The sequence below is a fragment of the Dipodomys spectabilis genome, unplaced genomic scaffold (assembly GCF_019054845.1).
Source record: "Dipodomys spectabilis isolate Male_0828 unplaced genomic scaffold, ASM1905484v1 ptg000187l, whole genome shotgun sequence".
Lineage (NCBI taxonomy): Eukaryota > Metazoa > Chordata > Mammalia > Rodentia > Heteromyidae > Dipodomys > Dipodomys spectabilis.
Genome location: NW_024870864.1, coordinates 8778962 through 8851050, shown reverse-complemented (window position 1 = coordinate 8851050; position 72089 = coordinate 8778962).

The following is a 72089-nucleotide window of genomic DNA, read 5'->3' as shown; positions in this document are numbered from 1 at the left end:
GAAAAAGCATTTGACAAGATCCAAAACCCCTTTATGATGAAGGCTCTAGAAAAACTAGGAATTCATGGAACATTCCTCAATATAACAAAGGTTGTCTAGACAATCTTACAGCTAGCATTATACTTAATACAAAAGCTAAATCCATTTCCTCTAAATTCAGGAACAAGAAAAGGATGTCCAGTCCCTGCACTTCTCTTCAATTTAGTAGTAGAATGCCTAGCTAGGGCAAAAGACAAGTAACAAACATAAAGGGGATCCAAATAGGGAAAGATGAAGTAAAACTCTCTCTCTTTACAGATGACATGATCTTGTATTTAAAGAATCCCTTGGACTCCACTCCAAAATTACTTGAGCTGAATCAAAACTTTGGCAACGTAAAAGGTTATAAAATTAACCCTCCAAAACCAATGGTTTTTCTGTATGGCGACAATGAGAAGAGCGCAGCTGAACTCAGGAAAGCAACTCCATTTGTAATAGCCCCACAAAAATAAAGTACCTTGGAGTTAATTTCACTAAAGAAGTGAAGGACCGCTATCATGAAAACTTTAAAAACCTGAAAAAAGAAATTAAAACAGAACTTAGGAAATGGAAAAACCTCCTATGCTCCTGGAATGGGAGGATCAGCATCGTGAAAAATGGCAATACTTCCAAAGGCTATCTACAAATTCAATGCAATGTCTATTAATATTTCAACGTCATTCTTCAATGAAATAGAAGAAGCAACCCAAAAATTCATATGGAACAATAAAAGACCTAGAATATCAAAAACAATCCTTAGCAGGAAGAACAGTGCTGGAAGAATATTAATACCAAATTTCAAACTCTACTACAAAGCCATAGTAATGAAAACAGGAACAAGAACAGACCAGAGAACCAATGGATTAGAACTGAAGACCCAGAAATGAACCCACAGACCTATAGCCACCTAATTTTCGATAAAGGAGCCAAAAAATTAGGATGGAAGAAAGACAGACTCTTCAGTAAATGGTGCTGGCAAAATTGGTGGAACACATGGAGAAAAATAAAGCTAAATCCTTATATATCACCCTGCACCAGAAACAACTCCATATGAATCAAAGACCTCAAAGTCAAAGCCTGAAAGACAGCCTGAAAACATTACAGGAAGGAATAGGAGAAACTGTAAGGCTCCCGGCAAAGCCGAAATTTTCTTTAAAAAGACCCAGAAACACAACAAATCAAAGAAAGGGTGGACCAAATGGGATTGAATGAAATTGCAGAGCTTCTGCATGGCAAAGGACATAGCTAGTAAGAGCAATAGAAAGCTCACAGATTGGGATAAAATCGTCATTAGCCATAACATGGACAAGGGTCTCAGATCTAAAATATACTTAGAACCCAAAAACTTAAATCCCCCAACAACAAATCCTCAAAGAAGTAACTGCCCGATTAATAAGTGGGCTAAAAAGCTAAAGAGAAACTTCTCTGAAGAGGAAATAAGAATGTCTAATAGACACATGAAGAAATAGACACATAAAGGAAATGCGAATCAAAACAACATTAAGATTCCACCTCACCCCAGTTAGAATGGCTATAATCAAGAACTCTAATAACAACAGATGCTGGAGGGGATGTGGCCAGAAGGGAACTCTACTGCATTGTTGGTGGGAGTGTAAACTTGTTCAACCACTTTGGAAAGCAATATAGAAATTCCTCAAAAGATTCCAAGTAGAGCTCACCTATGACCCAGCAATCTGACTTTTTGGCATTTACCCAAATAATCACAAACAAGGCCATACTAAAGCTACCAGCACAACTATGTTTATTTCGGCATTATTTACCATAGCTAATCTAATGTATGGAACCAAACACTACATATATATATATATATATATATATATATACATATATATATATACATATATATATATATATATATATATATATATATAATGGAATTCTATACCTCCATCCGAAAGAATGTAAAGACTTGAAAAATATTATATTAAGTGAAGTAAGCCAGGCCCAAAGAAACACAGGCTTCATGGTTTCCCTTGTTTGCAATAGCTAGTATATGTCTAGAAGAAGCAGAAAAGATAAAAAGCTATGTACATATGACTATATAAGATGATGCTAAGTGAAATGAACCCCATGATAGGCACACAAGTGGCTTTTTCTTCCTTGCTATTCTTTTAAACATATTTTTACAATAAAAATATATAAAAAATCTACACCTATACAAAAACACTGAAATTCTTGGCAAATCATTAAAGATCAAACATTTTCCATCACTAGAAACTAACTCTGAAGACCTTTTATGTTTAGGCAAAGGTTCAGAACTTTACTAAGAATAGTAGGGTCAGTGGTTTTCTCATGTGGTGCCCTGCTAAACCTAAAGATCATTAACCTCCCAATGGCTGTCTGTAGAGAGGGCAGTAGGGGAGGATTAAGTACTTGCAAAAGATGCAATATCTGTTTTATAGCCTTTTATTTTTTGACTCAGTTAATCCAAAACAAACATCTATTTCTGAAGTATATTTTAACTACATTTAAACAGTAGAAACAACTATTCAAAATACAGCAACAATACCAGCAATAATAGTAACACAAGAAGAAATTGAAAGCATCAATAAATTAAGGAGAATGAACCAATAATTCAAAGTTATAAGAAATGATTTCTATGACAGCTTCACAGCCAAGCATTCAAGAGAAACTGATGCAAAATCTTCTCAAAATACTTCCCAGAATTTTAATAGGAGAAACACTACTCCATTCAATTTATCATTGTTTTTTTTTTTCCAGTCTTGGTGCCTGAACTCTGGCCTGGGCACTGTCCCTTAGCTCTTCAGTCCAAGGCTAATGCTCTACCATTTGAGCCAAAGTGTGTCACTTCTGGCTTTTTCTGCTTATGTGGTGATGAGGAATTGAACCAAGGGCCTCATGCATGCAAGACAAGCACTCTATCACTGAGCCCCCTTCCCAAGCAATTGTTCCTACAATCAGATGAGGATATCACAAAGAAAAAAGAGAAAATGAAATTGAAGGCCTATATTCCTTATGAATATGAATCAAGATTCTCTGCAAAAATGGTAGCAAACCAAAATCTATCAACATCAAACAGAATTATACAGATGTGGGATGTGGCATTCCTTGGCTTGTTGTCACATAATTCCTTTCCTACCTCATTTTTGAAGTTGCTTTTTGTTCTACATTTGTTTTTCTGTTTGAATCAAGTCTTGAACTGCTTTTCTCCCTGAAGGAAATATATAGTTATATTTAGGAATAACTTGGATAAAAGAGAATAATCCTGATACTCCAATATTCTGTCCTTTATACATCAATAAATATACCCCACCAAACACATACATCCTTTTCCCCCCTTAATGTAGTATGTGCAGATTCCAGTGATTAAAACTTGATACTTAGGACACCCACACGTTCAGTTTAGCTTATACATTAAAAGGATTTGAAGAGAGAAGAACATTTAAGAAAGCCTTTTTAATATATATACACTTTTTATTGTAAAGATATTGTACGGGGGGCGGTTTACAGTTACATGTGTAAGGTAATGAGTACTTTCCCTATCGAGCATTTTTGTGAATGGTTTGAATGCAGGGATCAGTATGTGTTTTTTGGTTGTAATGGAGTTTGGACTGCACTAGACCATTTTTCTGTGGTAAGTAAAATAACACTTAGGCTTTCTTTATGAGCATGAACAAATACTAGGGAAAATGAGAAAGAAATTCCATAGTGAACTTTGCAGTTGTCAACTGTCAAAAGTGAAAAACAGTGTATGACTTTATTATTGCACATTATTGGAAGATATAACTGGCAAAATCAGAACAAATGAAAAAAAACAGAGAAAAGACAATCTGATTGAAAGAAAGTAAAATTATTTTTATTCAAAGATAATGTAATCTTGTGCACAGAGAATCCGATTTAATCCTACTACAATTAGGAAAAAAGACCAATTAAAGACCAAAGTCACTAGAAGTGAGAGAAATGCACAGAAATCAGTTACAATTACAGTTCTATGTAAAAGGAATATCATTGTCTTCAAAAATAAAATTAAATGAATTGACATACAATGACACATTGACATAATTATCAGGTACACAAAACAAGTATAAAACTTACACACTTAAAATTTTAAAACTTTCCACATTGACGTGATGCTCAGGTCATATTAAGATGACAATTCCCAATCTGATGGATAGTCAAAGCAGCTCCTATCAAAAGTGAATCAGAAATTCTTTTTAGAAATTGTTATGCAGACACGTATCAAAACTTACATGAAAACTCCAAACACCTAGAATAAATTAAAACAATTAAAAAAATAAGAACAAAGAGGATATTTACTTTCTGATTTCAAAATTTGTTATAGAATTACAGGTAGAGAGACAATACGATGCTAGAATATATTCATAGATTAGGTAAACAGATATATAGGGGATATGGACAGCACGCTGTAGGTGATTAAAATGATAAATTGTAGTTCTTCAGAATTTTGTTCTTCAAAAGATATAATAGAAAAAACTGAAAAATGATGATCAATAAATAGTTAATTTCTAGTAAGTAAGGGAGAAGATTTTCACCATTTTCAATCATTAAGGAAACATAAATTAGAACAGCATTGAAAATATCACTAAATACTCACCAGAAAAGCAGAAATCCAAAGTACTGACAATAGCAAATGCTGATGGGCAAAGGAACATCACTCATTTTCATTCTCATTCCCTGCTGAAAAGATGATAAATGTAGCTAGGGTCATCAGTGGCTTATGTCTGCAATCTTTTTTTCATATATATATATATATAAAAAGATACTGTACAGAGTGGTTATAATGAGTCCATTTCCCATAGAGCATTGTTACCCCCTTCTTTGTTTTTCCCCTACTATCCCTTTCCTCCCCACCTCCCAACTCCTCCATCCCCGCCCCAAAGTTGTAAAGTTCATTTTCAACGTAGTGTCTTGTACATCTCGTTGTTAGAATGGGTCAGCCTGTATCTTTATTTCAGCATTTTGTTATTTCCCTTCCCCTCCCCAAATTAGAAAAATGTATATCAAAGTGCAGGTCAGTGGAATCAAGTACAGTGACAAGGGTTACTATATGATTTTTTGTTGTTGTTGTTTCTTTGTATGTGCTTTCTCCATCGTGTAACTCAAATCTGTAATTGCAAGCACTGAGCCACCTTCCCAGCTCAATATCTGTAATCTTAACTACTTAGGAAGCCTAAAAATCATAGTTTGAAGCCAGTATGGGCAGAAAAATTTATGAGACTTTTTTTTCTCCAATTAACCACCAAAAAGCTGGAAGTTGAGATATGGCTCAAGTTTAGAAAGACAACCTTGAGGAAAAATGCTAAGGGACAGCACTCTGGCTTTTAGCTCAAGCCAGTAAGTACACACACACAAGGACTATAAATGTATAGTCCTGAAGAGGGTAGTCTGGCACTTACTTATAAAAGTGAATTAATTCTGTGTGGCTCAGTAACCAAACTCCTGGGCATTAACCAAATGAGTTGAAAACTTATGTCCACAAAATATATAAAATGTTTGTTATATTCATTTTCATAATTATTCAAACAATATTTTTTCAATAGGGAAATATGCAAATAAATCAAATTACATCAATATCCTGTCCCCCAAGTTAGAGAAACAGTCAAGTAAATGAAGATATTTCAATTTACAAGAGCAAAAACACATTACCAGAAATCTTTGTGGGAACCAGTGTCAGGGTAAGGGATTTAAAATGGTGAATGAGTGTCTTCCTGAGCCTCAGTGTTGATGAAGATAAGGTGAAACCTCCAGAGTTATTGCTTCTGTGTGGACTTTGAATGTTCCCCAAAGGTCCCATATTAAAGGCACAGCCCCCATATGGTGGTAGTAAGAGGAGATGGAACCTTTAGCAGGTGGGACATAGCTGGAGGTCTTCAGAGGATATTTAGTTCACAGCAAATCAGAGGAGTACTTCAAAGGGGATTGAGAGAATCTGTCTCCTTCCTATTCCCTCTTTGATTCCAGGGTATGAGTGTTTTTATCTCACTGGGCCCTTTCTACCATGATATGCTGCCTTGCCACTGGTTCAAAATTTCTAAATGGGCAAACAAAGTAAACTAATTATCTCAGGCAGTAACAGTTGACTAAAACAGTTATAATTAACAGTAATAGTAAAAGCTAAGTGTGGAACCCAGAAACAGAGGGGAGCCACTTGTGTGCATGTTGGTTATACGCCTATGAGGTCTACAAGATCCCAACAGTGAATATCAGAGAAAAATAGCACCATGCTTTAGTCAGGAAAAGTTAAAAAAATAGCCATTTGGAAATACAACATAGCATTCTCTTTCCATGAATAACATCTGCCCACTGGAAGAAAAGATTACCAGCTAGTGTTTAAAAAGAGTCAATCCACCTGATCCACTTGGAGAACAGGATATTAACCATGCCACCAGGTTCCCCATGAGGAAAGGCCCTTTCCAGCATTCTGTCCATTCTGTGGCTGAGTAGACATAAAAAGCATTTTCACAGTTCATAGTCTACAGGCAGAGATTCCCTATGAAACAGGCCTTTTCACAGGACCATAGCCAGGTTGCAGTCCCTATAACCTACACCTCATCATACAACCATAGGGCTTATTTACCACAGTTCATTTCATATAACACATCGAGTTCACAGTTTAACAATAAAATTCTAATATGTCCTAGAATTCAATAGGCACAGTATGAAGAACTTGAATAGGCATCAGAGACTGTTTCAGAGAGATCATGAATGTTGAAATAATCAAACGAGGAATGTGAAGCAATTATATTGATTATACAAATGAACTAATGGAAAATGATCTCATAAAATAAGAGAACGTTAAAATATAGGAAAAAAATAAACAGAAAACATTCCAGATCACAAACATTGTGACACATCTTTCCTGTAGCCAAGGACAGAATCTCTAAGTTTGAAGATAGAAAAATAATAGAAATTTCAAATAGTAAAGAAAAGATAAAATAGAATAAAAAACAAAACAGACCTAAGTATCCAAGAACTGTGCGACAACTACAAAACATGATTACATTACAGAAATATTGAAGATAAGAGAAAACACAGGGAACATATTGAAGAAATAATTATCAAGCGTTTACACCAAATTGTTAGACAACAAGCCAGGAATCTTAAAAGCTCAGAGAAAATCATTCAGGATAAATTTCAAAATATCTTTAAAAACTACAGAAAGTAAAAAATCTAAGGAGTTATTCATTTATTTATTGGGCTTGAATAGGTTCTAGAAGGTGTCCTACTACATAGTCATGCCCCTAGTTCAGTTTTTTTGCTTTTAGTTTAGTTTAATTTGTTTTGTTTCTTTTTAAATCTTGTTTTCTTCAATTCCTCCCCCCCCCACCCAGGGTCAAGTTTGAGCTGCAATGTGAGGCTTCTATTTATAATTTCCAACATATCTGGAATTACAAACATAAACTACTCCAACTTGGTTGTTGACATGCAATCTCACTAGCATGTTGCCAAACTGTATCTGGAAATGTGATCCTTTTCATCTATATATCCCAAGTATCTGGGATTATAGGAATGAGCCACCTTCCCAGCCTGAAAAAGATCATGAAAGAAGTCAAAGGAAAAATGTCCTTTCCACAAATCACTCAAATAATTATAAAACAACTACATTATACTTAAAGTATTCAGAGAAGAAAAATACTAAACTAGAATTCTATAAAATGTTATATTATTTTTCAAAGATAGTGCAGGAATGAAGAGTCTCAGATGAACAAAATTTGAAAGAATTTGTTGCTAGTAAATCAATGTAAAATATTAAAAGTGGTTTATCATGGAACTGGAAAATTATACAGGTAAGAAAATCAAAACTAGGTTAATAAAGATTATCGAAGAATGAATAAGTAAATATAAACATGAAAACATTTATTTTTCTTACTGATCTACCAGATATTTTAATGAAAATATAGAATAATGTACAAATAAAATATATAAATAGGTGCATGATATAATTATGTATATATATTTGCTTATGTATGATGGAATTAATGATTACATAGTTCAAAGGGTTGTTAGGAAATAAAAGACTTGGAAAAAATTATTAAGTGAAGTAAGCCAGACCCAAAGAAACATAGGTCCCATTGTTTTGTATGTTCTTCCCCCATGGTACAACCCCTGATATCACTGTATTTGATTCTAGTGCCCTGCATCTTGTATGTACATTTTTCTAATTTGGAAAGGGGAAGGGAAATAACAAAATGCTGAAACAAGGATACAGGTTGATCCATTGTAACAATGAAACAGACATTATATTGAAAATGAACTTTACAACTTTGTGGAGGGTGGCGGGGAGGGTGGGGTGGGAAGGGGGTAGGGAAGGAATTTTAGGGGAAAAACAAAGGAGGGGAGGGAGTGACAATGCTCAATAAGAAAGTGCTTTTTACCTTACTCATGTAGCTGTAACCCTTCTGTACTGTATCTTTACAATAAAAAATATTAAAAAAAATTTTTGTCAAGAATTTTGTGCTCTAGTACCAATATGGCATTGGAAAAAAAGGAATTAGGAACAGTTTGGAACTATTCCATGAAGTGATACATTCCATCTGAAAGATGATTTGAATTAGGTAGAATGTATACTACACAACTGTTGTTGCTTGAGTTTGAACCCTGGGCCTCACTGTAAAAGGCAGTCATTCTTCTACTGAGCTACACAAGCATCTCTAGTTGTTTTTTAATTATATCAGATATGCTAAAAAAAAAAAAAGGTGAGAAGTCAAGTATTATGTGGTCAAACTATAAGACAATAGAAAATACCAAAATATAGAAATAACAAAGAAAACAGAAAATAATAAATATAGTATCGATTAAGTCAGATCTATAAAAAAATGACAAGTAGCTGCAATCCAGCTTCATGAATTAAAAGGCAGAAATTGGATAAGAAAAGAAAATAACTGTCAGATATGCAAGAAACTTAATTTAAATAAAAATCACATGGATGAAAGGTAAAGGCAATAGAAAAGTAAAATTCAAGGCCACAGTAAAACTACCAGCACAACGATGTTCATTGCAGCATTATTTACCATACCTAAGATATGGAACCAACCCAGAGGCCCCTCAGTAGATGAATGCATCAAGAAAATGTGGTATATATACACAATGGAATTCTGTGCTACCATCAGAAAAAATGACATCATCCTATTGATAAAGAAATGGGAAGACTTGGAAAAAATCATATTAAGTGAATTAAGCCCGACCCAAAGAAACATAGGCTGCCTGGTTTCCTTCATTTGTAATAATTAGTACATGTCTAGGATAGTCCTAGCAAAGAAACACGATAGCTCAATAGCTATGTACATAGGACAGTATAAAATGATGCTAATCAAAATGAGCTCCAAGATATGGAAACATCAAATTTTTTATTTTAGTTTATTTTAAATGTTTTTTATTATAAAAATAGTGTACAGAGGGGTTACAGTAAGGTAATGAGTACATTTCCTATCAAGCATTGTTACCTCCTCCTTTTGTTTGTTTGTTTTAATGTACTGTGTGAAGTTATTTCTCCTTTCCTTCATTTTCTCCCCTTTGGATTAACCACTGTTGTTAATATTTTTTATTTTGGCACCCTATGTCTTTTGTATAGGTTTATATGATTTGGGAAAGAGATGGGGAATAAAATGTTGAGACAAAGGACAGGGGTAAACCAATGCTATAGCCACACTCACAAGGCACAATCTCAGAAGTGAATTTTACAACATAGGGGAAAGGGGAGTTGGCAGGGGGAGGGAAAGAGGGAGACAAGAGGGAGGGAGTAACAATGTTTGACAAGAATGGACTCATTTACCTTACTTATCTATCTGTAACTCCTCTGTGCATTACCCTTAACAATATATTTTTTTAATGCTAAGGGCAATCAAATGAAAGGAGAAATACCAATCATCTTTGGCAGTAGAATGATTGTACTATGAGCCAGCTCAAGCAAAGTTAGGGAGATTTTAACTAAAAATACAAACTGGGATTTGTGACACATACCAGTGATTCTAGCTTGTTCAGAGGTAAAGGTAGGCAGATTGCAGTCTGAGGCTAGCCCAAGGGAGAAAGGACTGTGGACATGCTCAAGTGGTGGAGTACTATAAGTATGTAAAGAAAAGGGTATTACTAGACATAAAAAGGAACATTACATAATTCAGAAGGGACCAGTAATCCAAGAAGAAAATATTCCAAGTGCATCAAAAGCAGAATTCCAAGGAGAAATGGTAAATCCACACTTTCAACTATCCAAAATGGACAGATCCATAGGCAGAAAATCTGTGAAGATATAGTAGATTTCTTTTTTTTATTATTATTGTGAAAATACCGTACAGAGGGGTTACAATTACATGGGCAAGGTAATGAGTACATTTCTTATCAAGCATTGTTGCCTCCTCCTTTGTTTCCCCTTCCCATCCCTTCCCATCCTCTCCCTCCGTGCCTCCTCCTTCACCCTTCCCCACCCCCCTACCCCCCACCAAAGTTGTAAAGTTCATTTTTTGACATAATATCTTGTGCATCTCATTGTTGCAATGGGTCCACCTGTATCCCTGTTTAAACAATTTGTTTTTTCCCTTCCCCTCCCTAAGTTATACCAACATCAAATACAGTGAAAACAGGTGTTAGTTATACCATGGGGGAGGGCCATACAAAGCAACAGAAAAAAATCATCTTATAAATATGTTAGAAACAATCACAAGAAAGAAAAAAACATTTAAATCCTTATCTTGGGGTTCATTTGGCGTGACATCAATTTATCTGACCTTTTCTGCTTGTCTCAAACATATACTAGTTAATGAAAATAAGGCATGGGACATATGTTTCTTTGGGCCTGTCTTACTTCACTTAATATAATTTTTTCCAAGTCTTTCCATTTTTTTAACAAATGGGGCATAGACACATAAAGAAATGCTCAACTTCCCTAGCCATAAAAGAAATGCAAATCAAAACAACAATGAGATACCACTTTACCCCAGTTAGAATGGCTATATTCAAGAACTCTAATAACAATAGATGCTGGAGGGGATGTGGACAGAAGTGAATCTTACTGCATTGTTGGTGGGAGTGTAAACTTGTTCAACCACTTTGGAAAGTAGTATGGAGGTTCCTCAAAAGACTCCACATAGTGTTCCCCTATGATCCAGCAATCCCACTTTTGAGCATTTACCCAAATGATCACAAACAAGACCATACTAAAACTACCAGTACAACTATGTTTATTGCAGCATTATTTACCATAGCTAAGATATGGAACCAACCCAGATGCCCCTCAGTAGATGAATGGATCAAGAAAATGTAGTATATATACACAATGGAATTTTATGCCTCCATCAGAAAGAATGATATAGTAGATTTCAATATTATCATAATACTGAATTGTATAGAAAATTTCACTCAACAACCACTAATAACAGACTTGTCAAGCTCACAAGAAGCAAGGACTGAAATAAATCATATCCTGTCCCATAAAATACACCTTAAAAATTTCAGAGACAAAGCGCCTTCATTTCATGACTAATCTTAGATACTGAGAAGGCTAAAGATCTAGTGGTTCCAGATTCAAGGCCAGCCTGGTTCTAGACCCCATTTCTAAATAACAAGGAAAGAACAGGGCTGGAGATAGTTCAAGTAGGATAATGCCAGCCTTGCAAGTACAAAATCTGAGTTCAAAGTGAACTATTTTTTTAAGAATAGAAATAATACCTGGCACTTGTAGCTTATGCCTCTAATCCTAGTTACTAAGGAAGCTGAAATCTGAGGCTTGCAGTTCAAAGCCAGCTAGGGCAGGAAAGTCCATGAGACTCTTATCTCTAATTAACCATCAGAACACTGGAAGTAGAACTGTGGCTCAAAGTGGTAGAGCACTAGCCTTGAGCAAAAGAGCTCGTGGACAGTGCTCAGGTTCTGAGTTCAAGCCCTGTGACCAAAACAAACAAACCAACAATACCAGAAAAGTGCAGAGATTATAAATTATCTGCTTCCATTTAACACTGGTGTTCAGAAGAATTTAAATTTCCACAGTGAAAAAAGATCAGTAAAAGATCACAACAACCTCAAAGTACTGAAGAAAGAACAGCATGTTCCTAAAGAATACATAAATCTTGGGGAAAATCTAAAAAAAATTGATCTTATGAATAAAAATACAGCTTACGAAATTTATTGGCTGTAGTAAAAGCAAGTGTATATATGAACACATATAAAAGACCTAGGGTGCCAAATCAAAAACAGTGACAACAGGGGTTAATCCAAAGGGGAGAAAATAAAGGAGAGGAGAAATAACTTCACACAGTACATTAAAACATACAACAAGAACAAAAACAAAACAAAGAGGAGGTAACAATGATCAATAGGAAATATACTCATTATCTTACTCATCTAATTATAACCCCTCTGTACACTATTTTTACAATAAAAATTTAAAAAACCACCATGAATAGTTATGTTCATACATGAGCTATCCAGATGAAATGGATAATCCCTTGGAAGACAAAATCTGAGAAAACTTCATATGAGAAGAATTCAGCTTTCACTGTTATTTATCATATCTATTTAATCAACAGCCAATAAATTTTCCAAACAGAAAGCACCAGGCTCTGTTATATTCACTGAAAAACCCTAGCAAATATTCAATAAAGAAATTATCCAATTACTTTTCAATCTCTTTGAGGGAGTAGAAATAGATAAAATACTTCCTAGCTCATTCCATGAGGCCAATATTATCTTAATACTTAAAATGAACCAAAAGCAGTTGTAGGAACCTGAACCAATATTGTCCATGAAAATAATTGTAAAACTTCCCAAGAAACCATTAGCAAATTTCGTGAAGAATGTAAAATACAACTATAAACCACAACCAACCGGGATTTATCCCAGCAATGCAAAAGTTAGCATATCATTTCAAATTTTAGAAAGTGATTATGAAATTCTTTGGACCATATTATATGATGTTTTCATGAAGAAATCCTAAAGGAATCAACAAAAATCACTAGGAACCTATAAACAATTCTAGAAAGTTTATAGGATACATAATTCATAAATAATATTAAATTGCTTTCCTATAGTCCAACAATGAACAAAACAGACTTGGGTTTTAAAGCACAGTAATATTTATAGCAGTGTCTCTCAAATGAAATAAATACTTGGTAACTAGCAAGGCATTCTTTAACAGGGAATAGATGAAGTGTGGCCCAGACAATTGAATGTTTGTTATGCAGTACTATATAGAAATGAACAGCCAGTCACCAGTGGCTCACACCTGGAATCCTAACAATTCAGGAGGCTGAGATCTGAAGATCACAGTTTGAAGCCAGCCCCTGTTGGAGAAAAGTCCAACAGACTCTTCAGTTAACCACCAGAAAACTGGAAGTGGCACTTTGGCTCAAAGTGGTAGAGTGTTAGCATTGAAGTGAAAAAGTTCACAGACAGTGCCCAGGCCCAAGTTCAAAGCCCCAAGACCCACGAAAAAAAAAAAAGAGAGAGAGAGAAGAAATGAAAAGAAAAGAAATTAACTGTCAAATTACCAATAAACATATAGGACAGTCAAAACTAACATTATATTAGAGGCCAATATGATTCTGTGTGATTCTGACTATTTTGCAGTCTGAAAAAGGCCAAAGGAAGGGGAATACAGAAGATCCGTGGTATCCAGTATAGGAAGGATGAAGGAATCAGGCAGTGACTATTTAAATGATACTACCATAGAGAATGCATAAGTATACATTGCTCAGAACTCAAGTGAAGTCTTAATGAAAACTAAACTTTGGCTCTTAATGAAGTGTCAGTGTAAGTTAATAGGTTATAACAAATCTGTAGCTGTCATCTGACACTATCTAGTGTGTCTATTATGTGGCATGTCATTGATTCTTCTGCCTAGTCATTTTTAAATCTTGATCCTCCATGTTTCAGCCTCCTAATTAGCTAGGATTACAAACCTGAGCCACCAGTGCCTGGCTTTTTATTTTGCTTTATTTTTATTTTTTTGATGACAGTAATGGGATTTGAACTCAGGGCCTTCTCCCGTGTCTTGGTTGTTACCAAGTATTTATTTCAATCTTAGTTTGTTGCCTGGTGTTCTACCACCTGAGCCTTGCCTCAAACACAGCTATTCACAGCTAGAGACTACATCTTGAGAACTTATTTTCCTAGGCTGGTTTTGAAATTTCCTCCTCCAGAGCTGTCTTCTGATCAGTTAGGATTACATGCTTAAGCCAGTGCCCGGCAGTGTCTAGTCTTGATATTAGAGACAATTGTGCCAATTAGTCTCTTTTATACAAGTTAATATATATCTGTAGGATAAATTCTTAAATATTATCAGTTCTGTTTTAAGATCTTTGTGTTTTCATTGTTTTGATTGTATTTTTATATTTTTAGCACAATTGACAAATTTCTCTTCATAGGTTTTCTCAACTAATTCAATCTTAACCTATTCACCTTAAATTTATTTCCATTTCAAGATTAGCATGCTGCTCAAAGTACTTAATCCACATTTGAAAGCATATTTTCTTTTGTTTTTGTTATTGTTAGTCATGGTGTTTGAACTCAGAGTCTGAGTGCTGTCCCTGAGCTCTTTTGCTCAAGGCTAATACTTTACTACTTTGGGTCACAACTATACTTCTGGTTTTCTGGTCATTAATTGGAAACTTTCCTGCCCCAACTGGCTTTAAACTATGATCATCATATCTCAGCTTTCTGAGTAGCTAGGATTACAGGACTGACCACTATTCGCCAAAATTTTAATATTAAAATTATTCATTACGAAGTAGGTTTTTCTATATTTGGGGAAATATTGATTCTTTAAATTCCAGTATTGTTCTTAATCCATTGGACCACTACCTCTATCTCTCAGCTGGTGAAAGATTCTATTCTACTTACTCAGTTTCATTCTTGAGTCAGCTTGTTCTTTTCTTCCATTCTTTTAATATAATAGAAATCTTCCTGACAATTTGCAAGAAAGAAATACTCTTTGCTGAGTTCCATTTGACAAAGAAGAGCAAGCTTCTAAACAAGAAAATCAAATCAGACTAAAATACTATTATGGTATTAGCCTCTAAGCAATGCACATGATTTATTGAAGAGAACCCAAGAAACTCCTAGAATGAGATAGTATTTGATACTGTGTAAAGGTCACATGCAACTATAATATCCCAAATAATAACCTTCAGTTTCCTCTTGTTTTTGAAATTAAAAAAATTATGAGAAAAATCTTATGTAGGACCAGGAATGGAAGCAAGTGTATCCTTACAGTTTATCTATCAACCAAAAAAACCATATGTAGACACCCTAGATATTACAGAATGACCAGATCTAGTAAACATTGATTAAAAATAAAAGTATTTTTATAAACAATTCACTCAACTATAAACTTTAAAAGGAGATATATAAACCTTAATTGATTTAGAATTCCCCAATATGAGAAATATAAGAAATATAAGGAAAAAAATCTCTCTCTGTTTTTTACCCATTCTAGATTTCCAATTATTTTAATACTTGATTTCATTTTCCTTAAGGGCCCGGGGTAATCAGGGCACAATGCTGGATCCTTTTAATTGCTCAGTTACTCTATCCAATGATCCCACTTTGGCTTTAGGTTGCTATAGCAATTAAAATGGGAAAACGGCAACAAAGCCTAATAAAACTTCATTTAATCCATTATATATGGTTACAGCAAACCAAAAAGCTTCCTACGGATTTTGAAACGGATGCATCACCTCTGTAGATAATTAAGTGTTTTGGTGGGAATTTGTTCAAAAAACCTGATGTACAATTAGACAAATATGCTCACATATCATGTTTCACTGATGTCTGTATGAGCCTACATGCTTGTCAATGGGTCCTGCTCCTAAATGCTTTCATGCCTGATTAATTGTCAATATCAGGCAGGAGCTTGCTCATTAGCTCCTTGCAGAGCCCATTTTAGATGGCAATGAGTTTCATTTCAAGATGATATGCTAGCTGTTAATAAAGTGAATCGAGTTTTTTCTTGTGTGAATGGACCCTGTTGAAAAAAAAATATATGTATACATATATGTCTTCCAAGAGAACTAAAGTTCACATAACTTTGTTATAGAATTAGTTGTTATAGTTATTATCATTGTGTCTTTATTTAAATAAACTTTATACTTGCTTTTTATTTTGTGCTTCATAGTTTTGATCTGTGTGATATAGCTCCACGGTTATACTGATGCATTCAACTTCATCAGTTCAATGTATAATGAGGCAAATTTATTTTAGAATTCATTGTATTTTGATGACTAACTTGTAATGCAACAATTGTAAACAAACCATTGTTAAAAATTCCACATGGTAATTTCACTCAATAATTTTCCTGTGAATTCACTAAAATCATTACAAGTCCCAGTTGTATATCCACTTAGAAACATATGATAAGAGCAGTTATAGAAATAAGAATTAAAAAAAAAAAAGCTCAAGAGATTATGTTAACAGAGAAACCAATGTGAGTTCAATAAAGAAGACTTCGAAGGAGTTAGATCTGCAATTATTCCTAAACTGTGATTTTTCTGATCACAGTTCATGTCATGGGGTTGAAGTCTGGGCTTGAATGCTGTCCCTGCTATCTTCAGCTCAAAGCGAGTGCTCTACTGCTTGAATCCCAGTGCCACTTCTGGTTTTCTAGAGATAAGAGTCTCACAGACTTTCCTGCCCGGGATGGCTTTGAACCGTGATCCTCACATCTCAGCCTCCTGAGTAGCTCGGATTACAGGCGTGAGCCACTGGTGCCCGGCAGATCACAGTTTTTTATTTTGTTCTGTGTGTGTGTGTGTGTGTGTGTGTGTGTGTGTGTGTTTCTTTCATTAATGCAGATGGACTAAAATTTGTCATTTAGAAAACTATTCTCTCAAAAAACACAGCTTGACATAAAATTCCAATATTCAAAATTGTCATAGCACCATGAAGAATAATGTTTTAAACTCATATCTACTGAAAACTCACATTCACTGGGAACAGTTTAAGTTGATGAAACTACCAATTGGCTATTATTATTAACTTATCTGTAATAAAAAAAATTGAAAATTAAATGTAACAAAAATGCATTGAGTATCCACTTCTCTAAAAGTGAAAAGGTAAAAATGATTTTGCTTCAGCAGAGTTGAAAATATATTAATTAAGGACTAACATTAGGAAAAATTGAAATAATAGTGTGTCATCTACAGATATCTTTCAACAGTAAAGAAACATGATGACAATCTCTAAGTACAGGGCTGTCTTTATTCTTGGAGTCTTTAATTCAGTAAAGCGGCAAATGAAATATATGAAAAGATGTTAAAGAAAATTCCAATTATTCCAGTTGGAGAATAAAATGATACATTGCAGATAGTAGGAAAAGTATGTTCTGACAGCATTTAACAGACAATAAAAGATCTCACACTTCAATTCATTCATAGGCATAGAGAAAGAGTCTTGTCTAGTCATTGAAATTTTACAGTTGTCACAAAGACACAGGGAAAGAAATAATGGAATTTTCTTATTTGGTTAAAATTTATAAGGCATCAAATATCCATTATGGAAAGGAAACTGTCCCTCTTGGTACATATTTTATACTCAAATTATTCCAAGCCTGTATTTTTTCTCTTTTTAAAAACAAGTTCAGTTGAAAAAGAATTTTTCCTACATTGTCACAGGAAGACAAGATTATAGGGCTCCTAAATACTTCTTTTAAACTAATCTTATTATGTTCAATATTTCATGATTTAATGTAAGGAACTCTGTTACTCAGCTTTCATCAAAAGCCAAAGGGAGCCCAGTACTAGTAGCTCAAATCTATAATTGTAGCTATTTAGGAGGCTGAGATCTTAGGATAAAGATTCAAAGCTCTCTAGAGGAGGTAAGTCCATGAGACTTTTATCTCCAATTAATCACTAAAATGCAGGAAATACCTTAGCTTAAGTGGTAGGCTTGAACAACAATGCTTACAGACAGCACCCAGGCTCTGAGTTCAAAGCCTCAGGACTGGCATACACACACAGACACACACAGACACACAGACGCACACGCACACACACACAGAGATGCATAAAAACCAAAGGGAAATAAATTATATATAAATTGTTACTATATGCAAAAATAAACAAACATGTACACATTTTTTATATTTCCCCATACATACTATAACAGTAATTTATAAGTATTATGAAATGAAATAAGAAAATTTAATTGCAAATATATTTACTAAAAAGCAGAATTTTAGGAATCTTTGATATAATATTATCTCTACAAATGAAATGTTAATTCCTTCCTCAAAAACAAGGTAACTGATTCCTAAGCAGATAAGATTCTTCTATTCACTCAACAGATTTTTCTGTAGGGCATGATGTTTTTCTAGTAGTTAGAGTTCAAGTTCTCCTTGACTTGTCCAACCGTCAATATTCCCTTCAAAGTCCTATGCACTGGAAATTGTAGCATTGCCATTTTCTAAATATACACTGGGTGGGGAGGCTTGAATTTTGTGCTCTTTTTGATGAATGCCTGTAACACACAGACTATGTGCCATCCATCTCTAACTGGGAAAAACAATTCCACTTAAGTGGATTCTTTTCAATGTTAAGTGATTCTTTTCAATGTTACTGACTTCTCCTGAGCACCCAGGAACCATCTCCCAATCCCAGCGCTTCTGTGATGTTTAAAGAGTATCCTTCATGTTTAACGTACTCTGAGGTGATTGTGTTGAGTATAACAGTGGGGTCTGTGATATAGTCAATATTAATGAGTAACACACAAGATAATAACAAATTCTGAAAAGAGAAAAATAAATAATGTTTATTGGTCAACTGATAATTTATCCACATTTAATATTCTTATTTATCTTTTAAGACTTTTTTTTACATTTTTTTATTGTGAAAATACTGTACAGAGGGGTTACAATTACATGGGCAAGATAATAAGTACATTTCTTTATTTTTATTTTTTGTGAATATACTGTACAGAGGGGTTACAATTACATGGGCAAGATAATGAGTACATTTCTTATCAAGCATTGCAGCCTCTTCCTTTGTTTACCCTTCACATCCCTTCCCAGACTCCCCCCACCCCCTAACTCAATCCTCCCCCCCCCCCCCCACCAAAGTTGTAAAGTTCGTTTTCAACATGATAACTTGTACTCCTCATTGTTGCAACGGGTCTACCTGTATCCTCTTTTAAGACATTTTTGAAATCTGTTTTATCTTATATTAGTTTAGCTACTTTAATTTTTTAGTTGTTCCTATTTATATTGATTATGTTTTGATATCCTTTCACTTTCAAATTATTTCTTAATTCTGATGAGTTTCTTGAAGACAGAAAATAGTTGGACCATGATTTTTATCTGTTTTTCTAATGTATAGTTTCTGATTGAATAGTTAAATCCACTTTAAAATAAATGCTAATGTAGAAATGCTTCTTATATTTTCTATTTATTTTCTTTATGTTTTATGATTAGTTTGTTCCTCATTTCTTCCACTAGAGATTTATTCTGTGCTAAGTTGATATTTTATTGCTAAAAATTAAAATTTGTCTGTGTTCTCCATATACAACATAATTCTCTATACATAATATACTTATACTGTATGTGACATCTGGAAGATAGAACTAATTTTAATTAATGACTACTCTCCTCAAAGGTATATATTTGTTCTACTCCTATAAAATTCCACTCTCATTAAAATTTGAAAGAAAAATGTGCAACAATACTGGTTTTTATATTTTCTGTCTTATTTATTTTCATAGGAAAACAATAATTTCATACACATATATCACCACATAATGTCTTTTTATTTCAATCTGAAAGACTTCCTTCACCATTTTCTATAGAACTGATCTGGTAATAATGGATTGCCTCAACTTTTTTTTTACCAGGGAATGCTGTTACTCTGTTATATTTGAACAATTTTGAAAATATATTATCATTATAAATTGATAGGTATTCTCCCTTTTGTGCTTTAAGTATATCACTCTTCTACTTTTCTGTTTCCAGTTTTCTGATGAGAGACTGGCCAGTAGTAGTATTGTGAATACTTGTACAAATTATGACAATGTCTGCTTTAACACTCACTCATTGTTTTGGGTTTCAACAATTTGATTATAATCTCTCTCTCTCTCTCTCTCTCTCTCTCTGTGTACATACACACAAACTCACACATTTTTCCCAGTATCTCTCTGGGTGTATATAATTTGAAATTTGATAGCTTTTTTTGATTTATAGAGTCAAATTTTAGCAGTATTTTAATATTATTCCTTTTCCTTCCCTGTGTTTTTCCTTCTGAAAATTTCATAATGTTAATGGTGGTCTGCTTGATATTTCTCACAGTTTTCCTGGATTTTTCTTTCATTTTTTTGAGTTTTTTCTCTTTAAGACAGTAATTTCAATAATCTGATCTTCAAGTTTACCAAATCATGAAAATGTTATGCTTCCTACTGGAAACTTTTTTTCATTATTGTTACTTTCCAGCTTTGGTTTTTGTGGGATTCATGTGTGTGTGTGTGTGTGTGTGTGTGTGTGTGTGTGTGTGTGTGTGTGTGTGTGTGTGTGTGTGTATACGCGAGTCCCATGGCTTGAACTCAGGGCTTGGGTAATGTTCCTAAGCTTCTTTTGCTCAAGGCTAGCTGTCTCCCACTTGAACCACAGCTCTAATTACAGCTCATTGATAGTTTATTGGAGATAAAAGTCTCACAGAATGGGCCAGCTTCAAACCATGATCCTCAGATCTCAGCTCCTAAATAGCTAGGATTACAGGCGTGGACCACCAGGACTAGCTTAATTATTTTCTCTTAATGAGACATTTTCTTGTTTCTTTATATGACCTATGTCTTCATATTCTTTATATATTTTCATATCTTTTTATATAAATAGATTGTTATATAATTTTTCTTGTGTTGACAACTGGTATTTGTTTTATACAAGGCAATAACTTCAAAAAATTATTATGTCTATTTTGTATTTTTTGTTTATTTGTTTGGTTTTGATTAGTTTTTTGTTAGTGATGATTATATTACATTTAATTTAAGAATTCCCTCAGAAATTTTGCAAAGACTATTCCTTGACCTGTGGACTCTATTTCTGTAGTTACTTTCATTTGACTAATAATTTGATATACATTTCCAATGTTAGGAACTGAATGAGGCAGGATTCACTAAAACCAAAAATGTAAAAATTACCTTCCTCAGAACTTTCAGACTGATTCTGTGCTGAAGTGTATCCATGTGATTTGAAAGCCTGCTGTGAGCAGAGATATACACTGTTGTGAAAGATCACAGTCTTCTAAGAACATTTGAGCATGGATTTTACCAGGCATCCTCAGCACTTAATTCCTGTGTACATTCAATTGCTTTTGAATGTCCAGATTTTCCATAGAGCTTCTCATAAGGACATGAATGGTTTATTGTATTTCTTCATCTACACTCTCTTGGCAAATATCTGTAGAGTTGTTGGATCTAAACATCTTTTTAGGAGTACTGTTTATTGATATCAAGATTTAGATGAATCAAAGGTGAACAATTATTCCTGCAAGTATCCCTGCAAATAGTTTGCAATGAATATATTCAGTGGTTGCCAAATGGCATCTGCTCTGCTTCCTTGACTTTGAGGTAGAGAATTGTTAACCAAACTACCCAAGGTCAAGTCATGTGCTAGTGAGAATCTTGGAGAGGGTACAGCAAACATTTTACAAAATCCTTGAGAAGATGTAATTTTCATGAATGCACTTTGATTGATTACTATAAATCTAGGATTATTTACCAGAACTCCTGCAAATTTGATTTACAGATTTTCTGTGTTAGTTTGCTTGTTTTCATTTGTGTTTGTGGAATAAGAGTGTTTTACCTACCATTTTGCTGAGGTCACTTCTCAAAAATTCCTACTTCTAAGCTGGGGTCTGGTGGCTCATGACTGTAATCCTAGCTACTCTGGAGGCTGAGATCTGAGGATCAGGATTCAAAGCCATCCCGGGCAGGAAAGTCTGTGAGACTCTTATCTCCAATAAAGCACCAGAAAACCGGAAGAGGTTCTATGGCTCAACTGGTAGAGTGCTAGCCATGAGCTGAAGAGATGAGGGACAGCACTTAGGCCCAGAGTTCAAGTCCCATGACTGACCAAAAAAAAATCCTACTTCTTTTATGTATACTCCTAATTATTTATTCATTTTTCCCAAGAACTATACTAGAGTGTTGATGTCTCCGTAATCAAATTCAACATTTTATGGGCACTTACTTTTCTCTTTATTTCTGTATGTTCTTAGTGACTATTTAAAGTTTTTTTTATATCATTCTCTCCATTTCACAACAATAGTAATCTCACACATACAAGTTCATTAATTTGCCTTTCTATAAACAGTAGTATGATTACATTTCTAGGAACTAAAATAATAAAGTTCTCTGTGGTTCTTTCAAATTTCTATTTTCGCTCATCCTATGACTCATTATTTTTCTCTGTAATTTTCATTCCAAATTTTATTTCTGAATTTTTTTTCTGTGCCAGTACTGAAGTTTGAACTCAGGATTTGGGCACTCTCCCTTAGCTTTTCCACTCAAGGGTGGCAGGTCTATTTCTAGCTTTTTGTGGATTGATTTACTGCCTGGGCAAGCTTCAAACTTCATTTCTTAAATCTCAGCCTCTTGAGTAGCTACAATTACAAGTATGAGCCAACAGTGCCAGGCTCTTAAATTATTTTAAATGTAATTATTTAAATAATTATTTTAGGGCTGGGGGGTTTAGCCTAGGAGAAGGGCACCTGCCTGGTGCACGCAAGGCCCTGGGTTCGGTCCTCAGCCCTGGAAAGAAATTATTTTAGGCTCTTTCCTATCACATTTATTTATTCATATGTTTCTCCTTAGACCACAAGTTCTCATTTAGAAGCAGTAATTGGTACATAGACATACTGTATATCCTACATACAAAATAATCTTATAGGGTTTTTTTGTCTTTTCTTCATATAGATATTTTAGAATGTTATATTTTGAGATTTCCATGTATAAAACATATCAAGTTAACAGGGTAAGATAATAAATCTATATGGTTTAAAATAAGAAAAAATAAAAATGACATGAACTCCAATCCCAGTACTTGGTTGCTGCATAAAATTAATGTTTCTGCAGAATAAATCAAAGAAAGGTTAGACAAATGGAATTGCATGAAATTGCAGAGCTTCTGCATGGCAAAGGACATAGCTAGCAAGATCAATAGAAAACCCACGGATTGGGAGAAGATCTTCACTAGCCATACAACGAACAAGGGTCTCATATCTAAAATATACCTGGAACTCAAAAAATTAAATCCCCCAACAACAAATCCTCAAAGAAACAACTTCCCAATAAATAAGTGGGCTAAAGACTTAAAGAGAAACTTCTCTGAAGAGGAAAGAAGGATGGCCAATAGACACATAAAGAAATGTTCAACCTCCCTAGCCATAAAAGAAATGCAAATCAAAACAAAATTGAGATACCACCTCACCCCAGATAGAATGGCTATAATCAAGAACTCTAATAACAACAGATGCTGGAGGGGATATGGACAGAAGGGAACCTTACTGCATTGTTGGTGGGAGTGTGAACTTGTTCAACCACTTTGGAAAGTAGTATGGAGGTTCCTCATAAGACTCCACATAGAGCTCCCCTCTGACCCAGCAATCCCACTTTTGGGCATTTACCCGAATGACCACAAACAAGACCATACTAAAACTACCAGCACGACTATGTTTATTGCAGCATTATTTACCATAGCTAAGATATGGAACTAACCCAGATGCCCCTCAATATATGAATGGATCAAGAAAATGTAGTATATATATACACAATGGAATTCTATGCCTCCATCAGAAAGAATGACATTGTCCCATTTGTTAGGAAATGGAAAGACTTGGAAAATATTATATTAAGTGAGGTAAGCCAAGCCCAAAGAAACATAGGTCCCATGGTTTCCCTTATTTGCAATTACTAGAATATTTCTGAGACAAGCAGAAATGGTCAGATAAGTTGAGGTTAGGCGAAATGAACCCCAAGATAAGGATTTAACTGTTTTTTTTTTTCTTGCCATTGTTTCTAACATATTTATAAGATGATTTCTTTGTTGCTTTGTATGTCCCTCCCCCACGGTGTAACTCCTGTTTTCACTGTGTTTGATGTTGGTATAATTTGTGGAGAGGAAGGGAAAAAACAAATTGTTTAAATAGGGATACAGTTGGACCCATTGCAACAATGAGATGTACAAGACTTTATGTCAAAAAATGACAGAACGAGGAGAGGGGAAAGTGAAAGTGGGGGTGGGGGAGGATGGGAAGAGATGGGAAAGGGAAACAAAGGAGGAGGCAACAATGCTTGATAAGAAATGTACTCATTACCTTGCCCATGTAATTGTAACCCCTGTGTATGTATTTTCACAATAAAAAAATTAATGTTTCTGCTCCCCATAGTAAACTTTTCCATACCAAATCCTGAAAAAATTAAAAGATTATTTTCATCAACTATGGGATGTCCTTTATTCTTTTATGAAGTTGGGAGAAATTCTATTCATTCTACACAGGGGAAGTAAAATGTATTTTTAACTAAAATATTTTTCAATTTTCCCCTCTTATTTCTTTTTATTTCTCAGGTATCAATATGTATTTATAAAAGTTGAAGAATACTTCCAATGGAAAGGCATTTTTGTTAAATCAGTGAATTAATTACATCTTATACAAAAGCATAACACTAGTGTATGCCCCAGAAATAGTTGAATAATCCCACCTAGTGATATTTTGTTGATTTTATTCAATTCGGATGCATAAATATAAATCATTTAAATTATCAGAAATATTCATTTATACTTATATATTTTACTCTCATTTTTATATTTTATTTAAGATATAAGCACAATATTTAATACTGTTAAATTATGTTTAGAAAATATTAAGAGCAAAAATTTCCTTCAATGATATTCCTAAATTCTTTTATGCATTATTGTCACTTAAAATAGTAATCTTTTTATATATAAATATATATTTTTATTGTAATGATACTGTACAGAGGGGTTACAGTTACATGAGTAAGGTAATGAGTATATTTCCTTTCGAACATTGTTACCCCTTCCTTTGTTTTTCCCCTACCATTCCTTCCCTCTCTGCCTCCCCAACTCCTCGCCTCCTCCTCCTCCTGAAGTTGAAAAGTTTGTTTTCAACTTAGTGTCTTGTATGTCTCATTGTTACAATGGGTCCTTGTTTCAGCATTTTGTTATTTTTCTTCCCCTCCCCAATTAGAAAAATGTATATACAAGAAGCAGGGCACTGGTTATAACATGGGGGAAGAATACATAGTCCATTACAAACAACAGTGACAAAGATAATGGTAATTCTTTTTTATTTTTGTCATCGGTTTTCTAATGGTTTATTGGAGATCAGAGTCTCATGGACTTCCCTGCCCATGCTGGCTTTGAATGGTGATTCTCAGATCTCAGCCTCCTGAGTAGTTAGGATTACAAGCATGAGCCACTGGTGCCTGGCCAGATAATAGTAATTCTATAGCCCCTAATATCTGTATCTTTTTTCCTACGTATAATATTGAAACTCTTTCATAAGTATTGCACTTACTAGTTAGTGTCCTGTGATATCATAAATAATTTATATTAATTTAATGATGTGTATATTTATGCACATATGCATGTATATATTTGTCTTTGTTTCTATTACATAAATGACTCCTACAGTGATAAATTTCTATCATTAAATTTAATTTTAGCTACCCTATATTGAATATTTTAACTCAGAGGAGAAGAGGATGGTTTTTAGTACCATTAACATTGTCATAAGGTATAGATGAAAAAATATTGGAATGAGGAGATACTTCAGAGTCTGAAGGAGGAGAATCATATCACAAATTTGGGGCCAAAACTGGGCTATATTGAAAGACATTGTTTGAAAAATCATTATAAATAAGATCACAAAAAATCATGAAGAGCTGTAGAAGTCCCAAAAGCTGTTTCGTGACTATTCAGGATTTCCTCACAGACAACTTCAATTTCCAGAAAATTCCTCTGAATTCTCCATTTTGCAATTGTACCTCTAATGATTTCAAAGGCAGTAAAAAGATTTATAATGATATCTACATGAACAATAACTTCACAAGCATAAGAGAAATTTATATTTTGTTAATATTTATGGCTACAAACCCCCTAATATGGCAGAAACTACAGCTAGCCAAATTTGTTGTTGCTAAGAATGCAATGTCACCTACCTCTAACAAATGATTCCTAGTATATTCTCAATAAATACGTTTATACGTGAATGCCTATGTTTGTGTATGTTTTAACACCCAGTGCAAATTGTTCTTTGGTGAGTACATTATGTTGTAAGCCAATATTGACAATGTTCAGTCATTTAATAGGACTTTACCAAAGAAAATCTTTTTTACCTGTTCTGTAAGTAAGCAGAAAGAGGTAAATCACATTTAACAAATGTGAGATTTTGATTGAGAGATTGAGAGGCTTTACACCTGTTATACTGTGTTTTTTTTTTTTTAAATGATCATAAGTCCTTGACACACTTGTGAATAGTATGGTCACTTTCTACTAACTTCTGTCATAATTCATTCAAAGTACACATATACATGCTTCTAATTTCAAAATTTTGATAACTTTTCACTTTTCACTCTAAATAAACATTGCCTGCCATATTCTATATCAAAATGGTTATATGAGTGAGTAATTTAGAATTCTTTTTTTTGTTGTTGTTGTTGGTTGTGGGCCTGAACTCTGGGCCTGGGCACTGCTCCTCAGCACTTCAGCTCAAGGTTAGCCCTCTACCACTTGAGCCACAGCACCACTTCCGGCTTTTTCTGCTTATGTGGTGCTGAAGAATCAAACCCAGGGCCTTATGCATGCAAGGCAAGCACTCTACCACTGAGCCACCTTCCCAGCCCAGTAATTTAGAATTCTATCTTATGTTTCACTTTATTCCTTTCTATGTGCCCCCCAACTCCAAGGAATTTGGAGACTTTAGAAGCCCAGTATTGAACATGAGTCTCCATTATTACAACGTCTCCTTAAATGTGCCAAGACAATGTGTATCTCGTCTGATTGCTGTGATGAACTTTTGTGGACACGGGCTGGTTTTTGGTTTTATTTCATTATTATAGCATTTTTTCCTAGGTTTCAAGTAGAATTTTGCCATGATATACCAACATCAGGGAGCCTGTTTTGCCCTTTACATTAGAATAAGAATAATAATCTTATTTATTTCCTATCACAGTTTGTACCTTAGAGATTGAGGCCAATGTCTGTGCTGTCTAATACATGGGATCTAGATGCCTGGATAGTATTTTTCCTTCCCAGGAATTCTTTATATAAACTGTAGCTTTGCAGATCTGTGTCTTGTTGAGAATAATAGTTGAGGTAAGATAATTCGGCCTTTATAGCCTGTGGGGAAAGCTGAATCGGTCTGGCTCTTCCCATTAGGTAATACATGAAACCCACCTGGGGATCTTGGGAAAGTCTGATCAACACTCAGCCTCTTCTCCGTTTTGTTTTCCTCCCCACACTGTTGAACCCCAGTGAACTCCCCAGGACATTCAATCTTTCCAGTTTTCCCACCTGTAATGAAATATACAAGTGTAAGAGGAATCCCATTTAGAGTTCAAGTACAATTGCCCGATCACCATTAACTTTCAACTACTTCAGCAAAGTTCATCACTGGCTCACAAAGCTGTAAGCAAACTATGTTTTATAAATGCCATCCTGCCATATGCTACAGGACCTAGACTAAAATAAATTATGAAAGAAAATAAGGCTGGACAATGAATGTCCCATTGGCTCAAATTCATCCTGTGTCTATAGAGAGCCTGTCACAGCCATGATTGCAAGGCTGGTCTCTTTTTTTTTTTAGTTGATTAGCACTTTCATATTCATCCTTGGACGATGCCACACAATTAATGAAGTACAATTTTAACACTGCGCCATGCTTCATACTTCACAGGAATTTTGGTAATCAGAAATCAAGCCCGTGAGGCCAGAAGTATGGTCAAGTAGACATTTTTTCTAAAGGATGGGTTCAAGAATGGGTTCACGAGAATCATTAACTTTCTAAAAAGACACCAGTTTCCTACTATCATTAATGTTATGCGTAACAGTTGAATGTAATGCTACTTTTAATTATTACAGCCTTTCTTTTTAAATATCAAATTTCCCTCCCTAAACTGTCCTGTGCTCTTTTTAGAGTCTCATCTGTCACTGTAAATGCCATCCCTTTCTTCCTCTTGTAGATGCAGTGACAGGCCTAGTCTTATCCTAGGCTTTATCTGTTCTTCCATCCTTTATTGTACTACAAAGATCCCTTTTTCATAGTTTACAGCTGTATCCGCTTTCCACACGTGCCAAATGATTGCCTCGGTAAAGGTATTTTCTGTTTCAATCTTGCATTTTCCCAAGGGAGAACAAAAGGGACAAGCTTTCTGGAGTTGGTTTCACTGAGAAAATTGTTTAGAATGGCCTCATTCCTCAGCAGATTAACAAATGCATACAATCCCAGCTTAAGTGCTATTGTACGACACAATTTGTCCATTATACTTTGTCCTTTCCATTTAGAAATCCCCTCACCAATTAAAGTAATACAGCCTTCCAATACCTGCTCCCAATTAAATCTGAGCTGTATTACCTGCCCCGATGCAGCTGGTCACAGATTCCTACCATTTACTCACATTCATTAGGCCTGTTCATTATCAACGGGATAGTGGCAGGAATTCAAGCCATTGCCTTCTTTTTTAGGGCTCACCAAAATTATCAGCTTTCCATCCAATAAGGACAGGATTAAGTATAAGGAGATGAGATTCATACAGTAGCAAACTCCATTGTCTCTGCTCTGCTCAGCCCTCTTTATCTCAACACATCAAAAGGATACAGTGCAGGTACAAAAGAACACTCCTCTTAATTAAAGGATCACTTTCCCTCCCTTGCTAGCCCAAATCAGTGTTTCTCTGTCTTGGCTGCCCTCCCCCTTCCAGCCCTTTCTCCAAGACCACAGTGAAAACCATTAAAAAAAAAAAAAAAAAAAACAGGCTCTGAAAGTGACCAAGATGCCCACTCACTGTGAGCTGTGTCATTTAAGAACAGGATTTTTCCAGCTTTAGGACAGGCTCAATTTTTGAAAAATGTTATTATTCTACTCAAGGTGGAACACACCCCTGAGAAAGCAAAAAGTGTCTAGATGGGTGGAAGTTGCCCAGACATTTGGTTTAATTACTAACATGGCGTGATATTGGTAGATTCCAGTCTGCTGAGAACAATGCACAAGAAGTACACTACTAGATTTTTTTTTTTACTTTCATTTTGAAGAAGGAGAGGCAGTGATAATTCCTTGAGAAATAGGAGTTTTATTTTAGTGATTTTTAATCCAAACAAAAGGAGAAAATTGATGTGTGATTGTAGATTACAGACTAAAAAGAGAAGTATCCTTGAACGAGCTATAAGTAAAATTCAGGAGTTAAGCAAACAAATCAGCTGCCAGGAGTAACATTTGCAATAGTCAGGTTCTCAGATGACTGGCCACATAATAAATCACAAAGTTGGTCACAAGAAATGCTGTAAACTATAAATGTAATATTTAGATCTAAATTACAAATATATTTTATAACATGTATAGGATCATCTGCATATGTAGAGAAACATTAACTAAATACAGGATTCCAATTTTTAATTTTTAAACAACAGTTTAAAAAATGAAGTTGGAATATTTGTTGGGGCAATAAAGTCAAAGGATGAAGGGAAAAAACAAATGGAGATAGAAAGTGTAGGTGAATACAGTCATAATATTAATTTTACTTATGTGAAAACGGAATCAGGTTTTTTGAGGGGGTGGGCAGGATTGAGAATGATGAAGGAGAATGATTAGTGTGTGATACTGATCAAGAGGTATTGTACTCATAAACTGACATGTTGAACTGAAATCCTTTTGTACAACTCTTCAACGATGATGATGATGATGATGATGATGATGATGATGATACAAACAATACTGCCTGTGAGATGGAAGATGGTGTGGCATGTGAGTCCTTCCATAGGAAAATCCTGAGCAAATTCCACCAATCTTTCCAGAAGAGGATGAAATCCTATACTGAAATGTCCTTTCCAAAATATGTGATTGAAACATGGAATTAAACTATATTCACAATCTATGTATAATTTCTTATCCTTAAGTCAGTAACATATTTAAAAGGACATCATGAAACATATTTCTAATGGGAATAAGCTGGGAGAAAATCCTGACCTGTAGAGAAACTACAGACTTCTCCAAGGAGCCAAAAATAGATGGAGGGGGGCGGGGAGAGATAATCAGTATAAACCCATTCTAAGCAACTTCACTATGAGTCTTTATTGTATATATACAAATCTTATCAATGAACAGCACCATATGCATATTGAAGGCTTTTTTTTTTCCTGGGGGGAGTTGTATATTAGTGTTTTCCTCTCAATTAACTTCTAGGCAATTTTCCCAGCTAAATGCATAACATCTTTGGCAAAATGCCAAACAAAACCTTAAGACCCAACACTAAATTCTGCACTTATACAGCAGCTTAGATTTTCATGCAGTGATCTGGAACCAGGCCAGCAGCTCCTACTATAAACCCAGCAGTGGGAAAGCTATATATTTTTTTTATCAAGAAACTCTACTTTAGGTTTCCAACACCACTTGAAAATTGTACTATTTTAATATGCCTTTTAAACAAAATAAAAGAAAGACTTAACCTGCTATTAAATTAACCCAATTAACTATTTATTCCATGTAACCTTACACTTTGGATGCTGTTAAGTCAAATAAACTGGCAGAGAATAATTTTTTAGTGTATTGCAGAAAGTATTCTCAACAATGAGTTCTCATTTTCCCCCTGAATCTTTTCACTCTGACAACATTATCAGAATAATCATTTTTTTTAATCTTTTTTTTGTATACAAGGAATTACCCAGAATACAATACAGCTGACTGGCCTGGAGAGAGGTGACTATGGAATTAACAAGGAAAAGTAAACTAATCAAATTCATCCTTTCAAAAGCAAGCTATTAATCTATTTATACATTCCATTCAACCATGTGTTCTTTCAGTAACTTTCACGTTTTCAATATTTCTTAGTACTATTACAATGGTGGAGGGGCAAGCTTTGCATCCAGGAAAGCCTTGTTGTTGTCTAATTGAGAACTAGACCCTAAGAGTTTGAGTTATGTCCACTTGAATCTATAACCTGAGGATCTACACTTTTGAGAAATTGTATACTGTCCTAGTGAAGAACAGTTTACTACTAAAACGCTTTCGAGAGAGAACATTTTGAGGTAGTAAACTAGAGACAGATGGTTCAATTATCCCTAGCATATTCAAGGGGTTAAAAAGGAAAGGAAAAGGAAAAGTGTTTGGCCAAATCAGTTTTGCTCAACAACAACAACAACAACAACAAAAGCAAGTCAAACTGAGACTGTTTGCTAAGTTCAAGGAGTCTGTGTGAAGCTCATATTAATCACTAATATCATTATTTTCAACTTTTTGTCTGATACATTTTGAGTTTTACACTCATCTGGAATTGCTTTGGAGAATGTGAATTCACATCAAAGTGATTTTGAAATTTCAAAAACAAATCACAAATCACGTCTTAGCAAGATTGTGAATTTGTAACAGGAAATCCAGAAGCAGGAACTCTTGGCAACATAATGGCTCTTGGTTGTGCCCACAGCAATGCCCTTGTCCCAGATCAAGTTAGACTTCTCCAAAGACAGAAGGACATTAGAGAATATGTAGGGCAGAAAAGTCTCCACTTACGCAGTGACCTAGGGTACCAGTATCACCAGCCAGAGAGAAGACAGAGCCTGTGCGCAGGACACCTCAGTAACATAGAAGATCATTTTCTCAAAAGAGTTGTGGATAGCCAGGCACTGGTGGCTCATTTCTGTAATCCTAGCTACTCAAGAGGCTGAGATTGGAGGATTGAGGTTCAAAGCCAGCCCACATAGGAAAACATGGGAGACTCTTACCTCCAATTAACTAAAAAGAAAGAATGAAAGAAAGAACAAAAGAAGGAAAGAAGGAAAGCAAGCTGGAAGTGGAACTGTGGCTCAAGTGGGAGAATGCTAGACTTGGGTGAAATAAAACCCTATAGACAGCCCCAGAACCAGCTCTAACCCCTCCCCCAAGTCTTGCTGATGTGTGTATTCATTTTAAACAACTTCCGAGGACAGACTGCAGCTAGGTCTTCATGTTGGACCTTTTGAGGGTTTTAGCAACAACTCTGAACTCTCATACTTCAAATAACAACCAAATAACTGGAAAAGTAAAGGGAAAAGAGACGGATCTCCACTCATTTTTCCATTCTCCTCTCAATCTTTGTCATCTATAACTTTACATCGTGGCTGGAAAAAGGCTGTGCTTATACAGAGCCTATATATGAGGAACCCAAATGAGGCCAGCTGCTGAAGCTAATGTCATCAGAGAGGTAAAATATAAACAAAAGATAAAAAAAAAACAATAAAAAACAGACTAAGGAAAAAATTAAAGAACTAAAGAAAGAACAAAGAACAAATTAGGAAGAAAGGGTGAAGGGAAGGAAGAGGAAGGAGGTGTAGCATACATGCAATTTAAGGGGAATTATACTATCAGCAATTTGATAGACATTTGCTACACAGTTTGTTGCATGTGCTTTGTGACTTATTTCAACATCGAACTACCATTTTTTCAAAGCCAGTCTATGATAAATCCATGAAGTAAGACAGTGGTAGGACAGTAGGATAGAGGATAGATCAGTATTTAGCAACTATGAAACTTTCTTTGAGATAGAAGTGACAGTTTGATATGGGAAAAAAAAACCCTCTTAATAGATTTCAGAAGCACCATAAAAGTCAGTTGATATTTGAAGACCTAGAAGCAGCAGCTAAATAGTTGATTATGGAGAATTTGATGGTTAGGAAAATAATTGACATCAAAATTGTACTGCCTAAATTTATCACCAAATATCACAAATCTGTGTAAAATTCAGGATATTTTATGAAGTTAAAAATATTCTATCTGGCTTATTTTATTTTACATAAAGGACATCGTGTTCACAGAATATATTTTGTCATATATTCTACTTAACAAAATTCTGCGATATTACACAATTTATTCTAAACAGAAAGTAGTGATGTCCAGAAAATATAGTCTGCAGTATTTTATAGTATTGTTAGAACAGTAAATAAAAATTTTTGTTTGAAATTATTTTTAAAATTTAATTTTATCGTCAAGGTGATGTACAGAGGGGTTACAGTTACATACATAAGGTAGTGATTACATTGCTTGTGAAATATTGTTACCCTCTCCCTTGTTTTTCTCCCACTTTCCCTTCCCCGAGTGTCCTCCTTCAAAATTGCAGAATCCATTACCAATTTTAAGAACATGGAAAACAGGTGATTATATTAGTGAATGAATCTTTTTAGTATGAATGAATACATCAAGAATGCATTAAGAAATAGTTTAAGTGTCTTTTTGTTTTTCTGCCTCCATGTTAGAAAAAAATGCTTTTCTGATTCTCTAAAGGCACACTTGAAGATCGGGTATGACTCATACCGCATCTTATTACTCTCCCGATTTGTGTCTATTTATGTAAAAATTAGCATAATTTAACTTAAAACTTCTATTACTTTGTAAGAGTTACTTCACATATTTCTCACCACAAGTAGCAGCAGGCTCTGAGAAAAAATTTCTGTTGGGAAGGAATATTTTATGCTCTTATTTATACGTAAATTCATAATAAGGTGTACAATCCAAAATTGCATGAAGACAGGCAAAAAACAGGGAAAGAAAAAGAAAGCCTTGCATTCACTCTCAAGATTTTGAGTAAGAATTTAAAAAATATATCATTGTATTAAAATACTGAAAAAATGATAAATTTTAGAAGCACTTGCTTGGATTTAAAATGAATTTGTACAGGCCTGCTCCAAGCATCTCTTGGCAGTCTAACTGGGTCTGTTTGCCCTGTGACAGACAGGCTATCCGTGGGAACCTAACATTCCAATTTCCACCTAGTATGCCATGCACATTAAAGTTACATGTGGCAGAGCTCTGTAGCATGCATGTCTTTGTCCAGGCTGTGAGCGGTTAGAAATCATGAACCATTTTTATTAGAACTAAGTGTTGGCATACAAGACAAAAACAATTAATGCAAAAATCAAATCCTGATGCTTCTGATTCTAGTACAAGTGTCAGAATTGCAGGTGGGCAGGCCATCTTGGAAAGCCTAAGTCAGAGTCTCTAATTGAAGATTAAAAAAAAAAAAAACAGAATAACAGGTAATTCCAAAATCAGCAAGGGAAGAGAAGGAATTACTTAAACTTGAATCAGAATCCAAAATCAGGGTCAAACAGCCCATGAAGGAGGAAGCGTGGAAGTCTGCAGTGGGCAGGACTTGTGGATCCTAGGCAGCCATGTTATGCAAGTGGCTTCTTGGGATTTCAGAGAGGGCTCTGGATGAAAGGCTACCTGGAAATCAGGGGGTTGGGGCAGGGTCAGCAGGGAATGATGGCCTTGTCCATTTAGAGCAACACCTGGTGGCCAAGCCCAGAATGTGAAGGTGCAAAAATTATTGACAGTAAAATAGATCTAGACACACAGACTCCTTTCTCAAGACATTTGTTTATTCAGAAGCAACTCGTTATTAAAACACTACCAACAATAGAATGGTGAGACAAAGGAAAAGGAGGGAACCAATGCATCCGCAATATACACAGGGCAGTAAGTTGTAAATGATCTGTACAACTTGGGGTAGAGGGAGGGAAAGTAGGAGAAAAACGAGGGAAGGGGTAACAAGTTTGACAAACAATGTGCTTATTACCTTACTTATGTAACTGTAACCCCTCTGTACATCACCTTAACAACAAAAAATAAAAACAAAAAAATAAAAATAAAGGAAACCAAGGAAGCCCTTGGAGGGGGCCTCATTTCAAAAACAAACAAACAAACAAGCACTACTAACTCCAAGGGAAATGTTATCTCTATGAGGGCAATTTATTTCTGTATAACAATTCCTTCTTTAAAAAAATGAAGATTTGTTTGAACTGGCAGGACAAGATACTGTAAATATCATTGCTGCAAGACTTTGTCCTCCCATTGCTGCATTGATCTTTTATTGATTCATATTTCAGTGTCCAAACATAATTTTGTCTTCTCAACAGAGTTCAAAGCGGAGAAGATGTCATCTCTACAGTTTTCATAATTTCCATATGATTCTCCATCTGGTCCTCCCTTCTTTCTGTGGCTTCCTTTCACAGTATACCCCCACAGAGCGCCCCACCTACCATAAACAACAGCCAAACCTGTGGCTCTTTCTTAGAGCCTTTGGGGTCCCGTACCTGTCAATCATTCTGTTCCCTGGAAACCTTTCACCTTCTCATTTTGTGGTCAATATTTATGCAGCCCTCGCTATGTGTTTTATCTGCATTAGGAGATGATGGAATGACAAAGTGGCCTCTGGAGCTTCTTTCATTAAGATCACCTCAAATTTGTCTATTCTGAACAGTCTAGGCTCCTGAGGGAACCCTGTTGTGTGTCACCATTTGGAATTTGTCACACCTCTCTAAGCATCTCTATAGGAAACATATGTATAGATGTAGCAGTATTTTTCTGGCATTTCTATATTAATTGTCTACATGTCTCCATACTGGGAAATAAGCTCTACCTATCATTCTGTCCTCTACATTTTCCCCCTATCACTGGACTTTACATGTTGCTATTATTCATTTGCAGTAGCTCTTTGTTAATGGATGAACAGATGTCGGGGGGGGGGGGGTAGGTAGATGGCTAGCTGGATATATGAAGTTGAATATCCAGTCTTCTTGAATTCACAACACAAGTCTACAATGCCTCCTCAACTTGGAATTAATGACTTTAAAAGTCAAGCATTTAAGCCAGGTGCTATGGCTCAAACCTGTAATCTTAGCTACTCAGAAAGCTGAAATCTGAGGATTGTGGTTTGAATCCAGCCCAGGCAGGAAAGTTTGTGAGACTTTTATTTCCAATTACACACCAAAACACCAGAAGAAGAACTGTGACTCAATTGGTAGCGCACCAGCCTTTAGCAAAAGAAGCTCAGAGACAATGTCTAGGCCCAAGTTCAAGCCCTAGGACTAACACCAAAAAAGAAAAAAAAATCAAACATTTATAATAAATGATTAGATAATTTGTTTTCCATCAAACAAATAGAATGATTCTTCCTGTATTTTGTCAAAGAAGTAGTTACTGTAACCTAACCACCTGTGTAATAGTTATTTGTTATTTTACTCAAATTCCACACCAAGTAAAGGTATATAATTGTGAATTCAATAATATATATATTAATTTAATAATCAATAAATGTAAGAGTCAAGAGTGTCTGGTTTTTGACTTGACACTTCTTATATGTTTAAAAGAAATAATATTTATATGAAAAATTCAAACAAACATTTAAGTAGACACATCATACTCATTTATAATTGTTAAAATTTGCTTTGATTGTACTCAATTGTTGTCAATTATCAATTTGTATTTCTTTACATTTCTTGATGAGATTCTCCAAAATGAGTGCCTATCATTCCAAATTTAAAATTTATACATAGTTGATATTCATATTTTAGTAGATACTGTGTAGAAACTGAAAGTTTGCTCTATCATGTTTTGACAATTTAAAAAATTCATGTCTCCATCCAAAAAATCCTTGATACAGTAGTCTGATTTTGGCACAGGTATTGTAATTCAGAAGTGTGTAAAAAAGGCTCCAAGAAAAGCATAGCTAATATCAACGTCCTGACACATTGGATATAGAATATTGCCGAGCTCATTATAGCAGACCTTATACTATAATTACATTACACACATTTTAAATTATCATTATAATTTAAGTCTGCAATTTTGTTTGGGGCTTAGACTTTCCATATTTGTTCTCACATGTGAATCATTTAAATTGTTGAAGTAGAATCTGTTTAGCTGTTTGGAATTATATGAATGAAAAGAAAAAAATACTTTCTCTACAAAGCAAATTAAGATATTTGGGGATTTAAGCGAGACTGACTGAATTTATATGCTTGAAAAATGTGGAGTAAATGGATCTTAAAATATTTCCTAAATTTTTTCCTAATTTCCCTTGAATATAATTTAAAATATCAAGTAAATCTGCCCTTTAATACATATCTGATGAAATTATCAATTTATTCAGGGATCCTAACTTTATTACACTAAATATTGCATTTTAAATCAACGTCATCATTATTTGGTTATTTGAGAGTTGTTCAATTATCAATTTATTTTAGGGTATGTAAATATATAGTATTATTTGTAACATTTAGATATGACAATCAGAGATACACAATATACTTAATGTGTACCTTTTGTTACTGTTCCATTTATGTTTGAAGTACAGTTACATAAAATTGCAAGTTAAAAAATACAAAATCAAAATGTAAGTCAGAATTTACTAAACACTAATTTATACACATAGGCAGGGTTTGTTACTGGTATTTGGGATTTTGCCTATAGACGTTTGGTTATATCATTATTTCTGGATGCTGTATGTTTACATATTTATCTTTTGTAAAAAAACTTGGCCAAAATTCCAAGCAAACAGAAAAGACTTAGGACCAAATTTTAAAATGTACAGATTTCTATCATCTTTCCTAATGAGGACTTGAAATACTACATTTCAGGAATTTTTTTAATCCCCTCATCCACACCTATACTCAGGATGCGAAACATAGTTCAGAATGTAGAAATTTTCATGGTATTGTTTTACCTAAACATTTACCTCTCTCTGGAAGTTGAAGAAAGACATACTGATCAGTTTGAACTTTTATTCCTGATGATACAATATTTCAGATTATAATAAGACTCCTCATGTGAAATTTGGCTTTCCTGACATGTAAGAAAAGGGGCACTTAGTAGAAAACCCTGGGGACCCAGAACCATGGCTGAGCTGATAGATCTGCTCCCATTTTCTTGCTCTCCAAGTTTCTTTTGGTCTGACTTAGACTAAAACCAGAAAAAAGTAGGTAAAAATAACTCCTCAAGGGCTGTATCTGTGTGTTACACTGGGAGAGGAGAGAGGGAGGAGAAATCCAACGGTCTAGTCTGCAATTGCGGACACTGATCTCCATCCACATCCATTCTCCATCTTTTTCCTGTGTTACAGACTTTATTCACCGATCTCATCGACAAGATGACATGTTTTTCTTCCTAAGCACTCCAAACAGCACTAAGACCACAGAGTTTTCATAATGGTTGATGTGGAAAAGCAGGTTTTCTGTCCAGAGAACATTTACACCAGTGATGTTCAGTGATCTTCTAACCCACACAAAAACAAATTGAGTAGGGCCAAAGGTCCTTATTTTGGAGAGTTACCATACACTACATATTCAACACAGATATCCCAAAAACAACCCATGGAGTAGTTAATAATTTGGAATTAAAAGTAGATTTCCACAGGTAAATTAGGCAAGTCACAGTTTTATTGAATTAAAAGTAGATTTCCACAGGTAAATTAGGCAAGTCACAGTTTTATTGAGAAGTCACATTGACTTTTAGAAAATTTAGTTTACTTGTTTTATCTTGACTTGTAGTTCAGTACTTTTGTAAGTGAAATTGCTTCTTTCTCTTTTTTTCTCTCTCTCCTCTCCTTCTCTCTCTTTTCATGTTGCATTTACCTAAATAACCTGCAAGCTTCTCCAGAGACTCTGCTGTTCCAACTTTTGTAAAATATTTAAAATAATTGTTATCTCCCAATTTATTGTATAATATTTTTATTTCCAGATACTTGGCTTCGAAATTCATCCACCCCACATTTGCTTTGCAGTTTTCATTTAAGAATACGTGACACCAAATTTGTATTTAAATCTTGGAACTACAGTATTGATGGATCATATTTCAATATTTCTACTACTAGGCTTTGAAAGGTGATCAATAAGAATTTTTAATTGTCATATTGTAATTCTAATTTGTGTAATCCCTTCACACATTTATGTGAGTCATCTTTCTTGGTGAGACAGAAGTTGGCAACACTTTTAATTTGGCTAATTGTGTTGGCACATTTTCATGATATTTCAAGCATTGTTTTGTATCTATGGGGTAGTGGCTGCATAGTTTTTGTCAATGAAAACTCTGCCTGAATAATGAGCCTTACCACAAGGTATTACTTGAAGTCAAGAGCAAAAGTAATTAGCAAATTTAATACTGTGGGAATCATTTATGAATTAAAGTTTTTTGTGATGGAAGAAACTGTCATTTTTTTCCCCTACCCCCAATCCAGGCTTGTTAAGGCAGTGTTGTGTGGTACAGCACCATACAGCAGCAGTTTCTGTGCTTCTTGAAATGTTTTATTTATTTTATTTATTTTTTGTCTTCTTTTTTAATACTGGGGCTCAAACCTAGAACATTGCACTTGCTAAACAAGTGCTTTGCCGCTGAGCTACATATCAGCTCTGTGGAGATGTTTTATTTCATGTGGCCAATAGCTTACTAGCCATAGTAAGCTTGGTTTGGATAACTAACAATCCAAATGATCAATTTTATTTAATTTCAATTACTCTCTATGTAAGCATAAATGCCAGCTGGTCAAATATACATTTCAAACTCCATTCTAGCCCTTATTTGAGCTTTAAATAGTTCCTACTGTGAAGACCCCTCAGAGGATCAGATCTTGGAAGCCCTGTCTGGCACAGGTCAGCCAGTTGGTGTATGTGAGCTCTTGTTGTCATGTAAGTTTTATTTTGCATTCCATAGCATTTGATGCAGCATGGCTCTAAGTTTCTTATGTTGCCCCCCAACATCAATGGAATATAATTATGACTAATCCAAGTAGTAGGTTTGGATGCATCTTTGCTTTTGAATACGGAAATGAAGAGTTCTAGATATTTCTAAACAAAGTGATATAAAGACACACCAGTTTTTCTAAGATGGGATTACAACATATGATGATTTTAAGTGATTAGATTATATGAATTGGAAATTTCTACAAGTCTACATATGAAAAAGATTCCATAAAACAGGGAATTTTTTAATTTTCTTAATATATGCATATTTTCCAGTGTCAGGGTTTGAACCAGGACTGTGTGCTTGCTTGGTTCACTTGAGTCATGCTTTTAGCTTGGATTTTGGATTGTTATTTTGCAGATTGAGTCTAATGAGTTTTCTACCTAAGGTTAGTTTGAACTGAAGTTCTCTAGAGTTCATCTTCCTGAGTAGTTAGGATTAAAGGCATTAGCCATTGATACCTAAAATCCTCAAACTCTTCAAATTAAAATAGATAAGGCATTTAAAAACATTTGTTTATTTTTACTCCTGAAAGCTTAAATGCTAATATTAAGTTATTAATTCATGTAAGATGTTTATTTTCTTCACAAATAAAGAAATTGCTAACTAGCATCTTCCACAGTCAACTGAAGTTTGGGATTTAACTGGATAAAACTAGGTAAGGGTAGACTCTAATTTTTAACAAGTTATTAAAATCACATGCCTATTTTCCTATACTACCTAATATTTGTGTAATCATGTTGAATTTATTTCAGCCTAGAATTATATGAAATAAGAAATCGAATAAAATGAGTGCTTCATAGAAAGACTGATCTGGAGTTGAGACAAGAACATTTTGAAGCATGAAAGCAAGAATCTGTTTATGGTGTGTTCAAAACGGAACAGGCTTCAGCCTGCTAGGTGTTGCCTCAGTCAGGCTGGTCTATTACAAAATGCTTTGAGAACTATGTTGAAAGTGGGTTGTGTGAATTCACCCCCTTCTAATGTGAGTTCTTTTCAAACTGGATTTAGGCTGTTTGAAAATGAGTATCAAAAAGCAATGTCAAGGGAAGCAAATATCAACTGCCATCATCTACCAATATTTGCTGAGTTCTGAATATCTAGATATGTACAGTGCAATGGGGATTTCAAAGCAGGTGGAAGATGGGCTTCTTTCCCTTTAAAGCTGATATTCTTAAACTTGATCAATGGGAATCTGCAGCACACCCAGGCAGGCCTAAAATGATATGCAAACTTTGGTGTGTGAGGAAAGGCACAGGCACTTTTATGTTAGGTGTGGACCAAGGGTAATACAAGGTGTGAAGATTCCAATTCTGTTTGATTCTCAAGGTATGCCATAACTGCAGTGTTGCAGTTAAATCTCCTTGGGTCACATTGAAATTAAAGCAGAGAAAAACCCAAATACTGACCTGTTCATCACGATGCCACCGTAGTAATCTGACTAGTGATTGCCACTATTAAAGTAGCAGTGGGGTGGGGAGGGTTGTGTGATAGTGCTGTATGATGATTAGGGGTTCTTATGCAATATTATCAGTGAGTACAGACAGGTTTGTGTCCTGCAAATATAAGGACAACTTAATTGGATCTCAGTGCCTGGCCAGTCTCTAAGTATCCAAGGGCTAGTAGTTTCACTCTAAGCTGCAGTATTGTGATTTACAGAGACTTCCTTTTTTTCTTTCCCTCCTTTCTTTTCCTCCACCCCTCCCTTCCTTCCTACCTTCCTTTCTTTTTTTATTGTGAAAATACCATATGGAGGGGTTATAATTGCGTGACCAAGGTAATGAGTACATTTTTTAATCAAGCATTGTTGCCTCCTCCTTTGTTTCCCTTTCCCATCCCTTCCCATCTCCCTCCTCCCCCTTTTGGGCACTTGTATAACACCTGAAAAATTTGGACAAATTGTGTGTTCTCTATTATAAGTAGATATGCAAAATTCTTTTCCTTAAGTTGAAATATTTCAGAGTGCAGTTTCTTTCATGTTGTAAATAGATAAATCAGGTGCAACATTCCTTAAATGGTATCCAAGAAAAGTTCAACATGAAGGAATCTGAAAGCGACCACTATGCATTTGAAAAATATATGCTCAGGAAGTTCCTTAACAGTATGAACTTGTTAGTGTTCTCCTTGTACTTATTTAATTTCTATTCTACTTCCCACAAAGAAGTTGATTCTAATGTACTATGTTTTAATGCTTAGATGTCTTATCAGTCATTGAATCTTGCTTTATCATAGGCAATGCAGAGAACATAAACATTGAAATTCAAAAATAATATTCTGTGACCATATAATGTTTGCTAGGGGTCTATTTACTATGCATTGATAGAAACATATCACAAAAGCCAGAACATGAGTATGAGCTGTAGTGGGAATATTTTTTCTTTCAAATTTCAGGTGTTCTGTTTGACCTGCTGTTAAGATTTTCACTCTATGGTGAGTGACATATACTCTTTCACAGGAATGCTGGTAAGAAACCAGCAATATTTTTAAGTGAATTATTACTACTCTTCATCTTTCCTAAACTAAGAATAGTTAATGTTTCAGGCCAAAATATCCCTTCTTAATATCAATGTCTCCCCTTCAGGAAACCATACCAGAGAATAACAGAGTCTTCACTAACAATGATTTGGGGCATTCTCATTTTTAGCTACTCATATCATATGCCATGATGTGCAAAGAGCTGAGTAATAAGTGTACTTTGTTTAGTAAACTGAGAGGAGATTGGCTATAAAGACAGCATGACTTTCTATAGTTAGCAGATGAGAGATTTTCATCTGAAGAGTTTTATGATCTTCTAGTAGTTCTAAGATCCTTGACAATACCTACATTTTTTTGTCAGTCGTGGGGCTTGAACTCTGGGCCTGTGCACTGTCCCTGAACTCTTCAGCTCAAGGCAAGTGCTCTACCACTTAAGACACAGTGTCACTTCCCATATTCTGGTGGTTAATTGAAGATATGAGTCGTACCAACTCTCCTTCCCTGGGTTAGCTTTGAACCTCAATGTTCAGATTTCAGCCTTCTAGAATTACAGGTGGCGTGAGCCACCAGCGCCTGGGGACAATGTCTATTTTTAACAGTAAATTCCATTAACTTACTTCTTTCTTGGTCCATATCCCATGTGTGGTATGTTTCTTCTTTTCTCTTCCCATCGAATGCTTAAAGTCTGTCTTACTTATTAGATCAACAAAAGGTCATGGCACTGATACTGAGCAAATGCTGACATTGAGTCTTTAAGCCTAAACGAACTTATGATTTGTACTTGGATACTCACACTTTACCATGCTGTGTAGAATCCCCAGGTAGCCTACTGAATAGTGGGCAGCCATGAGGAGAAAAACCAGGCTGGCATAAGATGCCTTAAGGGTCCTTAGGTGCAACTGACCCAGCCAATAAGCCAGAGAACCAGTAAAGGCAACTAGCATCTACCAACTTACAGTTTCATGAGGACTCAGAATTTTGTATTGTCTTACTTCACTAAGACTTTGGCCACTTTGCCATGCATTAATACATGATCGATATATCCATCCATGTTAATGAAGTTCCCTAACATTTAAGCTAAAGATATTCAAGAATAATCCTTCTAAAAGAATATTTTTAATTTCTGCTTATAAAAAAGGATGCCTCATAGTTTTTGTTAAAAAGAAAAGTGATACAAAAGCTCATTTAAAAATCCACATTAATATAAGTGTGTAATATTAGAATCTGAACGCCTAGAAATGGACACATATACTGTCTATAGAGTCAATTCAAAGATCAATTCAATTCCATTTAAAGTGCTAATGTCAGAGTTTTTATGAGCATATAAGATCAGAATCTCACTCATAATATATACCTAAGAATAATTTAGGGAATAATCAAGTGAGTTAGTTTACTATGTGAATAGTATTGACCACTTCTAAGGAAAATGACATTGATTTGGGAATGTGGAACACACCACAACATCTGTAATAAAGCAATATTTTTCTTCGTACATAGGCAGCATCATAAAGTCTTTTTTTAAGTCTAAACCACAATTCTTGTAGAAGTCTAAAAGGTTTTATGTAGCATATTAACAAGCCAAAATAAAAACCAAATGATCTTGGAGAGCTATGAGCTTATTTGCAAATACAAAGTTAAAGTTAGTCTATCCACTTTATGTCTAAATCAATTTTCAATTGCTTTAAATTTCAATATTTTTCTTTGTGGACACTCTGGGATTAGTTCTATAAATTCCTAAATGCACTCACCATGCCTCAGTGGTGGTACTGGATGCATGTGGTAGAGAGGAGCTCAGAACTGTGTTTTGGAAGACTGGCTTCAAAGGAGACCAAACAAACAGGGTATTTCATGTCAATAGATGGTGGAGAAATCTTAGGACTTAGTGTGATAATTAATCAAATCAGAGAGCCCTTCAAGGTGAAAACTGATTGAACATCCTTGAGTCTACAACACTTTTCACAGTGAATGAAAGGCAGCCATTAGGATTAGATAGTGAAAAGAAATTTTTGCAATGAAGAATCAAAACCTATATCTTTGTTTACACCCCAATGGCTTTGTGTCTTCAGGCACACACAATTGCCTATGGGAAACCAGTGGGGATAGATGTTTGCTGACCTCATATTGAGGAGACACTCACAAATTGCACATAGTCTATAGCTCAGAGAATGCCCAGGTGGATGTGGGACCATAGATCAAAAACAAGTAGATTTGCAAAAGGGAAGAAATTGCCATGAAATGGTTCCTAAATGGGCTAAATGAAAATTTTTTTTAAAATTTCTTCAGCTTGGGTTCTGCTGCTTCAAGAATTTATTGGCAAATTTATAGAGAAAACAAGCACTTTCATTTAGAGGCAGTAAATCTTAACAAAGGTTCAGGATCCCATACATTTCTCATTCAGAGCTTTCTTCTATCCCTGGCAATAGGTTGGTCTTTAACCATGTCCTTTTTCTAAGATGTGGTCCAATGGATAATGCCTCTCTGTTTCTACTTCATTTCATCTTTGCCCTTTTCTAACATCTTGGAGTTAAAGAGATACTACATACTAATACCTATCTTCTCTTGATTAAGAGATATTCTCTATTAATGGCTATCAATGGTGACTAAATGTTCTACTGTTTCATTTCACACAAGCAGATTGTTCTAATGGGGAAAAAGAAGTGTTTTTGTTAGTTTGTTTTGCAATGTCCTGGATTTCAGCCTTCATATGCAAAGTGAGAGCTGCTCAATGCTTTAGGCATTAGGACCAGCAGAGCTGAAACCTTCAGAGGCAGGAAGCAAGGCTGGGTCGAATGACTGTTGAGTGAGATTGGACCAACATGGGGAGCAATATTTGTCAAAGCACTCAGGAGCTGGTATCAGTGATCCATCCCTGTAATTTCAGCTACTTGAGGGACTGAGTATGGAAGGACTGAAGTTTGAAGCCAGTTTTGGCAGAAAAGTTCATGAGATCCTTCTCAAATCATAGCTGGGTAGGGACATATATCTGTCATCACAAGCCATGTGGAAGTATAAGATTAGAAGGAACACATTTCTAGGCAAGCCTTAGCAAAAATTCCACCAGATTCTATATAGTGAATGACAACATAGAAGCGTGTGTCTGTCATCCCAGCAACAACTGGCTGATCGTGGTCTAAGTGCATGTCAGGGAGGAAATAAGACCATATCTTAAAAATAATTACTTCAGAGCTCCATATGACCCAGAAATCCCACTTCTGGGCATTTACCCAAATGATCACAAGACTATACTAAAGTTACCAGCACAACTATGTGTATTGAAGCATTATTCACCATAGCTAAGTTACGGAATCAACACAGATGCCCCTCAGTAGATGAATGGATCATGAAAACATGGTATATATATATATATATATATATATATATATATCACATATGCATATATAAATTCTATGCTTCCATCTGAAAGAATGGCACCACCTATTTGTGAGGAAATGGAAAGACTTGGAAAAATCATATTAAGTAAAATAAGCCAGACCCAAAGAAATATAGGTGCCATGGTTTCTCTTATTTGCAATAATTAGTATATATCTAGATTAATCTTATCAGAAGAACAGAAAAGGTCAAAAACTATGTATATATGACCTATAAGATGATGCTAAGCAAAATGAACCCCAAGATATGGACACAAGAGGTTTTACTTGGTTGTGTTGTTTTTTTAATGCACTATGTGATTTTTTTGTTTCTTTTTTATGTTCTTCCCTCTATAGTATATCACCTGTCATTACTGTATTTAATTTTGGTACCCTGCATCTTGTAAATACACTTACCTAATTTGGGAAGGAGAATGGGAATAACAAAATGCTGAAAAAAGGACACAGCTTGACCCATTGCAATAATGATAGTCAAAGACACTACGTTGGAAATGAACTTTACAACTTTGGGGAGAGGAGTTGGGGAGAAGGGAGACGGAAGGGATACTAGGAGAAAAACAAAAGGAGGGAGTAACAATACTGCACAAGAAATGTACTTATTACCTTATTGTGACTGTAAACCGTCTGTACAGCATCTTCACAATAAAATAAAATTTAAAATCATAACCACTGGGCTGGCAAGGTGGCTCATTGGTAGAGTGCTTGCCTTGCATGGCTGAGGCCCTGGGTTCGATTCCTCAGCACCACATAAGCAAAAAAGAAAAAAGCCGGAAGTGGCACTGTGGCTCAAGTGGTAGAGCACTAGCCTTGAGCTGAAGAGCTGAGGGACAGTGCCCAGGCCCAGAGTTTAGGCCCCATGACTGACAAAAAACAAAAAACAAACAAACAAAAAACCACAACCACTTCAGCAGGATACCAGTGGCTCATGCCTGTAATCCTAGCTACTCAGAAGTCGAGATCAGAGGGTTGTGATTTGAAGCTAGCCCAAGCAAGAAATGTTCTTGAGACTCTTAACTCCAATTAATCACAACAAAGGCCAGAAGTGGAGATGGCTCAAGTGTAGAATGCCAGCTTGAACAAGGGAAAACTCAGGGACAGCTCCCTAGGCCTGAAATCAAGACCTAGGAGACACACACACACACACACACACACACACACACACGCGCGCGCGCGCGCGCCCGCAGGCGCAGGGTCACACAAGTTCAAAAAAGAAACATTTCAAAATGAGCAACAAACATGGCTCAGCAGTAAAGTGCTTGCCTAGCAAGGGTGAGGCCCCGAGTTCAATCCCCAATACTGCCAATCAAAAGAAACTCAGAAATTAAATGATGCCAGAATTTTACATGATAGATTCCCATAAGTGAAGCAAGACTTACTATGTTACAGGTACAAAAAGCTTTAAGAACCCAGAGAGTTTTGATTTAATTGTTCCGAACAGAAACCCTGGGTGTCACATTTAGATAAAGGATATTCTGTATCTCAAGGCCTGAGTTCTGAATTCACACCATCAGATGGTGCACGTGCCATCATTCTGGGTTCCTGAGTGGCTCCATGGAACCAATCAATCACTTTTCTTCTTTGCTTTCTAACACAAACTGGTGCTGGACCTAGAAATGTAAAGTTAGTTCCTACAATCCCTTGATGTTTTTAAAATTATGAAACATAATCCAGACCATCTGACCAGAATATTACTTTGTCATAGAAGTCTCCTGTTATTTGTGCATAACTTTGAATGTAGACTTTGTCTGCCAAGTTTCAAAGTCTTTAATTCACATTCTCAATGCCTAAAGTGAATTGATTTCCTTGTTCAGGATGCAAACATAAAATGTTAGTACTAGCTCCTCAAATGCTCTGATAAATGATAGACCTATAACATTCATTCTATTTTTCTTAAGAATACTGGAACTATGGTCCCATTTATACACTGACAGTCTAGTCAGAGTTCCTCAGACATTGAAGGGCTGTGTTGCATCTTTCTTTTTTTGTTGTTGTTGTTGGTTGCTTGGGCACTCTAGGCCTGAGCACTGTCCCTGAGCTCTTCACTAAAGGCTAGCCCTCAACCACTTCATCCACAGTGCTACATCTGGCCTTTTCTGCTTATGTGGTGCTGAAGAATTGAACCCAGGGGCCTCATGCATATGAGGCAAACACTACCGCTGAGTCACCTTCCCAGCCCCATGCGTCTTTCCATTCTAGCTCTAAAAATTGGTTGTAACAGTCAATTGAGAGCCACCTTAATCTCTCCAAAGCAAAAGGGGATTCTGGGCAAGCATGGGGCATAAAGAATTATGGTAGAAAAACCAACTGTGGTGAATTCAGAAGGAAGTACATTCATATTGTGGAAGAAAAAAATTAGCATATCTGAAGTATAAAAATAGCCCAAATCTCCACATTAAATTCTATGAATCTCAGTTTATAGATGATAAAATATTCAAGAGTTTAGGGGAATTAAATATTTTAGCAAGAGAAAGATATTTTAGCCAAAGTCTTTTACCATCTCTCCTCTTCTCCTAAATGAACTCGCACAGAGCGTGACACGGGAGAGGGGAACTGAGTGATCACAGCCCTGTTGTGAACTACAGCTCCCATCTTTACAATAATCCCCAGTCTAGAACTTCATTGTCCCCAGTCATGGCTCTTTAAAATTAATCTTCTGAGATTAGAGTCAGGTGTTATGTACTGGATGGAAAGAAAATAAAATTAGAATCCTGAAAACTAAAAATAGAACTTCCATATGGTCCAGTAATCCCATTTCTGGGTACATATCCAAGTGAATTGATATCAGAATGTCAAGAAGACATCTGCACTCTCATGTTCATTGCAGTATTATTAACATCAGCCAAGATATGCCATCAATTGAAGTGTCCATCAGTGGATAAACTGAAAAAGAAACTGTGGCATGTAATATATATGTATAAGGGAATATTATACGGCCTTTAAAAGGAAACAAATGCTTCCATCCATACAGATGAAATTGAAATATATATATATATAGCAATATATATATAGTGATATATATATATAGTATATATATATAGTGAAATATCAGGCTTTGAAAGAGAAATAATGTATAATAACATTTATATGGAACCTAAAATGTAACTCATAGAATTAGTGATCTGCTTCACAACATGGTGACCACAGTTAATAATTATGTGCAGAAGATTTCCAAGTTAAAAGAAAAAAAACAGATGTTTAACATTCTCATCACAATAGAAAATAAGTTTTTATGGACCTGCACCTCAGCTTGGTTGAGTGTTTTGACCATGTGTCAATAGTTCAACACATCCCATTAGACTGCATAAACAAAATTATTAATTACTGACTATTTTTAATCATATAAAATACAGAAAAAATTGAAAAATGCAACAAAGTGATATTAGTTTAGGTGATGCAGGTGTGTCCATGCACATGTGCATGTGTATTGTCCCTAGGTGTGTGTGTGCATGGATGTGTATGTTTGCATGCATGTCATTTTTGCGTGTAGCTGGATTACAGAGATTGCCTTAAACTGAGTTCAATATTTTGAAATTCAGACCTTGTATTGCATGGCATATGAAGTCTTTGCCAAAAAAGACCCATAATATCCTGTAATATGTTTAATGAAGTAACTAAAATATGAGAAGGTTTATTTCTACATGCTCACAATTTAAGTCACCACAAAAAAAAAGAATCATGGAGAAAACTCATTTTTTAAGCCTTAGTATAAATCTGAAAACCACCTTTACAAATGATGCACCTTTAGGGATGGGAATGTGGGTTAGTGGTAGAGTGCTTGCTGAACATGCATGAAACCCTGGGTTCAATTACTCAGTACCACATAAACAGAAAAAGCAGGAAGTGGTACTATGGTTCAAGTGGTAAAGTGCTAGCCTAGAGCAAAAGAAGCTGAGGAATAGTGTCCAGGCCCTGAGTTTAAGAGCCAGGACTGGGGGAAAAAAAGATGCACCTTTAAAGATGATGCTAATAAGCCATAATTTATCTCAAAATACGATTATGGGAATTTTATTTTCAATCTAGAAAATGGGTATCATAGTTACTCTTAAAAAGCAGTCTAGAACAAATAAAATCTGTGCAAGTGTTTTGCAAGGACAAATCAATGTACAAATCTGGCTTTAGTTATCTATTCTTCTTCTTGGTGACAATTTTAATGTCATTCAATATGTCTGCCTCATCGGTTTGCACTTTTCTGTAAGGCCTCTACTTCATATCAATGGTAAACATTCCCACTGGTTTTCTTGTTAAAATTAGAAAAAGTACCAGACAAGGGGAGTTAACTCTCATCCTAGCTAAACAAAGTTCATCAGAATGAGATTGGTAATATAAAAATGTGAGTAGTTTGTTCAAAATCTTGAATGTAATAATTTACAGTAAATCATAATTCTCAATGAGTTAGAAATTATCCACACATTTGGGTGAGGGGGAGGGAGGAATTGGGGAAGTGAGAAGGGAAGGAATTGTAGAGGAAAAAGAAAGGAGGGGGTAACAATGCTCGATAGGAAATATACTCATTATCTTACTCATGTAACTGTAACCCTTCTGTACAGTATCATTACAATAAAATATATATTAAAAAAGAAATTATCCGCATATATATCTGAGTCACATAAAAAGAAATAAGATTTCACTTGTATTTGTAATAAGTATATTAAAACACATAGAAAGCCTTCAGTTAATCATGAAGTTATCATTTGTAAATTATTCCATACAAATGCTCAATTGTGGGAGCAGATGTATTGTGGGACCTTGTCAGACAAGATCGATATTTTCTCTAGGTGCCTGGGAATATTTGTAGGAATACTTCCGTATTACATTAAATTGACTCAAAGATCCACTTCTGTAAATTCAGTTATAGTTTTCACATTGGAAAGTATCGCAAAGAGTATATACCATATGGCTCGGAGGCATTTGGGTAGACTGCTTAAACTCTAGACTTTTAAAGTGCATTGGTAAAATGTTTATCAGAAAGCCACCATCATACCTGAGATGCTAAACCTTCCTCATACACATGAGAGAGAGCCCATCCACATTGCTCATGCTACATCCTGTGTTTGTTTGTTTCCCTCCTAAAGTAATCCCTTCCTTGAAGTTCCTGCTATTATTTCCTTAAATCTTATCTCCCCCTGCTGGCTGTGCAACATGAGTGTGTCTAAGTAGAGTAATAAATCATTTGCAAAGGTTAAGACCTAGCAGAAGGGCAGCTAGTGAAAATAAATGCCTGTATACATGAGTGTACAAATGTATGTACATATGTGCACACACATGTACTACATGTTTGTTCTTTAAATTCAACTGGATCTTAGGTTAGAATTTTTAAGTCAATAGCTTAGAAACAAAATTTTATTTTCATATCACATCATAATTTTAACAAAAGAGACATTTCCAGTGCATTTACATTCATATATACCAGGAATGTACAATGCACTGCAATCATAATCACATACACAATTTGCTTACCAGGCATAAAAACAAGACTTATAGTCTTGTGCCTATGTTCTATATGTTCATACTAATATTAGTAGGCCAAGAATATTGACAATCTAGCAATAAGTTGATTTAATATGTGTTGCCTCCTTTTTTTACTTTCCACACTATAGTAAAATACATAATGTCTTTGGTGATTTCCCATCCTTTTTTCAATTATACTGGTTTTACCACCAGGATTTCTAATGTGTAATGCTGAAAATGCTGGCTAACTCAAACATAGACAGAACCACAGGATGCATAATTCTAAGAACTGAGATTGCCTGGTCTGCAATTGCCATTAAATTGCTATGTTTTGGTTAAATGGTACCTTAGCTTCCAAGCAACTCTTGAATAGTTGTTTCTTTAATTATTATTTAATTTTGTGGTTATGACTGGTTTTCAGTTAAAGAGGGTACTACTGACAAATTCAATTAAATGAAAATAGAGGACTTAATGGTCCATGCTAATGCTTCATTTCATACATAATATTTTATCATTTTCTGTGCAAATTTGTAACAAGCACTTGGTTTATATTAGTAAATGCTTACATTTGGGCCACATAAAGTACAGTAATTAAAATATTTTGCTAATAATATTTACTTATAAGTGTTCTAAAAACAATTAACCCATTGATTTCAATTACATTTACTAAATGGATTTCCAATAATACCATTCTTGGTGTCAAAAATACTATTTCAGTGTTACTTTTATTAAAGTGCCTTGGGTGCTCTTTCATCATATTTTAATAAAGCATGTTATGCATTGGCTCTTTTCTGCAGCAAAGATTTTATAGAATAATGTCAAACAAAAACATAAACAAAACTACTACTTTTCTGGAATTGGAACAAAGGGCACATATGTTCTAGATCTCATTTTCAAATATTTAAACTGAGAGATGTAACTCCTTATTGTATTGAAATGAGAAATGGTTGTCTTTTGCTCTTTAAAGAATATGTTGCTCTATGGTATTTTTATAACCCATAACAGAAATCATCTGTAGACAATTTACATTCCTTCTTTCCTAATATATGTATATGAGTGTGTCTGTGTCTGTGTGTGCATCTATGTATACATATATAATATATATATGCTGAATATCCAAAAGAATGAAAACCTCATTTCCAGTCCCACTGCAGAATATATTACTCAAAACTGGTCAGTAATAGCAGAGCTCAAGATTAATCATATTTAATGTAAATTTATTGGTAATAAAGGACATAATTTTATTTTGTTTTTTGAAGTTTATAAGGTTTTATAATTTTTAATTTGAGATGAAGAAATAATTATAACATTTCTAAAAATCTATTCTCTGGATTTGTGATCAATATATTACCTAATTTATGTTACTGGTTTTTATGAAAATGGAAATTAAACATATGAAATTAAACATATTTAAAGCAAAATGATACGTTTTTCTTCTTAAGGCATTTTTGCTATTGATGTTGAACCAATAATCTAAGAATAATAAGAACCAACACCCCAAACTTACAGATACCATTGATATGAAGTATATTAAGGAAAGTGAAAGAAAAAAACAACCCTTATGCAAAACTTTTCCATTTCTAACATATTTTTAAGATGATTTCTTTATTGCTTTGTATGTCCCTCCCTCATGGTATAACCCCTGCTTTCACTGTATTTGATATTGGTATAATTTGTGGAGAGGAAGGGCAAAAACAAATTGTTTAAATAGGGATACAGGTGGACCCATTGCAACAATGAGATGTACAAGACGTTATGTCGAAAAACGAACTTTACAACTTTGGCTGCGGGGGGGGGGGGGGTTTGGGGGGGGTGGGAGTTGGGAAGGGATGGGAAAGGGAAATGAAGGAGGAGGCAACAATGCTTGATAAGAAATGTACTCATGGGGGAGGAACATACAAAGCAACAAAGAAATAATCTTATAAATGTGTTAGAAACAATCACCTGAAAGAAAACAAAAACATTTGAATACGTATCTTAGGGTTCATTTCCTTAACATCAACTTATCTGACATATACTAGTTATTGCAAATATAACTCCTGTTTTCACTGTATTTGAGGTTGGTATAATTTGTGGAAGGGAAGGGAAAAAACAAATAGTTTAAATAGGGATACAGGTGGATCCATAGCAACAATGAGATGTACTAGTCGTTATATGGGAAAACGAACTTTACAACTTTGGTGGGGGGGGGGGATTGTGTGGGGGGGGGTGGGAGGAGGATGGGAAGGGATGGGAAGGGGAAACAAAGGAGGAGGCTGCAATGCTTGATAAGAAATGTACTCATTATCTTGTCCATGTAATTGTAACCCCTCTGTACAGTATTTTCACAATAAAAAAATAAAAAATAAAGAAATGTATTCATTACCTTGCCCATGTAACTGTAACCCCTCTATACAGTATTTTCACAATAAAAAACAAATTTAAAAAAAGTAAAGGGAAACACACACATACACAAAAGACTATCAATGAAAAAATTAAAATATTAACTAAACTCTTCAGATTACTAAAGCCTTTCCTATTGTAAAGGAAGGAAACTGAATTATTCTAAAAGTTCTTAGTTTTAAAATCAGGTTGGAAATGATAGCCTTAGTTTTCACACTGAGATGCAAAATGCCTCATGATAATGTTCATTAGATGTCATCCACAATGTTTGGAGATGAGTCCTTCTCAAGCCCAGGCCTTCTATTCCTGGTGGCTAACGAAGAATGATTTCCATTATTACCAAGTATTGTATCAATAACTAAGACCTACCTTCTCCCAATGTGCTTCTTAAATCATTGTAGGAAAAAATTAGCCTATAAGTTTCATTTATTTCATTTAAGAATGATATTTTGAGTAAGCTTAAGACAGTTGACTAAAGCACATCAAATGGTTCTAATACATTAACATCATCTAATAATATACAATGATTATTAGCATCCTAGAAGCCAGGTGCCAGTGGCTCATGTTTGTAATCCTACTCAGGTGGCTGAGATCTGAGGATTGTGGTTTGAAGCCAAGAGGACACGGAAGGCATGAGACTCTTATCTCCAGTTAACCAGCAAAAATCAAGAGTAGATCTGTGGTTCTAGTGGTAGGGTACAAGTCTTGAGGGAAAAAGCCAAGTGAGAGCATGAGGCCCTAAGTTCAATATACAGTAGCAGCACACACGTGCATGCACTGACACATACACACACACACACACACACACACACACACCATATAAAACTGTGAGAATAAAATATACATACATGTACGTATACTCAAAGAGTGTCTGTTTGATCTTGACATTCCAGGAGATGTAAAGTTAGTTCCACCATTAAATAACAGATCAGGAAGAGTCATACTCCTGTGCCACAATGCAGCTTGAGTTCCCTTCACATGGAAAAATTCACAGTAATTCTAACCCATTACCATCATCTACAAAGACTTTGTGCCTCACAATAAGGAGATACTGAGGAACTGATGAGGTTTGATAGATTTGAGCAAAATAATTTACCCAAAATAAAGCAAATAAATTGAATAGGTTCTATTATTTTCAGATTTAGTGAACTCCTTTCAATTTTTACCCCACAGAATTTTGCATCAAGCTAAATACCTCAATAATACTGAATCCTGATTAAATGTTCCAATAGGCTTTTTCTTTTTCTCCTCTTTGAAAACAGCTAGCTTTGAGTTGTAAAAATTACTTTTGCCCATCCCTAAAATAGAGAATGTTTCCATCAAAGAATTAATGGCTGGATCACTTTTCTTTCTGAAGCTACTGTTGGTCCAACAGGATTTGATTCTGCCTCTTACATGGCAAAATATGCCAGAGGCATCAGAAAACTGTGTCTCAGCACCCGGGTTTGTCTGTTCCTACTCATTTCATGCATGTCACGGAATCTTCAACAAATGTTGTTCAAAACATGGGAGACGGGAAACTTTTAGTCTGGTTGCCTTTGGAGAGGTGGATAGACATACCAGCTGGAGTTGGGAATGTACCCTCCTCATCACAGAGAAAGTGAGACAGCATGCAAAACTTGGGTGAAGAGACGACACAGCATCTTGGAAACACCAGAGGAAGAGGGACCTTGTTCTTTCTTTGATTTTTTACTTGTACATTTCTAGTGTTTGAGACTTGACAGCCCAGCGATTGACACCATAAGCATAATTCTTAAATGCCTACATTTAAGAATGAAAATAGAGCTCATCAACCACATAATTATACTTAAATCAAAGCCAGACAAGCTACAAAGTCTTCAACTTGACATTTGAATGTTACTTAGGGCTACTAAGTACAAATAAATAAGAGCAAACTCACAGCACAGTGTCTGAGCAGCATTGGTTAGTAACAATACATCTTTTATGCATTTACCTAGGTGAGATCTGAGATGTCAAATTTATCTGTATAACTCTTGGCTATGTTCAGTCTCATCTGACCCAGTAGCTTTTTCATATTTCACCTTACTCGGAGCACTAAGGTTTTATCAGATAAATTTGCTTTTGACCTCTTTTTTCTTGCTCCCTTTAAATACATATGTTCCTTACCCAGGCACTAGTGGCTCAGGGCTGTAATTCTAGCAGCTCAGGATACTGAAATGCAAGGAATTCTGTTTTTAAACCTCGGTGGTAGAAACATCTGTCAGAATCCACCTTCAATTATCTAGCAAAAAGCAGGGCCAATGGTATGGCTCAAGAGATAAAGCAACCATTCTGAGTGCAAGACAGAGTTCAAATCCCAATAGGAAAAAAATGTATGTGTTCCTTTACAGAATCATGAGTGTGGAATTTATCTTTCTATATGTTTTCTCTTTCATTGCACAACATTTCGGAACATCCAGAGATTTCCAAGAAGCTCTGGGTGCTAATTTTTTTTTTCCATTATTCTGCAGCAAGGGAACTCACTGAAACTTACCAACTCCAGTGCTGTTTTTAGATCTTTCAATTTCAATATTTTACATTTTAAACTAATTAGTATACAAAAGATATGCTCTTATGGCAACTCTCAGACATTGTTCTTAACCACATGGATAGTCTGCTCATCCCTATGCAGAAAAATATCAAATCAGTACTCCAGTTGCAACTTAAATTGTTAGATAAAGCAATTCAGCTAGAAACAAAATAGACCATTAAAAAATAGTCTTCAGAATAACTCCATCAGATATTTCATTGGCTGGGAAGTTAAGTAGGAATAAAATTAAGTCTGTAATTCCTCTATAATGAACAATGGGGGGGATTGCTCAGTGGAGTTATTTCACTGTCAAAATAGGTTAGCCCGAATGGGATGGAGAAACTAAGAAGAAGTCAAGGAAAGGGGAAGAATTTTATTTTTCTCTGTAAAATGATGAGAAAAATGAGTTGAAAAATCACTTAGATTCTACTGTGGTTGGATCATGCTAAATTTGAGTTGATTATACAATACAGGTAACCTTCCAATTGAGAGTCCTTTAGGAGCCTCGTATCTAGTAATATAGAAAACCTTTCAAAAATGGGTCATGACTTTTATGGAGAAAGATTGGGTTCATCATTTAAGTAAGAAGCATTTTGTGCTTCTTAAATCCTTAAAATCCTTGTAATATATAAGTAAATAACACATAAGATGCAGTTAGGGGCCAAAGAAAATAAAATAAATATTAACATGTTGAAATACTTTTTAAATGCAATCAATACAGATAAACAATCAGTGTTTGTAGGATGGTTGAATTAAAAAATGAATATATGACTATGGAATGAAAGATGCTTTGCCAATGGTTGATGCAAGCAAAAAGGAAACATTGATTCAATGGCCTTAATAAAAATAAATACAGCATTAATAAAAATAAATACAAAAATAAAATACTTTGCAAGTACACATGGGCATGTTTACTGATATTGGTAAAGATTTTGTAGTTCAACCAATTCAATTGCTGTAACGTTTTTATCTTTAGTTTGAATCTATTCTTTATTTAGTAGAGATAGTTGGAAACATTGAAGTTTGAGATGAATTTTTTATGATCCATTGTTGATGTTTCACAATGGCTTTTTGGTGAATTTTCTGTGTTTGGAACAAATCCAATATATCATACCAGGGCAGTTGGAACATGTCTGTTCAGTAATGTCCATGTGCTAAAATTTCTCTGGAGACTTCTACTGGGAGAGGATTAAAACTTGTCTTTATGCCAAATAACAAATCTTTGTTGGTCCCCTGTATGAGCAGCGATGTTGGAGCTCATGTTACAGGTTAATTGCTTTCAGGGTGGAGTGAGTCTAAGTAAGGTTTTCTTTGGCTTAGCAGAGTATTAATAAGGAAACCCAATGCATCATGACCACCGATATTAGGGGCAGAGAATCCTGGCAGACGTGGCTGGAAGGGGCCCGCATGGACACTTTGATATGTCATGTCTACCTGCTAGGTGCCGTGCTGAGGAATTTTATCATGATGTAGTCCATCAAGGTGCAGATAAAAATCATCTCTTCACCAAGTGATTTCAAGATCCAAAGGGCACACAGGATTTGTTTTTGAATTGCAAAAACGAATGCAAGTCATGGGAGAAAAATCCGGAGAATTCAGATACTGTCTATTTGCTACCTTTCTTTAGCCAGGAATACATAGCCCTGACTGATTATTTCACTTTAATAAAAATAAGATTGCCTGTGGCTGAAACTTGGATAACAATTTTATCTGCAGCACTTTTTTTCCCTTCTGGTTTGATTATAAACCCCTGAAAAATCAGCATTCTTTGTGGTATGAGAATGCTGCACATCTTTCTAACAGCCTGAGCAATACTAATTACCCATTCTGTACTTAGAAAGTGGAAGGATGGAGACTGTGTGCATTTACTGCCTCCATGTTTGCAGAGGTAGCTAGCCCGTCAGCATTTTCATTCTGTATGAAATGCCTGAGAAGATTTTAGAAATGGCAAAGCTGCTTCTTTAGCATCAATCTACATTGCAATTTTAGCAAACCAGCATTACTCCCAACGCCATACAGTACATCCTAGTGTACGCAGTCAAAGTCCAATTTGAATCTGTGGGATGAATTAAAATACCATATACTAAAGAGCTGTTCAAAAATAGTAAACTACCGTAGCTACCAGCTGCAATCTCTTATTTTTCCTAAAAATCCTTCTCCTTTTAAAATCAGATCAGCATATGGGCTTATCCAAAATATACCTTTTAATAACTCCACAAAAACTGGCTGAGTTGGAACATTATACAGCACTGGTAAGTAGAAGGGCTGATAAACTATACTTCTTACACGAGGGTCTTCCTATTTGAGAAAATCCCTGCAAAGCTCAAGGTACACAATAAAACCAAGATATCTGATCTTTTGCCTTTTCATCCCCCTGAAAGCACTGAATCCTCGATTTCTACTCCAGTGATTCTGTAGCAAGATACATACACAAAGACAATTGTCAGCACCAGGGCTCCACGGCTGACCACCTAGACAGAAACGCTCTCTGTTGTGAGCCCAGCCCTGAGCAGGGCCAGCTGAGCTTTCTGCATGGCTTGTGCAGGACAATGTTGTACAATCAGTTCCGAACTGTGGTGTCAGTCAGCGCTCTGGCACATGTGCAAACTCAAAGGGTGAGAGCAATCGCAGCTCAGCTGTGGTCAGTGACTGGTGGCCGGCTGGGTGAAGTGGGGTGGAAGGAGGCACATTGGGGCAATGGCATTCAGTTTTCCCATGCTCTGACAACAGTAATCCACGGGAAGCTTTGCCTTTCTTTGCTGGCCTAGCCACCTTCCCCTCCTGCCCTTTCTGCTCTTACCCCTCCCATCCACCTCACCCCCACCGAGCCCTGCCTTTACTGAAAGAAAGAGACCAAAGTGCTACAAAAGGCCACGGGTAGCTCAGTTTCAGACCCCAGGGCAACATGTGTTCAGCAAACAAGAGTGTAAGAAACACTGCATCTAGCAGTTAATACTTCAGACATACGAATTTCTGATTATAGCTTTCTTTTTAGCCATGCATATTTATTGCCATTCAAAGAGATTGTGCTTGCATACCAGCAAATAGCTATTGAGAACACAGCAAATCTTAAAATGATTAAGGCACTGGGGTTTGCTAAAGATGTGGCATGCAAAGAATCACGAGAAAGCCATAGAATATTAAAAAAATATTAATAATGTCAGTTCTAATAATTCAATCTTAGATTTATTTCAGTACAATCCTGTTCCAAGTGGTGTACGCTGTCTTTTTTCTTAAGAATGAACAAAGATCATGAAACAGATTGTAACCTAGGTAAATTGCATGTCTGTTTACAATTGTATTTCACATATTTTATATATCATTTGCAAACTATTCCCCCAAGAAATATGTATCAAACTTTTGAAAAAAAGATGAAGATTTGATGACAATCTGTTTTCCTTTCATTTGTTTCAGATGCTAACAGGGGATTTCATCTGCTGCTTAGATTCTTTGTCTGTGTTTTGAATATAGTGTCCTGTTCTGGTCATCATGTGCTTTCTTTTGTTCTTTCAAGGTTTACACGGAGGAACTGTATTTCTTGAAATGATATCACCGTAATTAAGCCAACAGGATGGAAAAAAAAAAGAGTCTTATAGAAGATTGAAGAAGTTTACATATGCAATGTAATCATGGGCTTCTGATCAAATGTGAATGTCAAATATGTTTTCAAGTCTTCCTTGGGAAAAAAAAAATCAGATCATCCCTTTTCCCTACTTCTTTTACTTATAGGAATATGCAATTTGTGAGTTTTAGAACTTGTCATCACAAAGATGTCTTAGGTTATACTTTGAGGAAAACAGTTAAGTAGCGCAGCATATTTATGAACATGTTTTCATGGTCTGTACTTTCAGGATGAGAAATTATTCCCTAGTAATTAATTGCTGCAACTGTTTTAACTGTCAAAACTAAAGATTAATCTTGCAATAGCAGTTCAGCCAATAGGAGAACAACCAATGACAACTGCTCAAAAGAATGACTCACAGAAAAGGCTCAGGAAGAGCAGGGATGCTGAACTACAGGCTAAATGGAGCCTCACAGTTCTCAACTACATTACTCACAGGGTATTAATAGAACCTCTTTACTCCTAAGTTAGCACCAAAATCAGACAAAACACTCTCTCTCATTAAGGAAAGACCTTTCTATCCCACTACAAATAAGGGCTCTTAGATTGTACTCATGTTAAATAGTCCTGCACACTCCACAGTTAATTATTGTTTATACTCAAATTTTAATGGTTTGAAAAATGTACACATTTTTTGAAAGGCCTTCAAAAATAATTATGAGGAAAATAAATCAATGTTATCCTGTCAATTTAGTGTATAGGCATATAATGAATGTATATTATTCTATGACTAACCATTGTGGTGAATGGTAATAAAACTTAGGTGAAAAAGTTGGCTTTGACTGAGGAAGGGAAAACCACATCTAGTAATAAATGATAAGGATCAGCGGAGCAACCCGTTAGAAAGCTTGGGAAAACGAGCAGTTACTCAGCGAAAATGCTTGTGGCTACTCTTGACCTTTGAGTTCCTAACTTAAAGGACACGTAAACAACGCCATTCTCCAGCAAGCTTCCCTTGATAACTTGCTGGAAAGAGACAGAATATCCTGCAGCCATTTGACACGCACAATTTAGCAATTATGTGGTCAGGGAAGGAATGATTTTGTTAAATCACTGGGGAGCGCTGGTGTTTATAGCCTTTACACATTTATGGTGAAATCTAAAATCTAATACAACATAATCGATATCATGACAGATTCTCTTTTGGCACCCCAGATGATATCCTCACATTCTACAAAAAATAAATAAATTTGGAAGAACTATTTGTCATGCATTTGATTCAGTCTCAGCCCAAATGAGAAGAATAAGGAAGAATGTATGACTCTATACCGTATTTATATGAGAAAGAAAAATGACTATGAGTCTAAATGCCTTGAAATGATTTACTTTCACCTTAGATTATTTTTAAAGAGTATCTTTTCAGGGAAGAAACAGTTAAGTTTACTTAACTTTTATTCAGATTAAATAAGTTGTTCTTTTTCTTAGCCTCCCTTGAGATCATTCGAATTTTCATTTTTATGTTCCTGGACAGACACAAGGAAGTTGGCAAGACCAATAATTCTAATGCTGTAAATATTTCAATCTAATTCAGGATTCTCAATTCATTTTCCTCTGTGAATAATTTAAAGCTGTTTTCTTTGGTTTAGTTTCCTTGATAGGAAAATACATGATATTTGCATTTTTCTTTTCGACTGATAAATACATAGAAAAATAATTTTTCCTTGTCAACAAGTAAAAATCAAGTTCCAGCTTCTATGGTCCTATGAAAGCGAAGCTCCATGTTTCTATTCTCAGAGCTCCATTTTTTTTAATGAAGCTATTTCTACAACGTTACACATTCATCAATCAGATATCAATTATAGTATGCCTGATCGAGTCCCCTTCTACTTCCCGTACTCCCTGCTGCCTGGGCACTGCCTGCCAAATGTTGCAGGAAGTGACTTGAATAGCAACAGCAGGTCCAGCACCACCCTCAGTGTGCCTGTGGGTCACTGCCATCCCCACAGAGGACCCAGAACAGCTGGTCCCTAAACACAAGGTCTGAAGTGGAGTCAGCTTGCAGAAGACCATCCCTCACAGAGCAACAAAGACCCTGTTACCCCAACACATGTGTGATTAAAGCAGTTCCCAGCACCCTCATCTCTCTGTAATGTCCCTTTCAGGACTCTTTAGCTAGAGTTGAAATACAAAGTCTAGTTTTTAGCTTGTTTTGTTTCCAAAAGAACAATTCAAGTAAGAAATTTTTTTTTAAAAAATGGGCATGAATTAAACAGCAAATTCATCTTCTTAATAACCTAATGAAGAACACATATATATGAAAAAGAAAGGACCACAATGAGTGAGTCAAGTTCAAGTGACAATATTGGTTGGCATAGAAATAATCTGTTGCTGTTCCAAGGATCCCAAAGTGCACTGTTTCTCTGATGTAGGCTTCATGCAAGTGTGATTTTTCAGCATATGGAATGCAAAAGGATAGGACTCCCTGAACTAAGTCACACAGAATTGATATTCACCCATTGGGACTTAAGAACTTTTGGAGAACTACCTGGCAAGAAAACGTATGTGAACATTCTTCACAGTGCAAAAGATAATACGGTGGCTCTTGGACTATTTCCTCATTGTGCGCCTCTCAAACAGATGTCTTTTTGTTCATTGCATCTCTTGCACAGGCATATTGGCTGTAACCTTCTGTTTGAAAGGGACTAAATATGATGATTTTCCACATGCTGAGACGCTGAACAGGAGTGTGTGCTCCGGGTTTGATTACTCAATGTCTCAGTGGCAAAGGGAACAGCAGTGATGCCTTTGATACTATTTCTTAGAGGAATTAAGAAAAGCGAATTTGGCCTGCTTTGTTCTGTTATTAAAGAAAGACATTGAGTTCTCTATTACTCTTTTGTTTTCTTAACATATTAGTTTTCCATCTCTCTCTCTCTTTCTCTTTCTTTCTTTGTCCCCCCTCCCCTAGACACATATATGTGTGTATATGTGTGTGTGTGTATGTATATATGTTTTTATATATGTATATATATATATATACACACACACACATATACACACACATACACATACATACCCAGCATATCCTTTGGTGAGACACAGGATAATGCTGAATATAATTCATGAATACTCTGAGAGTAGGAAAAGTATCTGGTTGGGATTCTGTGTGCACATTTCTGATGCCTCCAGGCCTCCCTTTTGTGGCCTTGAGCAAGCAACTAAACTCTCTGAATCTTTTGTTCCCTAACATGTGATGGAATGGAACTTACTTTGTAGATTTGAAGAGGTCAGTGTAAGATTAGACATAGTACATAATTTTCATAATTACTGACAACTTCGTGTCTTTGTTTAAATTCCTAGTCTGTCTTGCCTACTTTCACCCCACCCCACTCCCATTCTTCTTCTGTGCTTTATTTTTCTCTGAAATACTTTCCACTCTTGAACATAAACTTTCATTTATTATCTCTTTCCTCCTAGACTGCCTAGTTTTTCAGGACAGGGATTTTTGGCTGCTTCCTTCATTACTTCCCCAACACACCACACTCTAATCCATGGTCTACCCATACTTCTGCAAACACCCATTGAGTGATTGTATACAATAATAAATTAATAAATGAGCGAAATGGCTGAATTCATTTAAAATGTCTTTTTTTCTATCATGTGGAGATACATGGAATTCTTAGCGAGGCATTAACTAGAAATATTTCTATCCAAACTTTTCAGGTCAAATAGAATGAACAGCATGTCTGGACCCAGCAGTGTGGGAGAGACCTAGGCAGGAAGTACCTGAGGGACTAAACCTAAAAGTCATGCTCTCTACTCATCTTGAACAAGCAGTGTCAACTTGTAGGACTCAGATAGACTACCTAGAGCGTCTACTTTCATGGTTATAAGCCAGGTTCACAAATATAGTGATCAGTTGACCCATACAGATTATCTTAGGAACTTCAGGCATTTTATATTCAACTCACTGACAAAATGTATCTTACCAGGTGCTGGTGGCTCTTGCTTATATTCCTAGCTACTTGGGAGGCTAAAACCTGAAGATCTTGGTTCAAAGATAGCCTAGGTAGAAAGTTAGTGAAACTCCATCTCTAATTAATGAGCAAAATTCTATACTCAAGTGGTAGACTCAAGTGGTAGAGTACCAGCTTTGAGCCAAAGCCAAGTGAGAGCATAAGGCCCTGAATTCAAGCTCCCATACTGGCATACACACACACACACACACACACACACACACACACACATCTGATTCCATTCCATGGTGACAAATATCTTACCACTTGGGGCCTATCTTTTATAACTACCCTGATTATTGGAAGATATTAGACAAAAAGACAAGTACTGGGAAATAAAAATACAAAGCTAGGGCTACTCACAGTTCTAGCAATATTCCTGCATTTTTATTTTTAAAGAAAAGTACCTAGCAATTTTTAAATCAGTATAAAGAAAAAAATATATAAATCCCTAATTTCAAATGCATCCCTCCATGCCAACTATTCCTGCTCAGATGAAAGGTAAAACAAGTCTGTACCGAAAGGCATATGATTACAATAAAGAAAGAGGGAAAAAAATCCTTTTTCAGGAGAGAAGGTTATAACTTACACATGTTTAGAATTACCAGGAGAGCTATTTGTCCTCCCCTGGCACGTGGAGCGGTCCTCACGTCACTACCGAACACATTGCCTTGAGCCAGCATACAGGTCTTTTGTGAAATATCTGTGTCACTTACTTTAAGTGGGAGTGTTAACACCTTTGCTATTTCTCTAAAAATGGCATTTGCTTCTCTTTTTTTGAGTTAAAAAAATGACTGCTATAAAAGGGAGCATGAAGCAAGTTAACAAAGTACTTTTTTTGAGGCATCGGGCTAAGGAAGGTAATACTTCCTTAAAAGCTTTCAGATCTTGTTTCCCACCTTAACGCTATGACAGAACACCCCATGGAAAAAGCTCAAAGGAGAAATATGTGGAAACTCAATTACCTGTGTTAGTGAACCACCTACAGATATTTAAAAATATTCTCTTCTTGCAAGTACCCAGTATGAACCAAGTGCTTTTTTTATTTGTGCCACATGCCCCATTAATATAATGAAAAACGGTATGACTTTTCTCACAGTAGGACAGGAGGGTCCAAAAGGGTGATAAAATATCCACACTAATGATAAGCTAGTGGACAGCACCTCTAATGTTCTCCTGGCTGCTTAGCATGTATGGAATACCAAAGCAGGGTCTGGACGACATCTCTATTTATAGTCTCAAATAGCCAGAAGCTGACTTGAGTTTTGATCTGAATCAGAGCCCTGACCCCCCTGATTTTCTCAGACTTGTGAAATCAACAGACTAGATGTATAACACTAGGAATTGTTAAAATATTCAATTCTTTACATGCTTTTATTTGCCTAGGAATACAATCTCTCTGGGTAAAACCTCTAGTTCCTGCTTACAGATTTGGCTATCTTCAACTGCATTTCAAATAATAAAACTGCCTGGTAAAGAGAAAGAATCTGTATACTGGATATTCTCTCCATACTAAACCATCTTTGAAGTTTCACATGTCCAATATTCATGCAGAGCTCACTCAGCCTTTCTTTTATTTATTCATTTTAAAAATAGTTTGGGTATGCTTGCCAAACACAGAAGACTGTACTGAATATTTTTGGTTCAACTGGTGGTTTTTCAGATTTATTATTGAGTATTAATTCGACATACATCTGCTTCACAAATATGAATACAATACATTTTTAGAGAAAGGGTGAAATGATGGGTAAGACTGTACTATGTGTACAAACACAATCCTGACATACATCCTTCAAATCTTTTGCCATCCTGAGTAGAATCCATTGATACCATGGGTCAATGTACAACTCCATACCTTGTCTCTCTCCTGAGAGTCCATCCTTTAGGGTTTCTTCTCACCAGACGCAACTGCTATACATTCTACAGCAGTTCTGCTCTATATAATCATAAGATTAAGATCAGATTCCTAAGCCTTGCATTTGAGCAGTGTCCTAATTTGACCCTCTGACTCCAAGTGTTTTTAAAAGCCTTGTATATCATTTCATGTCAGCTATATCCTACCCTTTCCTGCTCCAAAATGTGTTTGGTCATCTTCTCTTTCCTGCTCCAAAATGTGTTTGGTCATCTTCTGCCGCTGTACCACCCTGCTCCCCAGAATACCTTCTTCATCTTTCTTCACAGAAACAGCCCACTCAAGCCCTTTGTCTTTCACAAGCCTTTTGGAACAAAACTAGCTGTGAAGGACTTCATCTTTCCCTATTTCTCCCTAGAGCACTTTTCTATAAAACTCTTTCCATTCCAGATTTAAGCCTTTCTTTTTTATTGAATATCTTTCTTCGACATGAATTGTCATCTCCCAGAATGCAACGTTTGGTTTTATATTTATCCATGTGTTTCATTCATATCACCTCCCAACCCAATTTATAGAGTGAAAACACGGAGAAATCTTGTTTCAATATGAAAAACCCTGCCAATTGACATATAAATAAGTCATTAAAGTTTTTGAATGCTTTCTTTGTTTACAAATTAATTTCTCACAGCATTCATTCATTGGCTTTATTAATAAAATGCATTATTTATTATTTCATCTGAGTCTTAAAGCTCATTGAGTAGACAAATGTCCCAAGTAAGAGAAAATAAACAAATAAGTAAGTTAAATTAAATCCACAATGACAAAGTGAAATTTTTCTATGAAATAATTTAAATCTTAATGACTTTTAGCTGGTTACATTCATTTAAGTTAAAAAAGGGCTGTGTGTGTGTGTGTGTGTGTGTGTGTGTGTGTGTGTGTGTGTGTGTCTGTGTCTGTGTCTGTGTGTGCATGCATGTGTGTGTGTAGAAGGATAAATATGAATACATATGTTGGTGAAGAAGTTAGTCACCCAACAAAATTCAGCAATATTCAAATTTTATAATGTTTAACAGCTCAAAATCATGTCAGCATTTCAACTTGTCACCAATACTAAGTTTTACTGCTTATTTTACACTATTTTGACAATAATAGTATAAAGTTTTTTCAAAAGAAATATTTGAGCAGAAACGTGGAGAGATGAGTTAGACATCTGGGAAGAAAGTACAAATACACTTCTAGTTCAAATTAACATAAGTATTATGTAATATGATATAGGATGACCTGTTAAAACTACATTTTTAATGGATGATTTTACTGGAGTAAATATGACTTGACTATTTGTAATTATACCAAAATATGTTTGTTTAAGAAATTTTCAAATGTAAAACACCCAAGGAAAATAAAATTTCTAATAGGTTTATATACATTATCACAATGAATTATTATGAGATAGATGTTTTGTGGTGTCATTTTGAATTTACACAGGAGGACAATGATTCCTATTAGACACTGTGTAAAAGGTAAGAGAGTTAGTAAGTAGTAGAACCAAGATTTGAAACCAACTCTTTTTCCTACCATGAGGATGTTCTTTTCAGAGTTGGTGGAAAAGGTTGGGTTAGATATTTACAAAAGACAGAGCATTATCCTCTCTGAGAAGCCTTACCATTATAAGATTCAGAGTGCATTTCTAAGGATCCTGAGTTACATTCACCCAACCCTACTACCAAGAACAACTAGGAAATCTGGATAAAATATGGAGTGAGAGGATTATCCAACCAGTAAAGACTGGGAAGACTAGGAATTCACAAGGAAATGTGTCAAAGTGAATCAGCATCATTCTGTGTGCACATCTCTCGTGGTCATTTCTTCTTGGCAATGTTAATTGCATCATGGAGAATGCAAGACATATTCTTAGACGATAAGTGGAGAATAGCTTCAGGTTGAAAACATAATCTGTTTTGTAACCAAGATTAAGTTACTAAAATTTCTGAGAGACAAAACTCTACACTGCTTTTTATTTCAAAACATTTGACTAGGAAGTGGCACTGTGGCTCAAGCGGTAGAGTGCTTGCCTTGAGCTGAGGAGCACAGGGACAGCGCCTAAGCCACAACCCACGACAAAAAAAAAAATTGAGTATTGAAAAGTACTGGCCAAGTATCAAGGGGCGCAGTAAAGCTTTAGTCAGTCTGAGGTAAAAACACAGAGACACAAACTGAAGTCCAGGGGTCGCACAGGGACCATGTTCTGGTCACTGGAGGACAGCACTCTAGGTGGAAGCTGGGCTTTAAAATGAGCCAGAACTCCTAAACACTAAAACTTACTCAATAAAATCAACCCAACCCAAAAGTCGGTTAAAGTGAAACATTCCTACACTCAAAAGCCTCAAGAACTAAGAATAGATGCCTTCTGGGGAAGAAAATATTATGGCAAACCTTGACTATTTTTAATCTGAAGATTTCCTGCAATTTTTCCTTAGAATAACCAAGAGAAATGAAAAACCAAATGAAAAGAACAAAATAGAAAAAATGAAGAGATAATATGGGTATTAGTATTATCATATAATGATGACAAAAATATCACAATTAAGATAATAAAATGTAGAACTAGAAATAAAATGTAGAACTAGGTGGAAAAATGGCACACAATGCAAAAAAAATCAGATGATATCTAGAAAAGCAAATAAATAAAATTAATAACTTAAATACAATTGAATTAATAACTTAATAAATAAGCTTCCTAGCAGACAAAGCATTACTGATTAAAATCAATTATCTGATATATAGGTTAGGAGACATGTCAGTATTAAAATGAAATAAAAACCAATGAGAAATATTAAAATGGGAATAAGAAACTCATAGAGCATGAAAATATACAGGCAATCAGTGTCCCAGGAGGAAAGCAGACAAACACACCAGAGTTATGGAAAAGGAGTGATTTGGAAAATTTTCAAAACCAATTAAGTAATTTAAAAATAGATTATAAAAGCATGACAGCTCTTAAACAAGATTATAAGAAATACAAATCATAGTAAAACCATTGAATCCCAAATAAATATGAGAGGGAGCCAGAAAATGAAAAGGACAGATGACCTTCAAACGAATAGCAGAGGTAATAACTATCTTCTGAATGCAACACTTGCACCTAATATATGATAGAATAAAATTCTCCAAAATTATAAAAGGGTATATTTTAACCTAGAAGTCTATAACCAGCTAAAACATTTCTTGTAAATGAAGATGAGGTAAAATATTTTCAGAAGAAAATACATTAGTATATATACCTACTGAATAACAAAGGACATTTTTCAAATGAAAGGAAAGTCCCCCAGATCAAAATTTGCAAATAAAAGTGAAATAGAGAATGAAAAAGTATAATCGACTCGTGAATTTTTGCTGTGAAACATTAAGCAATTAAAGCAAATTACCAAAAGACATGATGACCAAGAATTAATTGCATTCATGTCTTTAAATTTTTTGTATTGTCTTGAAATTGAGAAAAGTTTCCAATTTAAGCTGTATGGTAAGTGAAATGAACCCCAAGATATGGACATAAGAAGTCTTTCTTTGTTATTGTAGTTTTTAATGTACTATGTGATTATGTTCTTCCTCCTGTGATATATTATAGCCTGTTTTGGTACCCTGCATCTTATATATTCATTTGTCTAATTTGAAGAGGAGAAGGAGAATAACAAAATGCTGAAACAGGGACACAGGTTGACCCATAGCAACAATGATACCCATAAGACAGTATATTGGAATTCAACTTTACAACTTTGGCCGGGGGGTGGGGAGGAGTGAGGAAAGTAGGGGAGGGAAGAGATAGTGGGTGAACAACAAGGGAGGGGGTAAAAATGCTTGACAAGAAATGTACTCATTGCCTTACTCATGTAACTGTAACCTCTCTGTACAGCACCTTTACGATAAAACAAAATTTAAAAAAGATGTGTGGCAATATTTCAGAGATGAATACTGATATCTTAAATATACTTAATAAAATGAATAGAATTATGTAGTTACTGTTAATTAAAATTATGTATGTATTTATCATTTATATAGAGACTACAGTACTATACTGAGAAACAAGAGCATGACTTATCAAAACCTTAAAGGCAAGTAGAACAAACATCCACAGAGGAAATCAACAGAAACAGGTCTAATAATAACCCAAAACAGAAATATGGAAGTAGTAAACTAAATATAAATAAATAATTTAAAATTAGAGTGAAATCTTGTGAGACTTAACAGTAGCAACTGTATTCTACAATGTTCTCTGCTTTAAGATACTCAAAATGTATTTTAAGACTGCTTGTCCATAAGAACTCTAATATGAGAATAATTAGATATACCAACAGAGAATTGATAGACTTAAAAGAAGAAATATTCCAGTAAGGTAATGCATGGCTTAACTTACCAGAAATATACATCGAGTTTGTTTTGCATATACTAAAAATATAGGCTTAAGAAAAATGTCAAAGAAAACTTCACACAACTTAAACAACAAACTCCTAAACCATAAACATTGTTCTTATTAAGTGGCAGAAGATTAGTCACAAATTGTTAGAAATAGAGTGACTCATGAAATGGCCTAATCAATCCACATAGACCTCTTCAACCAACAATAACTACAGGTATATCACCCTTTCCAACAAAAATAGACTCTTCCTAAAAGCTGATTCCAACTATTTGGTGATATTTGATGTCTTCTCCCAAGGCTGCATCCTAACCAGTTTCTTTTTTTTTTATTGTGAAAATACCATACAGAGGGGTTACAATTACATGGGCAAGATAGTGAGTACATTTCTTACCAAGCATTGTTGCCTCCTCCTTTGGTTCCCCTTCCCATCCTCTTTATTCCCCCTCCCCCCCCCAAAGTTGTAAAGTTCATTTTGCAACATAAAAACTTGTACATCTCATTGTTGCAATGGGTCCACCACCGGTATCCCTATTTAAGCCATTTAGTTTTTTCCTTCCCCTCCACAAATTATACTGACATCAAATACAGTGAAAGCAGGGGTTATACCGTGGGGGAGGGACATTTAAAGCAACAAAAAAATTATCTTATAAATATGTTAGAAACAATCTCAAGAAAGAAAAAACATTTGAATCCTTATCTTGGGGTTCATTTCACCTAACATCAACTTATCTGACCTTTTCTTCTTGTCTCAGACATGTACTAGTTATTGCAAATAAGAGAAACTATGGGACCTATGTTTCTTTGGGCCTGGCTTACTTCACTTAATATAGTATTTTCAAAGGCTTTCTGTTTCCTAACAAATGGGGCAATGTCATTCTTTCTGATGGAGGCATAGAATTCTGTTGTGTATATATACCACATTTTCTTGATCCATTCATCTACTGAGGGGCATCTGGGTTGGTTCCATATCTTAGCTATGGTAAATAATGCTGCAATAAACATAGTTGTGCTGGTAGCTTTAGTCTGGTTTTGTTTGTGATCAGATGTTGGAGGGGATGTGGACAGAAGGAAACTTTACTGCATTGTTGGTGGGAGTGTAAACTTGTTCAACCACTTTGGAAAGTAGTATGGAGGTTCCTCAAAAGACTCCACATAGAGGCCCCCTATGACCCAGCAATCCTAATTTTGGGCATTTATCCAAATGATCACAAATTAACCTGTTTCTTTTCCTTGCAATAAGTCGTGACTCTGAGTATAAAAACTGTTGGTGAATTCTGTGAATTCTTTTAGTAATTGTCAAAACTTGTCATGTTTTGGGAAGACCTTGAACTTAGGCTTGACGTTAGCTGTGAGACTGGCCTTGTGGGAACTATGCTTTCTCAACTGTGCAGTTTGTCAATGCTCTCATAGCATCAATGGGATGAGCTAAAGAGAGGAGACACAGAACATTCCATTTGCCAAGGAAAGATATGAAAGCTAGCTAGGCATAGTGGTGCACTTCTATAATCCCAGCATGAAGGCTGAAATGGATGACAGAACTGCAGGCCATCCTGGGCTACATAAGAACACCAAAGCCTAAATGAAACAAAAACAAGCAAACAAACAAAAAAAGTAAAAGCAAAAGACTGTTAGCATCAGCTGAAATGGGAAAAAGAACAGGCACAAGACTGAAAGCAGCAGGAGGGCCTATGCAAAGCCAGGTAGAAGAACAAGTCTGATAGCCTGACTTGGTAGCACAGATAGGTGCTCTCCTATATTCTAGATTTCTGCTACCTGTGCTCCAACAGGTCCCTGTAATCCATCCACTTCCAAAATTTGACTCCCAGCCAAGTTTTGCAATAGCTGATCTTTTTATATCTTTTCGATTAATTTTCTACTTTTAAAAAGACAGTCACAAACTCCAGTTGATTTTTGTTACCTACAAACAAGCACTTTAAAACAAGCATTTTTAAAGCTTTTATTACGTTTATCGTAATAAAAATTCAACTTACAGTATCTTCTGTCTCATTTCTGTCCATGATTGAAACCTTTTATCATACATCTTAACCAAATATCTGCACATGAAACTCCACAAGGCATTGCACGATGCCTACTGTGGTTGGAATTAAGCTTGTGCCATGACCCATTCTTGGACAGTGTTCAGTGCAACACAATACCTGAAGGTTTTTTTTCTATCCTCTCATCCTTTCTGACAGAACATCTGTCCTTTCCCTTACCTATAACTCAGTATTATACTCTTTGAAAGTACTGTTCATCCAGCGAGTAAAGAGTGTTTCAAATTTTAGGCTGCCAAAATGACAGTGTTCCTTAC